The 69,058-nt window shown below is 56.6% G+C and overlaps 3 protein-coding genes across 7 annotated transcripts; 2 read left to right on the forward strand and 1 right to left on the reverse strand.

Annotated features, from left to right (window-relative positions):
- Positions 1-15,064: 15,064 nt before the first annotated feature.
- On the forward strand, positions 15,065-33,523 carry LOC123941965 (tripartite motif-containing protein 26). 5 transcript variants are annotated; one of them, XM_046005837.1, is made up of 9 exons: positions 15,606-16,430; positions 20,762-21,439; positions 27,452-27,922; positions 28,034-28,129; positions 28,974-29,204; positions 30,562-30,584; positions 30,951-31,066; positions 31,390-31,422; positions 31,741-33,523. In XM_046005837.1, the coding sequence occupies exons 2-9, from the start codon at positions 21,260-21,262 to the stop codon at positions 32,418-32,420; spliced, it is 1,830 nt and encodes a 609-aa protein (XP_045861793.1). In that variant the 5' UTR covers positions 15,606-16,430; positions 20,762-21,259; the 3' UTR covers positions 32,421-33,523. The 5 variants fall into 5 exon arrangements, with proteins under 5 accessions (XP_045861796.1, XP_045861793.1, XP_045861795.1 ...); XM_046005838.1 differs by lacking the exon at positions 15,606-16,430 and adding an exon at positions 16,445-19,875; XM_046005840.1 differs by lacking the exons at positions 15,606-16,430; positions 20,762-21,439 and adding an exon at positions 15,065-15,571.
- Positions 33,524-42,342: 8,819 nt separating this feature from the next.
- On the reverse strand, positions 42,343-51,245 carry LOC123942285 (tripartite motif-containing protein 15-like). The gene is given in 9 exon segments (XM_046006132.1): positions 42,343-44,115; positions 44,117-44,265; positions 44,921-44,953; positions 45,315-45,430; positions 46,779-46,801; positions 47,739-47,969; positions 49,083-49,178; positions 50,115-50,455; positions 51,200-51,245. Coding segments are annotated over 9 exon segments (1,563 nt in total). The 3' UTR covers positions 42,343-43,587.
- Positions 51,246-52,509: 1,264 nt separating this feature from the next.
- Positions 52,510-58,935, forward strand: LOC123941841 (tripartite motif-containing protein 10-like). Its single transcript, XM_046005613.1, has 7 exons — positions 52,510-52,953; positions 54,061-54,156; positions 54,763-54,993; positions 55,593-55,615; positions 55,871-55,986; positions 57,024-57,056; positions 57,995-58,935. Exons 1-7 carry the CDS (start codon positions 52,510-52,512, stop codon positions 58,510-58,512), a joined length of 1,461 nt encoding a protein of 486 aa, XP_045861569.1. The 3' UTR covers positions 58,513-58,935.
- The last annotated feature ends 10,123 nt before the right edge of the window (positions 58,936-69,058 follow it).

The raw sequence follows: 69,058 nt of genomic DNA on the forward strand, positions 1-69,058 counted from the left end.
CCAAGCCCTCTTGTGGTCTGGATTGACTAATCCAGCCTTAGTCCCAAACGCCCCGAGCACTCGGCCCACGGACCCTAATCAAGGCAGGTTCCTGGGTCCTGCCTCCCCCTCCGTCTTCACTCTCACTCCTCATCCTCCTGAGGATCCTGTGCACCTCCTCCGGGACTTCTGAGTAATAAACGTCTCTATTTCCATTTCCCTCAGGCTCTGTGGATAAACCACAGCTCACCATGCGGGATTCCATGCTTCCATTAACAAAAATTAATTTTAAAAAGTCGTAATGATGAGTCTTACAGGACTAACCTCAAGATGTCAGTACATTTGATTGCTTCTAGAGGTTCGGAAGGGAGCACCCCTTTCTTCACCTTTTTCAGATTCCAGGGGCCACCTATATTCCTGGGTCTGTGGTTCCTTCTCCCACGTTTGCACCACTCTCGTCTTTTCTTCTCTTCTGCCGTCTAATGTCATTCTTCTTATAAGGACACTTGTGATTGCATCTACACTCACCTGGGCAATCCAGGATATGCTCCTCATCTCGAGATCCTTAACTTAACTCCCATCTGCCAAGTCCCTTTTGTTGTGGAAGGAACAAGTTCTGGGAATTGGGCATTGATCTCGCTGAAGCCCATTCTTCAACCTACCACACACTCTACTCTCTGGCTCGCCAAAATTCATGTCCATCCCATATGCAAAATATGTGCACCCCAACATTCCTAAAAGTCTCCACCCATTATAGCACCAAGTCAAGTCCAAAGTCTCATCGATATATCACCAGCTCAGAAGACCCAAATCTCATAATCTAAATCATGAAACCAGGTCTGCATGCTCTCTGGGCGTGATCCACCCTGGGTTAATCCACTCTGGGAGCCTGGGAAGATGGCGGGGCTGGAGGACCCTGCGCTCACCCTGTCCCACATGTACAACTAGGTGTCAACCGCGCCCGAGTCAATAACCCAGAGGGCCATCCGAGGACGGGCAGGACAAACTCACAACTAAATACAGAGAAGAAGCTGCATCTCAATGGTTGGGAAGGTCAGAAAGAAAGGCAGAGGGAGGGACCTGTGCCCACAGGGAGGACAGACAAACCAGCCCTGCAGGAGGGAGCTCGCAGGGGGAAGACGAGTCCCCATAATATTAGGCTTTAAAAACCAGAGGGGCTGAGTTCCCTGACTTTTTAAGCACCAGTGGGACTTGAGCCTGGCGCTGTAACAGTCAGCTGACTCAGCACCGGCCAAGCCTTGGAGGGTGATTGAGAGCGGGGTCATCGCCCCCGTGGAGACAGCAGCCTCCATGGACAGACACGCTTCCAGGGGCAAATGGGAGAAAGGTCTGTTCACACTGATTTCTGGGCATGCTGGGGGCATGGAGGAAGGAAGCTGGCAGCTGCCATTTCCTCTCTCCTTCCCCTGCATGAATACCAGGTTTCCTGGGGGAGGTAAGGCTACACTTACAGTTTTGGTGCAGGACTCTGGGCAAATTTTGTTAAAGCCGTGCCTGCGATCCGCCCAGCTGCCGGACACACACCCGCTGCCCATGTTGGCTGGGCCACAGAGCCATGATCAGCCACCACGCTGTGCCCAACGGCCCTCCCCCAGCCTCCGCAGCACGGCAGGGGGTCTTGTGTAGGATTAGTAACCCAAGACACATTTTGCTGATGCTGCCACCATGCTCACAGGACCCCTGGTGGGCATGCGCTCTCAGAGCCCGCCTGCCTGGGTCGCACTCACACCGCAGAGAGCAGGCACGGACCACAACAGGCAGAGAGTCAGTGCAGACGCTGCACTGTTAGGAGAGGGACTCACAAAACACACTTGGGACACTCTCCCAAAGTACCGGGTCCGGGCGAGCAGGGGACACCACCCTGCACGGCACTCCAGGACCTCCTCTGCGTGAAGTCACTACTTCCAAGAGCAGAAGACATAGTTGACTTCATCCACACACAGGAGCAGACTGAGGGAGGCAGGCAAAACAAGGAGACAGAGACATTGATCTCAATGAAAGGAACAAGGCCGTGCCCAGAGATGTTGGCAAAACAGATATAAGTAGAATGCTTGATAGAAAATGTAAAGTAGTGGGGTGCCTGAGTGGCTCAGTGGGTTAAGCCTCTGCCTTTGGCTCAGGTCATGGTCTCAGGGTCCTGGGATCCAGCCCGGCATGGCTCTTGGCTCAGCAGGGAGCCTGCTTCCCCTTCTCTCTCTTTCTTCCTGCCTCTCTACCTACTTGTGATCTCTGTTTGTCAAATAAATGAATAAAATCTTAAAAAAATATATATATATAGGGCGCCTGGGTGGCTTAGTGGATTGGGCCGCTGCCTTCGGCTCGGGTCATGGTCTCAGGGTCCTGAGATCGAGCCCCGCGTCGGGCTCTCTGCTCCGCAGGGAGCCTGCTTCCTCCTCTCTCTCTGCCTGCCTCTCTGCCTACTTGTGATCTCTCTCTCTCTGTCAAATAAATAAAATAAAAAAATCTTTTAAAAAAATGTATATATATATATAAAGCAGTGATCGTAGAGATACTCACTGGGCTTGAGAAAAGAGTGGAAGACGGTAGTGAGACCATTATCCCTGATGAGCATGGATGCCAAAATTCTCAGCAAGATCCTAGCCAATAAGATCCCACAGTATGTTAAAAGGATTATTCATCCTGACCAGGTGGGGTTTATTCCTGGGCTGCAAGGTTAGGTCAACATCTGCAAATCAATGTGATACAATACATGTATAAAAGAAAGGACAAGAACCATATGATCCTCTCAACTAATGCAGAAAAAGAATTTGACAAATTAAACATCCTTTTTTGATCAAAACTCTTCACCATGGAGGGATAGAGTGAACATGCCTCAATTTCTTAAAAGCCATCTATGAAAAGACCACCACGAATATCATTCTCAATGGGGAAAAACTGAGAGCTTTTCCGCTAAGGTCAGGAACACGGCAGGGCTGTCCACTATCATCACGGCTGTTCAACATAGTACTAGAAGTCCTAGCCTCAGCAATCAGACAACAAAAAGGAGTAAAAGGCATCTGAATCAGCAAAGAAGAAGTGAAACTCTCACTATTTACAGACGACATCATACTCTATGTAGAAACCCTGAAAGACTCCACCAAAAAAATTGCTGGAACTGATACACAAATTCAATAAAGTATCGCGAGATACAAAATCAACACGTAGAAATCTGTTGCATTTCTATACACTAATTACACAGCAGCAGAAAGAGAAATCAAGGAATTGATCCCATTTATAACTGCACTGAAAATCATAAGATACCTAGGAATAAACCTCACCAAAGAGGTAAAGCATCTGTACTCTGAAAACTATAGAATACTTATAAGAGAAATTAAAGATGACACAGAGAAATGGGAAAACATTCCATGCTTACAGATTGGAAGAACATCGTTAAAATGTCTATGCTACCCAAAGCAATCTATATATTCAAAGCAATCCCTATCAAAATACCATCAACATTTTTAACTGAGTTAAAAACAATCCCTAAAATTTGTATGGAACCATAAAAGATCCTGAATAGCCAAAGAAATCCTGAAAAAGCAAAACAGGAAACATCACAGTTTTGGACTTCAGACTCTATTACAGAATTGTCATCATCAAGACAGCACGGTACTGGCACAGACACACAGATCCATGGAACAGAACAGAGAGCCCAGAAATGGACCCTCAACTCCATGGCCAGCTAATCTTCAACAAAGCAGGAAACAATGTCTAATGGAAAAAGGACAGTCTCTTCAATAAATGGGGTTGGGAACACGGGACAGCCACATGCAGAAAAATGAGACTGAACCCTTTCCTAACACCACACACGAAAATAGACTCAAAATAGATGAAAGACCTCAATGTGAGACAGGAATCTCCTTGAGGAGAACACAGGCAGCAACCTCTGTGACCCTGACCTCAGCAACATCCCCAAAAGCAAGGGAAGCAGGGGGGAAAAGGAACTATTGGGACTTCATCAAGCTCAAAAGATTTTGCACAGAAAAAGGAAACAGTCAAAAAACCAAAAGACAGGGGCGCCTGGGTGGCTCAGTGGGTTAAAGCCTCTGCTTTCGGCTCAGGTCATGATCCCAGGGTCCTGGGATCGAGTCCTGCATCAGGCTCTCTGCTCAGCAGAGAGCCTGCTTCCTCCTCTCTCTGCCTGCCTCTCTGCCTACTTGTGATCTCTGTCTGTCAAATAAATAAATAAAATCTTAAAAAAAAAAAACCAAACAAACAAAAGACAACCTACAGGATGGGAGAAGATATTTGCAAATGTCATATCAGGTAAAGGGCTGTTATCCAAAATCTATAAACTTATCAAACTCAACACCCACAGAACAAATAATCCAGTCAAGAAATGGACAGAAGACATGAACAGACATTTCTCCAAAGACATCCAGATGGCCAACAGACACATGAAAAAGTGCTCCACATCACTCAGTATCAGGGAAATGCAAATCAAAACCACAATGAGATATCACCTCATCCCAGTCAGAATGGCTAAAATTAACAAGTCAGGAAATGACAGATGCTGGCGAGGATGCGGAGAAAGGGGAACCCTCCTATACTGTTGGTGGGAATGCAAGCTGGTGCAGCCACGCTGGAAAACAGCATGGAGGTTCCTCATAAAGTTGAAAATAGGGCTACCCTATGACCCAGCAATGGCACTACTAGGTATTTGCCCCCAAAATACAGATGTAGTGATCTGAAGGGGCACCTGCACCCCAATATTCATAGCAGCAACGTCCACAATAGCCAAACTATGGAAAGAGCTCAGGTGTCCATCAACAGATGAATTGATAAAGGAGATAAAGAAGATAAAGGAAATTTTCCCAGAGCCCTGCACTTACAGCCTCAGTGCAGGGCTCTGGGCAACTTTTGTTAAATACATACAATGGAATATTATTCAGCCATAAAGAGGAATGAAATCTTGCATGGATGCAGCTAGTGTATTGTGCTACATGAGATAAGTCAGTCAGAGAAAGACAATTATCATAGGGTTTCACTTCTATCTGGAACTGAAGTAAGAAAACAGATAAAGACATGGGAAGAGGGAAAAGAAAAAATGGAGAGAGAGAGAGAAACAAGCCGTAAGCGACTCTTAATGATGGATGGAGAACAAACTGAGGGTTGATGGAGGCAAACTGAGGCTGATGGGTGAGAAAATGGGCTAAACGGGTGACAGGCGTTAAAGAGGGCATGTGCTGTGATGAGCACTGGGTGTTGTATGCACTAAATTCTACTCCTAAAACCAATATCATAGTTTCAGTTCACTAACTAGAATTTTTTTGTTTTCTTTTTTTAAAGATTTTATTTATATATTTGACAGACAGAGATCACAGGTAGGCAGAGAGGCAGGCAGAGAGAGAAAGGGAAGCAGACTCCCTGATGTGGGGCTCGATCCCAGGACCCTGGGATCAAGACCTGATCCAAAGCCAGAGGCTTTAAGTCACTGAGCCATCCAGGAGCCCCACTAACTCGAATTTAAATAAAAACTTAAAACAAAGAAAGAGAATGATTTGTGAGCCTGAAAACGAAAAGGAAATTATCTTTTCCATTCAATTAGCATCAGTGAGAGATTGCAGCACCCAGCTCCCGCCCTGTCCAGCCATGAACCGTGCACTCCGGAGTTCATGCAAGCTGAGGGCAGTTTTATTCCTGCAGATCCTAGTATCACTGCTGTGGGTAGAAAATCTACTGCCTCACTGGCACTTGGGATGCAGCTTGGGAATTGCTAACCCTGGCTTTCCTGCAGGCTACCGAAGAGGGCTAAGTCTCCTTTAGTTACAAGTCATGCAATGCACTCTTGCCATACTTCACAGAGGTTTCAAAGCATTCTGTAATATGCCAAGCATGGATTAAATAAACCACAGCACAGTGTAAGTTGCTGGTACTGCACTGAGAGCCCCCAGAAACCCCTTAGATCACATTGCATTCCTGTTTAAGGTTGGGTGGTCCTTCAGGGAAGGTAAAATCCAGAGCCCTATGTCTTTCTCAGGAACGACCTAGACATTGCAGAAGCTAGGACGGAGAGATGGTCAGTCTTACGTCCTCCAACTACACAGAGAAAGTGCTGCCCTCCTGCCGACATCCGATCAACCTCTGTGGGTCCTGGAGGTAAAACATCCTATGACTTTGTAGCAAACTCCCAGACAAGCAACAAAATTTGCACAGGACCCTGGTAACGAGAAGCTTGGGAGGCGCCAAAGCAGCTCTCACACGAGCCATGGCATTGGGTTCCCTGTGTCCCTTTGCAATTGGTCTGTGACCACTCTCCCTGGAATCTCTGGCGAGGAAATTTTCCTAGCATCCGCCAGCCCCGGTCTTGTGAACCCAAGGGCTACCTCCTACAGATGAGTATGGCCCCCTGGACAGCAGCTGCCAGCGAGCTTGTGAGCCAGAGGACCCTCTTGCCCACAGGAAGGCTGTCAGTCTCCAGCCAGCATCCTCATCGGTTGTGGGTTCTATTGTGGGGCAGCTATGGCAACTTTTTTTTTTTTTAAGATTTTATTTATTTGTCAGAGAGAGAGAGAGAACAAGCAGGGGTAGCAGCAGGCAGAGGGAGAAACAGGCTCCCCACCAAGCAAAGAGCCTAATGCAGGACTCCACCCCAGGATCCTGGGATTGCAACCGGAGCCAAAGGCAGGCGCCTAACTGACTGAGCCACCCAGGCATCCTTATAGGTAACTCTTCTTTTTTATTTTTAATCTCCATATGCTTTGTTAATTTTCTGTTTTTAAAAATGTTAATAACAAGGCATTTGCATGATTCTATAATCAAACAGTAAGAAGTTTTACAGATATTTTGTCCTAATGCTATGTGTGCATTCCTGAAAAAAAAAAAAATCACAAACAGCAAAATGTCCACAAAAATAATAGGATTACAGGGAAGCAGTGTTTCGACAGCCAACTCAAAATCTTCGCCTCTGACCGAACCACCAAGACGATAACAATTGCAATAACCAGTATAGTTTGGAAAAGACATATTAAACGCCTAATAGATAAAGATTATAACATGAAATAAAGGACTCCACTCATCTAAGAGGAAAACAGAAAGAGACCTTGAGACTGTGAGGAGAGATGGAAGCTGGTGGTTCATGCAGACAAGGCAGGGTGAGAGCCCCAAAGCTCCAGGATGAGCAGCTGGTTTTGCACAAAATGAAGATGCCAGTTATGGCTGGCTCCGGCTCACCATTCTGTGCTTGTGATCCAAAGGGGCACCTGCACCCCAATGCTTCTAGCAGCAATGTCCATAATAACCGAACTGTGAAAAGAGCTGAGATGTCTGTCGGCAGATGGATGGATAAAGAACATGTGGTCCGGGGGGAGAAGCAAGATGGCGGAGAAGTAGGACCCCCAGTAGCACCGAGTCCCAGGATTCCAGCTAGACGGCTATCAAACCATTCCCAACACCTACAAATGCAACAGGAGATCAAAGAGAAGAACAGCAATTCTAGGAACAGGAAAGCCACCACTTTCTGGAAGGTAGGACGTGCGGAGAAGTGAATCCAAGGCGACATAGGGGAAGAGAGACCGCAGGGGGAGGGGCCAGCCCGGCAAGCGGCGGAGCAGCAGAGCACAAAATCAGGACTTGTAGAACCTGCTCCGCGGAGGGACGGCGCTCCAGAGGCTAAGCGGGGGGTGGAGCCCTCGCGGGGACAGTGTGGTCTCAGGACCCGCGGGGTCACAGAAAGACCAGGGGTGTCTGAGGGTGGCAGAGCCCCCAGGCATCAGAGCGGGGAAGTCGGCCCCGGAGATGGAGCCAAGTCGTCGCTTCCAGGCAAACCTTAAACTGTGATCCAGGGCACAGTCGGGCCACTGCTCTTCGAGCAGGGACCCCACAAGCAGCAGATCCGGGGAGACTCACCTTCCTTCTCTGGGAAGAACGGCACAGGAGTGCGCGGCAGGAATCTGCTGGCTTTGGAGACTCCAAACGGGCCGCGCACCAGAGAGAGAAACACTCGGGCACAGGCTGGGTGAGCTAGAAGTGGGGCAGAGACAAGGGAGAGGGGAGGGACTGTTTATCTCGGAGGGTGCACTGAGGAGCACAGAACAGCGCTCGACTTCTCCAGGCGGAGACTGGGCGGCCACCATCTTCATTCCTGTCCTCCAAAGCCCTACGGAAAGGGCTCAGGGAACAAAAGCTCCCGAGACCAAAACCGCAGGCAGAATACTTAGCCCGAACCCTGGCAAGGGCAGTACAATTCTGCCTCGACAAGGACACTTGAGAATCAGGGCAACAGGCCCCTCTCCCGGAAGATGAGCAAGAACATCCAGCCACGTTCCGATCAATGAGAACTGTGGAACCAGGGGAATGCAACACATAGAATTCATGGCTTTTTCCCCATGATTCTTTAGTCTTGCAAAGTTAATTTTTTTTAAATTTTTTTTTCTTATTCTATTTTTTTAAATTTTTCCTCTTTCCTATTTTAACCTATTTTAATTATTTTATCTTATCAATGCCTTTTTAAAAATCTTTAAATTTTCATTGTTGGGGCACCTGGGTGGCTCAGTGGGTTAAAGCCTCTGCTTCGGCTCAGGTCATGATCCTAGCATATTAGGGTCCAGACCCGCATCAGGCTCTCTGCTCAGTGGGGAGCCTGCTTCCTGCTCTCTCTCTGCCTACTTGTGATCTCTGTCAAATAAATAAATAAAATCTTTTTTAAAAATTTCATTGTTATAGTTACATTCTCTCCCTTCATTTTATTTAACCTTATTTGTTGTATACAAATAGTATTTTTTTCCTTAAAATGTTGGGATACAATTTCTTCTAATAGATCAAACTATACCCTAAATCTAGCAAATCTTTGTTTATTCTAGTTAGTTAGTTTGTTCTAGTTTCCAGCCTAATCACATTCTTTTCTCTTTTCTTTTTCTTTTTTCAACCAACTTCTTATTTTATATATTCCTTTTTAAAGAACATTTTTCAGCTTTCATCTTCACAGTCATATTCCATCCCTTCATTGTGTTTACCCTTATTTTGGTAATATATATAAGTTTATCATTCTTTCAAATTTTGCAAGGCAGTTTCTTCTAACAGATCAAAATACACCCAAAATCAATGGTGTGGCTCTGTTCTAGTCACCAGTCTAATATATATACATTTTTTTTCTTTCTTCTCCCTTACTTCTCCCCCCTGGTTTTGGGTTATATTTGGTTAGCATATATTTTTCTGGGGTCTTTGCCATCCTATTAGTATTTTACTCTCTCATTCATATATTCTTATCTGGATAAAATGACAAGGTAGAAAAACTCAAAAAAAAAAAAAAAAAAGAACAAGAGGCAGTACCAAAGGCTAAGGACCTAATCAATATGGATGTTGGTAATATGTCAGATCAAGAGTTCAGAATGACGATTCTCAAGGTGCTAGCTGGGCTTGAAAAAGGCATGGAAGATGCTAGAGAAACACTGTCTGGAGAAATAAAAGAACTAAAATCTAACCAATTTGAAATTTTAAAAGCTATTAATGAGGTGCAATCAAAAATGGAGGCTCTTACAGCTAGGATAAAGGAGCCAGAAGAGAGAATTAGTGATATAGAAGACCAAATGATGGAGAATACAGAAGCTGAGCAAAAGAGAGACAAACAACTACTGGACCATGAGGGGAGAATTTGAGAGATAAGTGATACCATAAGATGAAACGGTATTAGAATAATTTGGATTCAAGAAGAAGAAGAAAGAGAGAGGGGAGCAGAAGGTATATTGGAGTGAATTATTGTAGAGATTTTCCCTAATATGGCAAAGGGAAAAAGCATCAAAATCCAGGAGGCACATAGATCCCCCTCAAAATCAATAAAAATAGGTCCACACCCCATCACCTACTAGTAAAACTTACAAGTCTTAACGACAAAGAGAAAATCCTGAGAGCAGCCCGGGACAAGAAGTCTGTAATATACAATTGTAGAAATATTAGATTGGCATCAGATTTACCCACAGAGACCTGACAGGCCAGAAAGAGCTGGCATGATATATTCAGAGCACTAAACGAGAAAAACATGCAGTCAGGAATATTATACCCAGCTAGGCTGTCACTGGAAATAGAAGGAGAGATAAAAAGCTTCCAGGACAAACAAAAATTAAGATAATTTGCAAACACCAAACCAGCCCTACAGGAAATATTGAAAGGGGTCCTCTAAGCAACAAGAACCTAAAAGTAGTAGACCAGAAAGGAACAGAGACAATATACAGTAACAGTCACCTTACAGGCAATACAATGGCACAAAATTCATATCTTTCAGTAGTTACCCTGAATGTAAATGGGCTAAATGCCCCAATAAAATGACACAGAGTATCAGAATGGATTAAAAAAACAAGATCCATTGATATGCTGTCTGTAAGAAACTCATTTTAGACCCAATGACACCCCGAGATTTAAAATGAGGGGGTGGAAAACAATTTACCATGCTAATGCACATCAAAAGAAAGCTGGAGTGGCAATCCTTATAACAGATCAATTAGATTTTAAGCCAAAGACTATGATAAGAGATGAGGAAGGACACTATATCATACTTAAAGGGTCCATGCAACAAGAAGATCTAACAATTTTAAATATCTATGCCCCTAACATGGGAGCAGCCAACTATATAAACCAATTAATAACAAAATCAAAGAAACACATTGACATTAATACAATAATAGTAGGGGACTTTAACAGCTCCCCCACTGAAATGGACAGATCATCCAAGCAAAAGATCAACAAGGAAATAAAGGTTTTATTTTTTTAAAGATTTTGTTTATTTATTTGACACAGAGAGACACAGCAAGACAGGGAATACAAGCAGGGGGAGTGGGAGAGGGAGAAGCAGGCTTCCTGCTGAGCAGGGAGCCAGATGCAGGGCTTGATCCCAGGACCCCAGGATCATGACCTGAGCTGAAGGCAGCTGCTTAATGACTGAGCCACCCAGGTGCCCTGGAAATAAAGGCTTTAAATGACACACAGATGGACATCACAGATATATTCAGAACATTCCATCCCAAAGCAACAGAATACACAGACTTCTCTAGTGCACATTGAACATTCTCCAGAATAGATCACATCCTGGGTCACAAATCAGGTCTCAGCTGGTACCAGAAGACTGGGATCATTCCCTGCATATTTTCAGACCACAAAGCTTTGAAACTAGAACTCAAGAGGAAAGTTGGAAAGAACTCAAATTCATGGAGACTAGAGAACATACTACCAAAGAATGAATGGGTCAACCTGGAAATTAAAGAATTTTAAAAATCATGGAAATAAATGAAAATGAAAATACAGCTGTTCAAAATCTATGGGACACAGCAAAGGCTGTCCTAAGAGGGACGTATATAGCACTACGAACCTTTCTCAAGAAACAAGAAAGGTCTCAAGTACACAACCTAATCCTACACCTAAAGAAGCTGGAGAAAGAACAGCAAAGGAAGCCTAAACCCAGCAGAAGAAGAGAAATCATAAAGATCAGAGCAGAAATCAATGAAATAGAAAGCAAAGAACAGTAGAACAAATCAGTGAAACTAGGACCTGGTTCTTTGAAAGAATTAATGAGATTGATAAACCCCTGGCCAGACTTATCTAAAAGAAAAGAGAAAGGACCCAATTAATAAAATCATGAATGAAAGGAGAGATCACAACTACAAGCAATTATAAGAACATATTATGAGCAACTATACACCAGCAAATTTGACAGTCTGGAAGAAATGGATGCATTCCTAGAGATGTATAAACTACCAAAACTGAACCAGGAAGAAATAGAAAACCTGAACAGACACATAACCAGTAAGGAGATGGAAGCAGTCATCAAAAATCTCCCAAAAACAAGTGCCCAGGGACAGATGGCTTCCCAGGGGAATTCTACCAAACATTTAAAGATGAATTACTACCTATTCTTCTGAAACTGTTCCAAAAAATAGATGGAAGGAAAACTTCCAAACTCATTTTATGAGGCCAGCATTACCTTGATCCCCAAACCAGACAAAGACCCCATCAAAAAGGAGAATTACCAATATCCTTGATGAACATGGATACAAAAATTCTCACCAAAATACTAGCCAATAGGATCCCACAGTACATTAAAAGGATTATTCACCAGGATCAAGTGGAATTTATTCCAGGGCTGCAAGGATGGTTCAACATGTGCCAATCAATCAACATGATACAATACATTAATAAAAGAAAGAACAAGAACCATATGATACTCTCAATAGATGCTGAAAAAGCATTTGACAAAGTATAGCATCCCTTCCTGATCAAAACTCTTCACAGTGTAGGGATACATACCCCAAGATCATCAAAGCCATCTATGAGAAACCCACAGCAAACATCATTCTCAATGGGGAAAAACTGAGAGCTTTTCCGCTAAGGTCAGGAACATGGCAGGGCTGTCCACTATCCCACCGCTATTCAACATAGTACTAGAAGTCCTAGCCTCAGCAATCAGACAACAAAAAGAAATTAAAGGCATCCAAATCGGCAAAGAAGAAGTCAAACTCTAACTCTTTGCAGATGATAAGATACTTTATGTGGAAAACCCAAAAGACTCCACTCCAAAACTGCTAGAACATGTACAGGAATTCAGGATATAAAGTGGCAGGATATAAAATCAATGCACAGAAGTGGCAGGATATAAAATCAATGCACAGAAGTCAGTTGCATTTCTATATACCAACAGCAAAAGAGAAATTAAGGAGTTGATCCCATTTACAACTGCACCCAAAACGATAAGATACCTAGGAATAAACCTAACCAAAGAGGTAAAGAATCTATATGCAGAAAACTATAAAATACTCATGAAAGAAGTTGAGGAAGACACAAAGAAATGGAAAAATGTTCCATGCTCCTAGATCAGAAGAACAAATATTGTGAAAATGTCTATGCTACCTAAAGCACTCTACACATTTAATGCAATGCCTATCAAAATCCCATCCATTTTTTTTCAAAGAAATGGAACAAATAATCCTAAAATTTATATGGAACCAGAAAAGACCTCGAATAGCCAAAGGAATATTGAAAAAGAAAGCCAAAGTTGGTGGCATCACAATTCCGGACTTCAAGCTCTATTACAAAGCTGTCATCATCAAGACAGCATGGTACTGGCACAAAAACAGACACATAGATCAATGGAACAGAATAGAGAGCCCAGGAATAGACCCTCAACTCTATGGTCAACTAATCTTCGACAAAGCAGTAAAGAATATCCAATGGAAAAAAACAGTGTCTTCAACAAATGGTGTTGGGAAAATTGGACAGCCACATGCAGAAGAATGAAACCGGACCATTTCCTTACACTACACACAAAAATAGACTCAAAGTGGATGAAGGACCTCCATGTGAGACAGAAATCCATCAAAATCCTTGAGAAGAACACAGACAGCAACATTTTCAACCTCAGCCACAACAACTTCTTCCTAGAAACATCTCATAGGCAAGGGCAGCAAGGACAAAAAGAAACTATTGGGAATTCATCAAGATCAAAAGCTTTTGCACAGCAAAGGAAACACTCAACAAAACCAAAGGACAACTGACAGAATGGGAGAAGATATTTGCAAATGACATATCAGATAAAGGGCTAGCTAGTATCCAAAATCTATAAGGAACTGATCAAACTCAACACCTAAAGAACAAATAATCCAATCAAGAAATGGGCACAGGACATGAACAGACATTTCTGCAAAGAAGACATCCAGATGGCCAACAGACACGTGAGAAAGTGCTCCACATCACTCGGCATCAGGGAAATACAAATCAAAACCACAATGAGATACCACCTCACACCAGTCAGAATGGCTGAAATTAACAAGTCAGGTAATGACAGATGCTGGCGAGGATGCGGAGAAAGGGGAACCCTCCTACACTGTTGGTGGGAATGCAAGCTGGTTCAGCCACTCTGGAAAACAGCATGGAGGTTCCTCAAAATGTTGAAAATAGAACTACCCTACGACCCAGCAATTGCACTACTGGGTATTTGCCCTAAAGATACAAATGTAGGGATCCGAAGGGGCACGTGCACCCGAATGTTTATAGCAGTAATGTCCACAATAGCCAAACTATGGAAAGAACCTAGATGTCCGTCAACAGATGAATGGGTAAAGAAGAGGTGGTATATAGAGATAATGGAATATTATGCAGCCATCAAAAAAAGTCCTGCCATTTGCAATGGCATGGATGGACCCAGAAAGCATTATGCTAAGCAAAATAAGTCAATCAGAGAAAGACAATTATCATATGATCTCTCTGAAATGAGGAATTTGAGAGGCAGACCCGCGACGTCGTGAGGGGTAGGGAGGGAAAAAATGAAACAGGATGGACTGGGAAGGGAGACAAATCATAGCAGACTCTTAATCTCAGGAAACAAATAGGGTTTCTGGGGATTGTGGGGGAGGGATAGGGTGGTGGGGTTATGGACATTGGGGAGGGTATGTGCTGTGGTGAATGCTGTGAAATGTATAAGACTGATGATTCACGGACCTGTACCCCTGAAACACATAATACATTTTATGTTAAATTTTTTAAAAAAGATGTGGTTCATATATACAATGGAATATTATTCATCCACCAGAAAGGATGAATACTCACTATTTGCATCGACATAGATGGAACTAGAGGGTATTATGCTAAGCAAAATGTCCATGAGAGAAAGAGATCATATGATCTCACTGATATGTGGAATTTAAGAAACAAAACAAAGGATCATAGGGGAAGCGAGGGGACAATAAACTAAGAGAAACCAGAGAGGGAGAGAAAGCATAAGAGACTCTTTATCATTGGATACAAACTGAGGGATGCAGGAGGGGTGGGGGGTGGTGGGGGGTGGGTGGGGGGACGGGGTAGCTGGGGGATGGGCATTAAGGAGGGCATGTGACGCGATGAGCACTGGGTGTTGTATGCAGCTGACGAATCACTGATCTCTACCTCTGAAACCAACTATATGTTAATTCATCAAATTTAAGTAAAATAAAAGTGACATGTCTGAACGAGGGACGGCCCGTGCATACAGAAACTGAAAGAGGCCGCTGCCTGCGGGGAACTGATCCGATGGCGGAAGGCCGGCGAGATGCCGGTTTAGCCCACCGGCAAGAAGGGGGCAGCCGCGTCCGCAGCTGGGACGGCGCGAGCGGGCAGCGGGGCCTCCCGGCTGCAAGTGTGTGGGGAAGAGACCGACCGTCGGAAGCAGGGCAAGGGGCCTCTCCTGCGGGGCGACCCCCGAATGGCCTCTGAGCGGGGCTGCCGGGTCCTAGGGACGGGAGAGCAGATCCGTGGCCGAAGCCACTCGCCGTCCTCCAGCGGCGTCTAGCGGAGCGGGTGCTCAGACCCCAGCAGCGCCGCGCGCGCCCGAGTCCCGCGGGTAGGGGAGGCCCACACCCTCCGCCCCCAGGAGACCGAAAGCGAGAGCGGGCGGCCGGGCGTGGGGGCGGAGACCGAGGGCGTGTGGGTCGGAACACAGCACCCTCCACGCCGCCCCTCTTTAAACCGGGTGCTTTCGCCTCCAATTCCTGCCCCACCCCGCGCGAGGGGCGGGGCCCGGGCAGGGTCTAGGGTTTGGGACCCTGAGAGCCACCCTCCTTCCCCCGGCGAGGCGGAGACCCGCGGCCACTGCGGGACCTCGCGACCGGAGCAGGTAGGTGGCTGGTGCGGAGACCCTTCCCCGGCCGCCCCGACCCCGCGCAGCCTGGGGGGCCGGGGGTGCGGGGAGTGCGCCGGAGCCCCAGGAAAGCCCCCCACACCCCGCCCCGACCGCGAGCGCCCGGGGCACCCCGGACCCAGCCACCCGGAGGGAGACAGCCGCACGGAGCGGGGGCGGGCCGCCGGCGCCCGGAGCCTCGCTTGTCCCTTCTGTGCAGTGGGGACAGTCGTGCCGCCCTGCTGAAAGGGGTTTTAGGTACAGCTCCTCACTCGCCGCAGACGCCTCGAGAAGGGGAGCCGATTTTTGTAAATAACCCTTTAAGGACGTGCTTGCTAAAGGCCTTCCGGGCTCAGGACGCAGAAGTAGGCCAGGTTGGGGGCAGGGAGCCCTACTTAATGCCGAGCCTGTGGCGAGACCCGCTCGGCCGCAGAGTCCCCCTCCGGCCCGGAGCGCGCGCGGGGGGAGGGCATGGGGTTCCGGCTCAGCTGGGCCTCGGTACGCGCCCCTCTCCGGCGCCCCGGGAGCGCGCCCTACCCACCCCACCCCCGCTGCGGCTCCCGCGCACCCCGGCTCCGCCCGGTCGCAGGTCCGTGCGCTCCGGCCCTCGCCGCCCCGCCCCCTTCAGAGGCCCCCGGATTTGCCCAGTGATGGTGACGTGGAGGAGACTCGCGCTCCCATTGGGAGACGGTGTTAGTCAGGAGCCAATCCGGGCGCTGATCCGGGGAGAAATCTCGGAGCCGCGCTCGGCGGATCCCGGAGGCCGAGCGGTGGGGACGCGACCCGGAACCGGCCGCGGTGGGAGAGCCGGGAGGCCCCTCAGGCCGGTGTTCGCGGCCCGGAGCGCGGCAGTGCGGTGAGTCGGGGAGGCGGACGCGGGATCGGGGGCGAGGCGGTGGGCGATCTGCCGCGGCGCGCGCGCTGGGCCCCGGCCGGCCTCCGCCCCGAGCGCCAGCAGGTGCCCGGGGCCCCGGGGCGGGGGGGGGGGTCGGTAGTGCAGTGAGGCAGGACGGCCCCCTGTCCTCGGAGCCGTGCTCGAACTCCCTCCGCCGGCCGCGAGCGCCCTCCCTCATTATCTGTCCACACTTGGCCCTGGAGGAAGGACCGGATTCCCGCTGCACCCTGGATCCTGACCCCACCGCGAGGATGGGGTATGGCATCCGGTCATGCCTGCCGCAGATAGTGCGGGGACACTGCCCGAGCCTCCCCCAAGTTTAGAAGCAGCAGCTCTTTGGAAAAAAACAGGCTTTATGGGTTTTCTTCCCCAAAGTGCATTTTTTTCCCCTGAACAGATTTGTTTAGAACAACTTTAAGCTCATAGAAAAAATTGCAAAGGTAGTAGGGTTCCTACATATCCCAGACCTTTCCCCCCTTGATTAACATCTTACGTTTGCATGATGCATTTGTTACAATTAATGAACCGATACTGATCTGTTATTATTGGCCCAAGTCCGTCCTTCTCCTGACTGAGTGCCCACCTAAGCACCTGTTCTGTGCGGTGATCCCTGCCACGTTACCAGGTTGCATTTGGTTGTCATGTCTGGTGAGGCTCTGCTTGGCTGTGGGATGATCTTGACAGTTTTGAGGAATGCTGGTGGAGTGTAGGGTGCCCGTCTACTGGAATTGGATGTTTTTCTCCTGACACCAGGCTCTCGCTTATTGGAAGACTACTGAGGTAGGTTGCCCTGTTGATGACCTGGCGTCAAGGGTACATACTGTCCACACGATTTAAGACTTGATGTTGGTTGTGATCACCTGAGAAAGTGTTTAGCAGGTTTCTCAGCTGTCAAGTTACAGTCCCCCCCCCCCATTTCACACTGTACTCTTTCCAAAGAAGTGACTGTGCACCCCACACCGAAGGAGGGGCCAGTACGCTCCTCCTCCTTGAGGACAAGTGGCTACACCCAGTGTTTGGAACTCTGCATGGCAAATCATCTCTCTTGTCATTATTTATTAACTTATTCAACTCATTATCACCAGCACAAACTCATGGATGTTTATTTTGTACTTTCGGGTATAATCCAATCCTCCTACTTTATTTTGTTGCTCCAGTTGTTGTGGCTTTGGTTACTGGGGGCGCTTCCAACTTGGCTCCTGTGTCCTTCCCAGCGTGTATTTTTATGGAGCTTTTTACTGTTGAAAGCACGTTGACTGGGGGGTGTCCCATGAACGTCAAACAGTGTGATGAACTTGACAAGATGTTGTTAGTCCCCTCCTTGGGGGGAGTGTAGAAAACACACTCTGGGAGCAGAGAGAAGTCATCTCTGAACATTGGTATCTTCAGGCACCAGAGGGATCCCAGAGGGAAAGTCCGAGCAGGAGTTCAGAAGTGTGTGTATGAACTTTGGAAGCAAGTTCGGGGACAAAGATGTACATTTGCACCACGGCTGTGTAGCTGATGTCACTGCTCCAGGGATCCAGCCCGCACTCACCGCGGAGCGGACCTGTCGCAGCATCACCTGTGGGTCCGGGAGGGAGGAGCTCTGGGGCAGCAGGCTTGGAGTCAGAGGAGATCAGCACAAAACCGAGAGAGTCTAGGATTCTACCTACTTGCGGGATGATTGACAAAGAGTAGACAGTGGAGAGGGAGGAGAATCAGGAGAATAAAGCCTCAGTGAAGCTGAGAGAAGGAAGGGTTTACAAAAGGGAGGGGTGGTCAGATGATGACGTTAGATGCTGTACAGGTTAGGTAGCAAGAGCCCTGAGATGGTGCTGCCACATGTTACCAAGACAACAGTGTCTGTCCCTCACACCTGGGAGGATGATGGTCCTGGCATCTTTGGGGGGGGGGCACCCAGGGTTGCTTCTGAATATCCTGCAACGCATGGGACAGCTTTTCCTGCGACAAAGACTTGCTTTACCCCAAATACCGACAGTGCAGAGGGGGAATCCCTCTGGGCAGCCCCAGTGTCCAGATTTTCTGGGGTTAATCCATTTTCAGACATTCGTATCACAGCATTGTCTCAAATACAGGCTTTGAAGACGTGTTCCCCAGTGTGAGGAACCTTGAGGGGAACGAGCCCTTGAATTTTACTTAGCTGGACGGGTGAGAGCTGCGTTCTGCTTTATTTTGGAGCCTTATCCCGTTGGCTGGCCTCTTCTCCACTCTCATTTTTAAACTCTTAGCCTGATGCTCGAGAATGATTTGTAATCTTACATGATCTCCAGGGAACCGTGCTGCGTCCTGTTTTCTACGTCTTGCACAAAAACTCTCATGTGCATACTTCTACACAAGGAAGGAAGAAGCGGAGGCCCAGGAGAAAGTAGTATCTTAGCCGTCGCTTTCCTGCAAGGGAGTGACAGGCTGGTGTCAGACCACCCCAGAACGAAGGCATCCCGAGCTGCGAAGGAAGTCCATGGTCCGAACTGAGGTTTCTGGAGGTGACTCCAGACTTGGGCCTCAGGATCAGAATGGAAAGACGGTGGCTTTGGAAGACAAAGGCTTGCTTGGACTGTCACCCAGGAGGAAGTACAGCTCACCAGATCGGAACACATGAAATGTTGACCTTCTCCCCAAAACTGTGTGTGTGGAGGGAGGCAGGGGGAGATCGGGGAAATGTTTGTGGTCAAGAACGTCTAATCAGAGGGGCCTTCTGCAGAAGCAAGGTTGTGAAGGGGCCAGGGAAGCCTGGAGGGGGTGGGGGGATGAAGAAGAGGGTGGGGTCAGGAGCATGGAGCTCATCTGCGCCAGGTCCTGGGGGTAGGGAGCGGCGGGGAGTGGTGCCTGGGTTCACCTGCTGGTGGGGGGAGGGACTGTAATGTCCGCACCACTTGCAGAGCTGCGGGAGCCTGGGGGGGGGGAGCCCTTCAGCTGGAAGGAGCATGGGCACGGGGGACCTCACACGGGTGGTGTCTGATTCCAGCCCGCCACGATGTGCTAGATCAGAGACCATGTGCAGGCACAGGGCATGGAAGCCCTGGAGAGGGAGCTGCGTTAGGCCAAGGCCACTGTGGGGGCCCGATCATGGGGGCTGTGTGGGCCCCGCGGTGCAGTGCTGGCCACGGCTAGGACGGAAGCGGGAGAGGGCCGAGAGGAGAGCAGTGTGTTCACAGTGCCTGGTAGGAGACGGGCTACACTGCAGCAGATCTAAGAGGCGGTCAGCTTACACACACTCCACGTGGAAAACACGTCTCCCCAGTGCGGTTAGGATATGCTACGGATCACGTTTCAGAGAGGCTGCGGTGCCATGGCGTGGGTATCCCACGTTTGATGAGAAGCGTACCCCTTGCCAGTTCTCAGATCCCTCCTTGTTCCAGGAAGTGAGTGGCCCGAGTATCTCCGTCTCACTGACCTGCAGATGGTGAGTTCCAGGCTCCACTGATGATCCTGAAAGAACTCGTCTGATAAGCTGGCCCTGTCCTGCCTGATGGCCAGATTGTGGAAAACCAGCACAGAGGGTGCCTGACTGACAGATTCCATCTGTGGGCAGTGGCAGCGGCCGGGACGTTAGGCTACACACTAAACAAAGCTTGTGTGCTCGCCGCGCATGGGCTTTGGTCGCCTGCGCATGGCCGAGGTGCCCCCCACCCCCGCCTCTTCCGGTCCTGTGGAGCTGTGCAAAGGTCATGAACACGGCCCCAAGCCGCACAGCTGAGTTGTGGCAGCTGGGTGAAAACTGGGTTTTGATGGGGAGTCTTCCCTGTCGGCTTTGGTTAGAGGAACAGCCAGGGATGGAAGAAGGTTCTGATCGTGTCCCAGAGCTGTGGACGGGCCGAGGGCCGAGAGCGGATGGGCCGGGTCCTCGGCTGGTCCCGGCAGGTTGCATCCCACCTGTGGGGCGGGAGAGGGAGCCACCACCGGGTGTCTACCTTTGTCTACAGAAACAGGCAGACTTTTTTTTTTTTTTTTTTGGCACAAATTCTTTGTGTATTTCAGCCCAGTCACCTTCAATAACGTCCTGTGCTGTATCAGGCAGGATTCCCTTTTTTGTCAGGTGACTCCCAGGTGCACGGGGCTGAACATAAAGGCCATTTACTGCCTTGAGCGGGGGCACAGGCCAAGGGTTGATCCAGCTCCAGGCACAGCCCGAGGAGGGTTTTACAAGGTACTGTGAGGATCGGGTTTCTTCTGCTTCCCCTCTGGGTTGGCTTCCTTCTCAAACAGGCTGGCCCTCTGCTTCGCAAAACTGCTCCTGTAGCTTCAAACCACGCTGACATCACCTCTCACAAATTCTTGAAAAACCGCAGAATCGCTCCCATCTCAGCGAGGTCTCCTTGTGACTGGCAGACTCGCGTCGTAGCCTCGCCTCTGAAGCAAGCCCCGAGGTCGGGCAGGTTGTACACCATTCCCTTGCCCCACCGTGAGCTGGGGGAGAGCTGTGGCCGAAGAACCTGCTCCAGGGAGCAAGGTCAGCAAGGGAAGGGCGCATGGAGGCCGGGCAGACCCCTCCCGGAAGGTGAAGCGTGTGCAGCGCGACTGCTGGAGCAGGGAGCCGTGCCATCGTGCTGTCGTCTGCTGTGGGGCTCCGTCCCTGCCCTTCCCGCTTCGTCCCCCTCCCTTCCCTTCAGCATTAAACACATACGTGCACACACCGTGGGCTTCTCGTTCCCTCCTGCAGACTGGCACATGTGTCAACGCCCACAGCGGCAGGTGCCGGCAAGGCCGTGAAGCAGCATGAACGTCTGTGGCCTGCCACTTGGAACGCACAGTCAGTGTGGGAACAGGGTGGCCCGATTGGGTCAAGTATGCATCTGCTTGCCTGTGTGTCCCAGGACACGTGTACAAACCTTCACAGAACGGTGTTTGCCATCGTCCCAGACAGGAAACGGTCAGGGGGCCGGGAGCAGGGCCCGTGGGCACGCTTATCTTCCTGTGTGCCGCAGACGCCATGTGTCACGGACGGGTTCATGGCGACCCTGCAGCGGGCAAGTCTGTCGGACCACTTCTCAGCTGCTGTTTCTGGCTCCGTGTCTGTACGTCTCAGGGTATCTCAGACCTGTGCGTTGTTAGTGTAGTTAGTATAGTTGTTACTGTGAGCTCGGGGGCTCGTGTGCCTAACGCTTAGGTGACCGTAGTTCTTGCAATGAGGCATTTTGTAGTCAAGGTCTGTCTTAGCCCTGACACGACTGTGCACTTCGTGCACTGCCACAGAGCGTAAACAACTTCCATGTGCGCTCCTGGCTGGCCCTGTGGCGGTTTTCACTCCGCTGTGCTGGTTTGGGACCAAGTCGCCAGTATCTCCAAGGTAGAGTCACAGCGTCGGAAAGCAGTGGAAATGAACAGAGGCAGCTCCGGTCCCATGAATGAACTGCACAGCACGGTGTTTCTGCATACCCTGCAGACAAGTGCACTACGAGCACATCCGTACCAGGGAGCGTAAAGTGTGCTTGATGAACGCACGGTGCGGTGTAGACGGGAGGGAGTGACGGCGGGGGTCCTGCACGCTGCCCCCGCCCGGCGTCTCCCAGGCCTGCTGTTCTTGCCGCTCAGGGCACAGGGGAACGTGGCTGTCTATGCCGAGCTGTGGAGCCTCTGGTCAGACGGGAGGGGCAGGTGGGGAGCACTTTGCCTCCTGCGGATAAGGTGGACACCGTCTGCATCCACGCCTGATAGGGAGAGCTGCCGAGAAACGGGAGTGTACTGACGAGCCAGGCCTCACCCCTGCCAAGACGTGCAAAGGGCAGCGTGGGGGCAGAGCATGTGGGCTCTGCCTGTCACTCGGGAAGGATCCAGTGAAGGAGGTGGCTCTCAGCAGACACTGCAAGCTGGGCCAGGAGTGGGGCTCCCGGGGTAGGGACAGCCCTTCGGATGGCTCGTGTGGCAGGGAGGCTCGGGCTGGGGGGAGTGTGGCCCCTTTGGGGGCCTAGAGAGGGGTTTGGTTTGGCCGTGAGGTCAGGTCTGGGGGGATGGCGGGAAATGAGCCTGCAGGCCAGGGCTGGGCCTCACGGAGGCTGGAGGGAGATGTGACTTTGCCCCAGGAGCCACAGAGCGCCTCGGAGGGGTTTGTCCGGGGTGGCCATGCGGGCACGGGGCTGTTTGAGCACAGGGCGGGGTGGGTTTGAAGAGCTGAAGGCCGGCCTTGGGAGCCGGCACACTGAGCCGTGGAGGCCAGAGCCATAAGTAATCCTTGGGAGGCGTACGTTTGCTGGGAAACCCTTGGGGGTTGTGGCCCCACCACCAGCCCCAGTACCAACCCCCGAGGTCTCACCCGGCCCCGTGACAGTGCTGGGGGCTCTGGGAGGGCAGGATTTTGCCCTGTGTGGCATTCCCGGTGCCCGGCACAGAGTAGGCCTCCAGCACAAATCTGTGAACTCTTGGATGAGCTCTGTCCCCGAGAGCTCCTCCTTGGCGCCCTAAGGCCTGTCCTGTGCTCCACTGAGCCCTGGAGCCGTTCCCGCCGTTCAGAGTGCATCACATCCTGGCCCCAGGGATTCAGAGCACGCTGACCCTGGCCCTGGGGGGAACCGTCACCCACCCATGACCTCAGGAATGCGCTGTCCAGGGGCCTGCGTCCCCCGAGACCGCCCAGCGCCAGGCCCATAGCCATGGCTATAGACTCTGAGGGGCCCTGTGACATGATCAGCCGAGCTGTGTCCGCTCATCCTGAATCAGCATTCTGTCCTTTCGAGGTTTAGAAGAGGCATCATGGACACTGACTTCGAGGGGAATTTGCTCATTGAAATGGGGCTTCACTGCATCCGGCTCCCTGCTCAGCGGGAAGCCTGCTTCTCCCTCTCCTGCTCCCCCTGCTTAGGTTCCCTCTCTCACTGTGTCTCTCTCTGTCAAAGAGATAAAGTCTAAAAAGAAAAAAGAAAGAAATGGGACTTCACCTGGGGCCCCAGGAGCCCCAAGTGGATTTCCCACAGAGACTGGAGTCCTCAGCTACGTGCCATGATGATGGGGAAGACGGGTCCTATCAGAGCCCCGGGGGGGGCACGAGGAGCAGCCCTGGAGGCCAGGGTGCAAACCACGGCCCATGCACTCACTCTGAGCCGCGAAGACCGCAGCTGGAACTCGGTGTCTCCTGGGTCCCTCCCAGCGCGTCCTGGGGGGCACTGGTGTGGGGCAGCAGGAGCCACGGAAGGCGGAAGGAGAGTTGCAGTCCAGAGAGGGAGTTGGCAGCTGTTAAGAAACAAGGGCCGGAGATGACCCGTTCGGCTGCTGCAGGGCGGGCGCGGGGTGGGGCGAGGCGTGTGCCTGCGCCAAGCGAGGTGTGGACTCCAGGCAGACTCCTTCTGCTCGCTCCGGCAGCTCCCGGCCATTCTCTTGGGCAAGAGTCGTGCCCCGGCCCTGCAGCTCGAGTGTGCCGCCTGCACATGGTGCCACCTGGCCCGTCGGTCGCCGTATGCCGAGGGGCCTCTCTGAGGTCAGAGAACAGCGAGGAGGGGAGAGCAGACCCGGACAGGGAGGGGTGTTTCCAGCTCTGCCTGCCTCCGGTTCGCACCCAGCCTCTGGCTTCTGGAAGGGACGGAAGAGCTGGCCACGCCAGAGTAGGGATGCGTGGCCTGTGCCACAAGGGCCCCGTGGGGCGACCCAGGCTTCTGAATTCCCATCTGGGGACGGGCCTGGGTGCGCATGGCCGTCGTGGAGGCTTTTTCCAGCTCTGGCTTTCTGCGGTTCCTGTCTGCCCCAGCACCAGGCATGGAGAGTGGCGTGACGGCTGCCCCTACTCTGGAAGCCTGAGAGATAGAGTGTTCCAGAAGCGTGAAGCGGCAGAGAGGGCAGAACTTAGGGGAGGTACCGGGGGTCGGTGTTTTGCTGGCTCTGAATGTGGGGTGGGGAGCGGACTCCCTGGAACCCCTGTGTCGGGCGTCTACACTGGCCGGCCCACACTGTCCAGCTTGAGAAATGCATCCATGCACACAGCCCCATCTGGGCTTCCTGGTGTCCCATGGGCTGGGACCGCCTAGCCATGAGCCCCCCCACCCCCCGAGCCATGCCCCTGGGCCACCGCCAGACCTCACCGAGCCTCCGTGTTCTCAGAAGAGCATCCTGAGCGCTGAGTAACGTGAGACGTGGACATGGCAGATGAGGCAGGTCCGAGTGAGTGCTGGCCACGCGTCCCTGCCGTGCGGGACCGCAGCCTTGTGTGCGAGCAGCAGCAGAAGCTGCCATGGGCTCCGTCCGTGGGCTCCGTCCACAGACCCACGCGGCGGGACCACGCGGGAAATGCTGGCCACCGGTCGCTCTGTGCGCGAGCACCTGTTCAGCTCCCCGGAAGTAATCACTTCTCGGCCTTTTGGCTAAGATCAAGTGCAGCTCCCCGGAAGCCGCTCCCCTGTGCAGACGGAGCACCGGGCCTCTGCCCGCGGAGGACCCTGACCGCCACCAGCAACCTTCAGCGTCTTTCCTGCCTGCGCAGCCTCATACACCTTCCTTTCAGGACGACAGAAAACCATAGCCCCTGTGCCCACAAGGTTCCGGTGTTTCATTCTGCTGGGCCGCACAAAGCCACTGTCCCCAGCTCTGAAGGCGGCAGCATGCATCACCCACCCGGGATGTCCCCCTCACGCCTTCCGTAAACCCCGGCAGAAGTTAGGAACAGCCCCGTAGCAGGAGCCACTGCCCAGCCTTCTCTCAGCCTCCTCCTAGTCCCAGAACGATCTTTATGGCTTCTGAAAACGAAACAAAACAGGATCTAGTCGAGGTGTTTGCCTTTGGCTGTTTTTCCTCTTTGGTCTTTTTAAGTCAAGAACAATTCTTTTTTTTGTGACATTCACTTTTTCTTAAGATTTATATATTTATTTGTTGGCGAGAGCGCACCGAGTCGGGAGGGCCAGAGCGAGAGGGAGACCAGCAGACTCTGTGCTCAGCATAGAGCCCGAGGCGCGCCCCATCTCACCACCCCGAGGTCACGACCTGAGACCAAACCGAGATCCGACGCATGGCCAACAGCACCCCGGCACCCCGGACATGGCCAAGCCAGTGTCCTCTGGAATGTCCCGTGTTCTGGGTGTGTCCGTTTCCCAGGATGTGCTGGAGCTCAGCTCCCTGTCCCTCCCGTTTTCTGTCAATCAGAAGGTACACCCAAAGGCTCGGACAGTTTGGGCAGGATGACTTCAGAGGGGATATCGTGTCTCCCGGTGGTGCCCTTTGGGGAAGCAGATGCCGGGTTGTGCACTTGTGAGCGCGGTGGGCTTGGGCAGGGCTCTGGTGATTGCGGGACTTCTGCGTTACCAAGGTTCCATGGGAGGCCATCCACGGGGGTCATCGGCAGCAGGGACATGTCCCCTGATTCCCCTTGTGGTGGGGCCAGCCTCTGATAATGAAGAGGTCTGCAGGGTGGTGTGCTGCGAGCTCCATCATGCCTGCTGCACTGACGGGCCGCATGCTTCTGTAGCCTGGACCGCTTGGTACCTCGTACCCATGGGATCGCGGTGACGCGGTGTTGGCATGGAGCCTGGCTGCGAGCACCTGCCATGAGGGACAGGGGCGGACAGTGAGCTGGAGCTGAACACCCGCAGCAGTTACTCTGCCCGCCCCGCAGCCCTGACAGAGGCCCACGGCCTCTGCTTCTCAGCTGCAAGTCACTCGGCAATCGCTGCGTGAAGGGCTCCCAGCCCACGGATCCCCAGCACCGGCCGCTGCCCTGTTTGTGTCGGGCCTGATGGCTCGGGTCAGATGATGTCCTCAGCACAGAGGGACGCCAGGCAGTCCCCAGGATCGGTTACCACTCAGCCGACATCCCAGACACTGCCCGGTCTTCGTTCCTGCATGCGGGCTCTGCGTGCACGGGAGCCCTCCAAATCTGTGCCAGGACGTCCGGTCCGAGGCGCCGTGAACACATGTGGCTGGACAGTCCTGCACTTTGTACGGCTCGGCTGTCAGACTGCGTCCGCTCTGCAGAAGCAGACCCTGTCTCCTGTTTGATTTCTGGCTGGGGTTCCTCTGCGGCTCCCTCATGTCACTGCTGGGAAGGGAGCGCAGGACCCCTGGGCTCTCGTGGTGGGCTTACTGAATCCACGGCAGCACTGACTCGCCCGTAGCCCCAGGCGCTCCCCTCACGTCACCGCCGCTGGCTACCCTCCTTGGGTCCCAGTGTCCCCCACCAAGGACTGGAACTCGGCAGCACCCGTCCCTGTGGTGGCTTTATAGGCAGGCCCCCTCGTGTCCACCCTGCTCAGTCCCTGCCTGCTGCTCTGGCTGGATGCAGGAGGCTCCCTTCCCGGGTTCCCCTGCAGATTCCCGGACTCAGCCCACTCAGCTGCCCAAAGTCCACGTTTTACGTTGGGCAGACTGAGGCTCAGAGCACGTAAGAGCGGTTCCTGTGGTCACACAGGAAGGGGCCGGAGGCCGCTCAGCCCTGCGGAGGCTCCTCGGGCAGGACGTGGGCTGGGGTCGGCGGGCCGCAGGGGTCCGGTCTGTGCGCCGCTGCCGTGCTCCCTCCGGGGGTCAGATCCCCAGCCGCAGCCCACAGTGACTGCCCGCTGGGAGTCCCCGCCACACTGGTTTCCCGCTCGACGGGCCACACCTGCCAGCAGCGGGGTGGTCAGGCCATGCGCGGCGGCACACGAGACCGAAGCCACGGCGCAGCCTGGCAAGTCCGGACTCTCCAAGCTTCTGGAGTCTGGGCTAAGAGCCTCCGCATGTCCGTGTCTCCGTCCGGCAGCCTGGAGGAGGCCTGGGCTTGGGTGCCTGCCCCCACGAGCAGCCGGACAGCTTGCGCTCTGCCCCGGCAGCCAGACGTGGGAGGTGTGTGGGCGATGACCGTCTCTGGAGGGGAGCGCCGCGCAGTGTGAATGCGGGAGGTGTATGGGCGACGACCGTCTCCCGCTAACCCGGATCTCACTCCGTCATAAGCGGTGCCTCAGAGCAGGTTCCCCGCGGCGCGGTCAGGGCCAGCCGCGCTGTGCGCTCTCCCCGCACCCCCGCACCCTCTCCGTGCCCCGCCGCTTCTGCCCTCGAGGCCTGCTCCTGACTCGTGTCCGCTCTCCCAGGACGAGAAGTCTCCGTGGGCACACAAGGGCACCATGGCCACGTCAGCCCCGCTGCGCAGCCTGGAGGAGGAGGTCACCTGCTCAATCTGCCTGGACTACCTGCGGGACCCCGTGACCATCGACTGCGGCCACGTGTTCTGCCGCAGCTGCACCACCGACGTGCGGCCCACTTCGGGGGGCCGCCCCGTCTGCCCGCTCTGCAAGAAGCCGTTCAAGAAGGAGAACATTCGGCCAGTGTGGCAGCTGGCCAGCCTGGTGGAGAACATCGAGCGGCTGAAGGTGGACAAGGACAGGCAGCCGGGGGATGCGGCCCGGGAGCTGCCAGACGCCAGGCTGTGCGAGCGGCACCGGGAGAAGCTGCATTACTACTGCGAGGACGACGGCAAGCTGCTGTGCGTCATGTGCCGCGAGTCCCGGGAGCACAGGCCACACACGGCTGTCCTGGTGGAGAAGGCCGCCCAGCCCCACAGGGTAAGCGGGCTCCACCCCAACCAGGGGCAAGGCTGGGCGCCCCCCTGACACCCTGTGGTCTGCGGGGGCTCCGCTGCAGCGCGCCCATCCCTGTGGCTTGTCTTTCCACAGGAGAAAATCCTGAACCACCTGAGTACCCTGAGGAGAGACCGGGACAAAATTCAGGGCTCCCAGGCCAAGGGAGAAGCTGATATCCTGACTGCACTGGTACGTGGGGCTGCGAGAGCCGGAGGCGCCGCCATGTGGGGAAAGAGCTGGGGCCTGAGCGGTGGAGGCTGAGCCCTGCCGGTCTGAGCTGGGGCTTCCGGCCGGCTTCCTTCTCCGGTGTGTGTGCAGGGCTCCTGCACGGGTGCAGCTCGCTGCCACTGTGAGCCCCGTCTGGCATAGCTGCTCCGGACCACCGGAGCACACGGAACTGCCAGAGTGCAGGGGGCCAAGGAGGTCCTAGCAAAGCCCTTCCTGTTGTGGATGGGGAGACTGGACTCCCGAAGTGGTGGGGAGCCAGGGGCTTTGGGAGGGGGCACCGGATGCGGGATGAGCACAGTGGGGAGGCCCAGGAGGCTGTGGGGTGTCCTGGGGACACTGTGTGCTGAGTCCTGCAGCCTCCCCGCGGGAGGGCTGCTGCAGCTGGGAAGCAGAGACAGCACTTGGTGTGTTTTTTGGGGTTGTTTTTTTTTTTAAGATTTTATTTATTTATTTGACAGACAGAGATCACAAGTAAGCAGAGGCAGGGAAGCAGACCCCTCACCGAGCAGAGAGCCCGATGTGGGACTCAATCCCAGGACCTGAGCCGAAAGCAGAGGCTCAACCCACTGAGCCACCCAGGCACCCCAGCACTTTGTGTTTGATTAGAGACGGGGTGCGAGGGCCGTCCCCCCATTTCCTGCAGGGCAGTCTGCATCGGAGGGAGGTTAGCCCAGCCATGCTCTGAAGTCCCACAGCGCACGGATGGGGGTGCGAGCCGGCCTCGGGCAGCCCCACCAGGACACACTGCCAGGGCTCTCCAGCGTGGGGCAGGGCAGTCATGCATCTCCCCTCCACACCCCTGCAGAAGAAGATCCAGGAGCAGCGGCAGAACGTCGTGGCCGAGTTTAAGCAGGCGCACGAGTTCCTGCAGGAGCGGGAGCAGCACCTGCTGGGGAAGCTGCAAGGGCTGGAGCAGGAGCTGGCCGACGGCTGCGACAAGTACAAGGGCAGGGCCGTCGCCGAGGTGGCCCGGCTGGCGCTGGTCATCTCCGAGCTGGAGACCAAGGCGCAGCAGCCGGCCGCAGAGCTCCTGCAGGTGAGATGCCTCCTGGGCGGCCGGTCTCTGTCCCCCGCGCCCCCACGGGACCCTGGGAGAGCGCCACCTCTCAGGCCTCGCCTTTCTCTCCTGGAATGTCGGGAGGGTCTCCGCCACCTGCCCCACCTCCTCCCGTGGTCACATGAGCGCAAGAGGACAGGACCTGCACGGTGTCCCTTCAGAGGGCAAAGTCTACCAAAAACCAGTTGGAGGGGTTGGAAAGTGCGGTGGGAGAGGAAAGGAGGCTTATGTTTTTGTCACGCTGTCCGTCCTCGTCGCGGCCACCACAGTCCCTGGCACACACCCTCCAGGGGAAGCTACGGGCAGCCCGTGCGCCCAGGGTGGCCAAGGAGGGCGGCTTCTTCCAGGGTGGGACTGGAGGAGATGCGCAAGGTTTTCTGTGGGAGGGAGAGTAGGCCGGGCACCCCCGGCGCACTTCCCGAAGGAGGCAGCTTTTTTTTTTTTTTTAAAGATTTTATTTATTTATTTGACAGACAGAGATCACAAGTAGGCAGAGAGGCAGGCGGTGGGGGGGGAAGCAGGCTCCCTGCTGAGCAGACAGCCCGATGCGGGACTCGATCCCAGGACCCCAAGATCATGACCTGAGCCGAAGGCAGCGGCTTAACCCACTGAGCCACCCAGGCGCCCCAGGAGGCAGCTTTGATGCCAAGGGGGAGTGTCTTGAACTAGAGTGGAACAGCACTGTGCCGCCTTCCTCCTGGAGCCTCCCTGGACCTCCCCCCTGCGGGCCAGGAGGAGGCTGTGGTGGCCGGGCGGGTCAGCACGGGGGCCCCCCACCTCCTCCAGGAAGATGCTGTCCGGCCAGCAGCCTGGCTCTCCAGGTACCTGCACAGGGGAGCTGCCTGCCGCCCCTTGCTGAGCATCCTGGCTCGCAGATGGGGACTGGCCGGGGGTGAGGGCCTGTATCAGAAGACCTTGCTGGTGGCATTTTCTCCAGATGCCATTGCGTTCCCACAAGTTCCTCCATCAGATGGGGATTAGGTCTCTTACTGCCCCATCCTCTGCCCCCCCGGGGAGGGGCAGCCCTCCTTTCCCCATCACGTGCTGTTGTGTGGGGGGCAGAGAGAGACTAGCCGGGGTGCTGCTGGGGGCTGAAATCCCAACCGGAGCCCCCCTGCTCCCCCCGAGGGAGCCGCAGAGGCCAGCCATCCCTCTGGCGCTGCTCAGATGGAAGGCGTGCCCCGGGGCGCAGGTGCCAGGATGGGGCGAGGGCACAGGGCGGGAGGAAGGGCCCACAGCCTTCTGTTCACCGTTGCTCCTGGCTCCCAGCGCTGTGGCACCTGCTGTGAGTGGGGTCGACGCCACTGGGCTGATGCTTGTACTTTCTCCCCTCCAGGACACCAGGGACTTCGTGAACAGGTAACAGAGCTTCTTTCCCATGGCGCACCTGCCCCACCCCCCTCCATGGGACCCTCAGAATGGACGGTCCCACCTTGGTTAGGGTCAGGGTTAGGGTTAGCCGGGACGCGGCTGGGGCCTGGAGACTTGCTCTCTGAAGCAGCCAGGGCTCCGCGGGCGTCTGAGATGGGACAGGAGATGAGGGCGAAGACGCGCTGGCAGACAGAAGCGTTCTGGCCCAGCAGGGGGCTGTTCCTCAGTGCTCTTGAGCCCGTGCTTCTCTGTCGGTTGGGGTGGTCATACCTCTCCTTCCTGCTTCGAAGTTGTTGCGAGAACGGGAGAAATGCAAGGAGAGCTGAGTGACAGGCCCATCTGTCGTCTTCCCAGGTATCCACGGAAGAAGTTCTGGATTGGGAAGCCCATCGCTCGGGTGGTTAAGAAAAAGACGGGAGAATTCTCAGAGAAGCTTCAGTCCCTGCAGCGAGGCCTCAGAGAGTTCCAAGGTGGGGGCTGGGGGGGGGCGCTGGGGGGGTGTTGTCCTGGCTGGGGGCTGGGGGTGTCGTCCTGTCTGGGGGCTGGGGGCGTCGTCCTGGCTGGGGGCTGGGGGCCGCTGGGTGTGCGTTGGGGCCGGGGCTCTGCATCGAAGGAGGGGACTGCTTCCTTACTGTCATCTTTGGCCTCACTCTCGCGTCTCCTTGTTTTCTGTTTTCTTCTTGGGATGTCAGGCAGGGAGGCCCCATCTGGAAATTAGTCCTGTCCGAGCAGAAAATGGGCCCATAATTTTCCTGGGCTCGAGGGTCATTCCTGTCCCTTCTCTCCCCCCCAGGGAAGCTGCTGAGAGACTTGGAATATAAGACAGGTGAGTGTGCAGGGGCTGTTCCCAGCTCCCCTCCCGTGAAGAACTCCGTCCCCACAGAGACTCGGGACTGTCCCCTGCTGCCCCCAGGGAGTCCCGTCCCTTACGCAGCAGAGATTTCCCAGCAGCAAGTCTGTACCCCACACCGGGCTCTCATCCGCCTGACCGCGTGGCCCCTGTATTCGGAGGCCGTCTCTGCTGCCGGCCCCCGCATTGTGCTCCCTCCCTGCCCTGCTGTCCGGGTGTGCACGGCACAGCCCTTCTTGTCGGTGCGGCAGCGCTGCGGGCCAGTGACCACACTGCGTTCCGTTGTCCCCACAGTCAGTGTGACCTTGGACCCGCAGTCGGCGAGCGGGTACCTGCAGCTGTCGGAGGACTGGAAGTGCGTGACCTACAGCAGCCTCTACCAGGGTGCCCCCCTGCACCCCCAGCAGTTCGACTGCGAGCCGGGCGTGCTGGGCAGGAAGGGCTTCACCTGGGGCAAGGTGTACTGGGAAGTGGAGGTGGACCGGGAGGGCTGGTCGGAGGAGGAGGAGGAGGGCGAGGAGGAGGAGGAGGGGGAGGAGGAGGAGGAGGAGGAGGAAGAGGTGGCCTACGGGGACGGGTACGAGGACTGGGAGACAGATGAGGACGAGGAGTCACTAGGGGAGGAAGAGGAGGAGGAGGAGGAGGAGGAGGTCCTGGAAAGCTGCATGGTGGGGGTGGCCAGAGACTCTGTGAAGAGGAAGGGGGACCTGTCCCTGCGGCCGGAGGACGGGGTATGGGCGCTGCGCCTCTCCTCTGCGGGCATCTGGGCCAACACGGACCCCGAGGCCGAGCTCTTCCCAGCGCTGCGGCCGCGGAGGGTGGGCATCGCGCTGGATTACGAAGGCGGCACTGTGACGTTCACCAACGCAGAGTCCCAAGAACTCATCTACACCTTCACCGCTACCTTCACGCGGCGCCTGGTCCCCTTCCTGTGGCTCAAGTGGCCTGGGACTCGCCTCCTGCTGCGACCCTGAGCCCACCGCTGCTTCCCTTCCCGGGGATTCCAGGACCGTGACGGGGAGGGGGTGTCTGGCCACGGCGCCTGGCGCAGGGGCACTCCCCCCTGCTGCCCCGTGGCTGTGGCCCCTCAGGCTCGCTCGGCGCCGCTGCTCCGTCCACACAGCTGCCGTCGGACTTGTCCCCCAGCCCCTGGGGCCCCCGTGCAGACTTCTGACCCTGGAGTCCGTGAGAGCCCTCTGCAGCCTCGGCCCAGCTCTGCACACACTGTTGAACCAGAGAGGAGATGGCCTTCTGCTGCCCAGTCCGGCGTCCCGTGCTGGCTGCTCCTGGGAGAGCACCGGTGATGGCACCAAGGCCCTTCGCCATGCCCGGCGTCCCCCTTGCCCACATCCTCTCCGCTGCTGGCCTTCCCTGCCCCAGCTCAGAGTGCCCACGCCAGCAGAGCAGAAGCCCACCATGGTTTCCAGGCCGTTTGAACACGCTTCCGAGGTGCCCTGGAGTCGCCAAGCCCAGAGCAGGCGCCTCGATGTTCTGAGACCAGGGTCGAGCGCCTGACGTTTCCACACGGAGGAAGGACCCAGGACCCGGAGCTGCTGGGGAGGGATCTGGATGCACGTGGCTTTGAGGCCGTGTGTGTGGTCCAGGACCAGTAAATGTCTGAGGGTGGGGCCTTGGGAGATGGTGACGGGATCCAGAACACTGTGCCCTTGGTGGGTGGTCAGAAGTCACCAGGGCAGGCACCCATCCAGGCCAGCCTTCCCTGGGAGGCCCCAGCCCGTGCCCCCCGAACGGTGAAAACTCGGGCCAGACGACTCGCAGGCCCCTCTGTCCTGGGATGGGGCGGTGGGGAGAGGAGAGGACGCCAGCAGGGCTCCCGGAGCTCGCCTTCATATAGGGTGCGGGCTGGACTGTGACCTTGTGGCGCCCGCTCGTCCCCGCTCCAGCCGGACACCCACAGCCGTTGTGTGCACCTGTCCCGGGCCCCGGCACCTCGGCCCCTCGGCCCCCACATCGCTGGGCAAGGTCCCTGCTATTTCTGCCTCTAGTTTTGTACCCCCACGCACCTCCCACAGGGCTGGGCACATAGCAGGTGCTCAATAAAGACTTGTGCAATGAGCAGGCTGGGTTCATTTACTTTATTATAACCTTTGTGTGGCTCCAGAGTGGTTGTGTGGACAGCAGTGGCCTGGGGTCCCTCCTGGGACATGCCACTGCCCCCAGACGGCAGCCCCCACATCTCCCAGCCCCGTGCTCTCACCCAGCACCCGCACAGCCCAGGACGGCCCGTGACACGGCAACGTTCCGTGGCACACCCAGAATCTTCCCGAGGAAGACACACGGTGCCCGACCCGAAGGAGGCGCCCCCCGCGCCCTCTGACTCGCGGCCCCCAACCGTCTCTGGTCTGCTCTCTCTGCTGGCTCTCTGATTGTCATCTTAACACAGAAAAGGAAGAATTACGTGAAGACCCTTCAAGATCTCGTTGACGACTCTTCCCCCTTTTTATTTTTCATTTGTTCTTTTTACTTTTCTTTCTAAATACAGAGATGCAAAATGTGTCACTTATTAGAAATAAGGCACGTTATTAACATAATGAGGTCAGTTACTCTACATTCGAATCCTGAGACAATAATCACTAGCATATTCTCGAAAATTTACATTTATTTTGTTGATCGATGTGCATTGTCTCCTAAAATTGTATTTACGGGAAGATTTCAGAATTCTCAAAATGCCGCTTATCCTTTCTTGGAAAGAATTTTTACATAATGAAATTTCTGAAACTTTTTAAGCTGATCGTTGTATAATTAAAAGCTCCTAGTTATTAAATAGGGGACATTTGCATTTGAACAAACAGGAGTGCTTGCAGGTCCTGGTTTAACGAGAACTTCAGAATAAAGCACTTCAGAATAAAGCGTAGACGATGAGGTGTCCGTATGAAACGGCAAACCCTGAAAACACGCACGTTATGCCACCACGTGAGGACAGAAAGGTGCCGCGTGGAATTTATCTAGGTGATTCTTTTGGACGTTTTTATTTTTTATAATCATAGTTTTAAGTATTTTTTATGTGAACTTCACCTACACGGGTGGTCAGACCTACGTAGATCTACGTAGCATTTATCACGGGGGAGAAAAGAGCAGCCCCCTCCTCCCAGGGCGCTCCATGCCTGCGATTTTCTCAATGCAGCTTCGGTGTGGGACCCTGTCCTCCGTCCCCTGGCAGCAGGGGCTCTAGCTCTGGACCTGGCGTCCTCGCGGGGTGCGCACCCGTCCTGCCGGCACACCTGCGGCCGAGCCTGAGCACAGTTTACCGAGTCCTCTGCACACGGGTCTGTGGGGAAACCCTGCTCTTCCTGGGCGGAGGAACTGCCTTTCTCTCCCCTTTGGCTTCATTTCCTACGTCCGCATTACTAACCGAAGGCCGGTGTGGTCACCAGTTGTCAGCCGCCCTCAGTGCCCGGTGGTCAGCTGCTGGTCTGTGTCCCGTCCCGTCTCCTGCCACCCTTTGTCCATGCACAGCCCTGTGAGCCGGGATTTCCTGTTTCCTCATCCTGTGTTTTCCTCTTCGCCGACTTCCTTCTCGTAAGCCGGCAGCGTCCTGATGGGGCGGGTAAGTTGCTGTTTTGAGATGTTGAGCATCTGCAAGTTCACGGCCTTTCAGTTCAGGAAAATGTTGCTAAGTTTTTTCCTTTCTTTTTTAATTTAATTTTATTTTATTTTTGTGCGTGTGTGATCCAGAATTCATTGTTTGCTGAGTTATTTCGTGACGGTTGACGCTTGCTTCGTTTTCTCCGCCGTCTCCGGCCTTCGTGCGACTCCTGCACTGGTTTTCCGAGAGGCCGGGGTGGGCGAGGACGTTTCTGGGCTGGGGCCTGGAGAACGGCAGGCAGAGACTGAGAAGAGGACCGTGATGGGCACCAAGCCGGCGTCTGCTGTCCCGTGCTCGCTGTCAGGGCTGCTGTGATAGAGTCTAGGATTGCAGGGGCAGGGGGGCAGGCGGGGACAGGCTGGGAGGGGACACCCGTATGTCTGCCGCAAGGTGCACAGAGGGCCGGGAGAGCAAGGGAGGGGTTGGCCCAGGCGGACCACAGCGGCCACGGGGACCACACGCAGGGTCTGGGGTCAGGGAGCCACTCAGACGGCACGCGTGCCCCCCCCACACACCCCAGACACTGTTCTTCATGGGGATGCGCCCTTCCTTCAGGGAGCACGTTCCACAGGAGACGCAGACAGTACCAAGCAGTGTGGGGCACCTGGGGTCCCGGCGGCCGAGCGGTGAACTCTTGGTCTCAGCCCAGGTGGTGACCCCAGAGTTGTGGGACCCATCCCTGCGGGGGCTCCGTGCTCCGTGGACGTCCGCTTCTCCCTCTCCCCCTCCCCACGCTCATGCTCTCTCTCAAATAAATTAATGAGTCTTTAAAAATAAGTAAATAAATAAACTAAGCACGGCAAATACAAACATGGCATGTTAGACATTTTAGAAAACATGTAAAACATGTCTAAACATGTTAGAAAATAAGCATCATGGACCTAAAACACTATGGTTGCTTTCTGAAATATCTTTGTGCCGAGAGAGAAGGAAGCCGAGAGTCCGGGAGAGGAGACGCCGGTGGTGAATCTGCTGAGTGAGGACGGTGTGGACGAGGCAGTAGGAGGAGCGCGTGCGAGGCTGTGCAAACGCCATCTGCCGCTAGGCCGATGGCCCCGGGTCTGGGGTCCGGGCGAGGGCAGCCACAGGACAGTGGGGCCTGGTTGGGGAGTAGGGCTCATGTCTCACTGGCGTTGCGTCTGAGAGGTCTGTCGGCATCCGGATGGAGAGGTCACCCAGGGGAAGGGCTGTCGGAGTCAGGGCCGGGCCAGAGACTTGGGAGTCAGAAGTACACAGGGGCCAGCTAAGGCCCTGGGGCAGGTGTGGAGAGCGACACTAAGAGGGGCGGTGCTGAGCCCCGGGCACTCCGGCGTCTGTCCACGGCCAAGAAGGAGCCGGCAGAGACGCGAGCAGCAGCCGGTCAGGAAGGGGCCCAGCGCGGCCAAGATGACCCTCAAGAGCTGGGGGTGGAGGGCCTGCCCTGAGCAGCTGCTGATCTGGGACTCCCCACGTCTCTACTGCAGCCCAGGGCGTTCACCGTCCCCCGCAGTTTGCTGAACCCCGCACGCATCTTTGTAAACCGTCCCTCCGCTAAGCTGGGCTCTGTCCCCCCTGCTGGTGGAAACCGAGCTCTGGATGGGGGACGGATGGAGAGAAGGAGAGGAAGTGGGGAGGCTGCGGCCTCAAGCGGGGGCGGCCTGGGACCCGGGAACGGACGCAGGAGGCCCTCAACCCCTGGCTTGCGCTGTTGGCATGGAATTCCAGGCCCTTGACTGGAGTACGGAGGGATAAGCTGGTGATGGCTCAGGTGGTCGCCCAAGGGGTGTGACAGAGAAAAATCAGGCCCAGGGGCTCAGGTCATGATCCCGGGGTGCTGGGATGGAGCCCCACACCGGGCTCCCTGCTCATCAGGGCGCCCTCCTCCCCTCGACCCTTCTCCCCACTTGTGCTCACTCTCTTCTCAAATAATTAAATAAAATCTTTTTAAAAAAGACTATGTTTGCTGTTCAGTTCAGGGTTCTTTGTATAATCGTTGGATGAATTCTATTTTGTTATGCAAATATGCTCTATCTTTATTAGAAGAATCTTATTTTGTGGCTCCAGTGTCTTAGATCCCGATCATTTTCTGTGTCTTTGAGTATCAGTGACTGAAAGAAGTATCTTTCAGAATCTGCTGTTCTGTTCTTTTTCTAACTGATTGTGAATTGTTAGACGTAGGAGAGCTTAGACCAAAATGTACTACCCCTGTTTCTCCATCTAATAATACTTCTTGTTGACATATGTCTTCTCTGACCCCGATACAGTTACATCGACTGTCCCTTCACTCTCGCTGCCCAGCACGATAATCTCTCAGGGTCATTGTTTCATCGCTTGTTTTGTAAACAGCATAGCTGAATTTTTTTTCCAGTCTAGAAACTGGTCTTTGGGCAAATAGGAGTTATTCTGTTTACATTTATTGTGATTATTGATAAACCAATACATTTTTATGATCATATTTTGTAATTTCTATTCATCATTCTTTTCTGTGCTTTTTTTTTTTCTTTGTTGGGTTAAGTTTCCTTAATCCCCGTGTTTCTCTGCTCCTGGTTGGGAAGTTACATATTTTCCTTCTCTCTACCCATGAAGTCTTACATGCATGCTTGAATTAACAAAACGTAGAGGGTCTCAGTGTCCCTCCCACCTCCCAGACAGTGCGGCCTAGGAACTCCTGGTCCGGCTGACGGGTGATCGGGTGATCGGGTGATCGGTCTCACGGCCATTGTCATTCGCCTGCCCGGGGTCGCTGAGGACGGTGGCTCTGGGATTCCTCTCTGGGTAGGGCGTGCTCTGGTCCTCTGTATTTTTCTCCAAGGTTTCCTTGCATCTGGATCTGCAGTGTTTGTAGTGTCTGGATTCGTCTTTTGTCAGTTCTGTGTACTGTCAGTATCTTACCCCAGTTTGAGACTTATCTCTTCCCTCTGCTTTGGTGTCTTAGTAATCAGAAGTCCCTAACTTCAATGCCGGGGAACCGGTGGTGGGTGCTGTGTTTATTTCTTTACTTACCCACCAGTCGCACTGAAGCCGTCCTCCCTTACCGCACGGTCAGGGGCAACCCCCCGCAGCACCTTCCATTTCCAGTGTTTCCCTCATGTGTGGATGTTCACCTTATCCCAATCCGCCACACACCCGCTTTGTTTTCGTGCGCCTGCCCATGGGCCCTGTTGCTGTTGGTCTGTAGCATTTGATGTCTGCGCCCCTGTTTGCCGGGTGGGAGCCGCTGCCGGCTGTTATCAGTGACCGTGCCAGGCAACGTCTGCCTGTCCCCTGCCGTGAGATAGCAGAACGTGCGTCCGTGGGTCTTGGCCCTGGTTCCTGGCACAGAGCTCCCAACCCCTTGTACTGTCCTCTGTGATAATGGCTCCAGGAGCATCCCCTGTTCAGTGCGGTGCCTCTGGGCAGGCTCCAGGACCGGGTGGGAGGGGGGCTGGTCCCCAGAGACCCGCCACGGCAAGCCGAGCCGTTTGGGAGAGGGGCTGGGAACGGAGCGAATGACGCACGTGCCCTCTGAGGGCACCCCCATGAGATCCCAGTCACACGGACTTGGGAGGCTTCCAGGCGGCTGAGCACCCCCACGCCCAGGGCAATGCCCCAACTCCAGGGGACAGAAGCCGCTGCACCTGGGACCCTCCTGCAGGATCCCTGGGTGTCTCTTCATCTGGATGTCATCTGCACCCTTTATCAGTCCTTCAGTCAACCAGAGACTAGTCAGCGCGTCTCTGCCCGCTGTGAGCGCTCCTGACAGGTCAGTGGAGCCCAGGGAGCCCCCACGGGAACCTCTGGTCCACCGTTGATCACCAGGAGCACGGGGGACGCTATGGGCTGGCAACCGGCGTCTGCGAGGCAGCAGGCACTCTCGTGGGACTGAGCCCTTCACCTGTGTGATCAGACACTGTCTCCAGGGGGACAGGGTCAGAAGGGACATGAAGAACAGAACGTCCTCCTGGTGTCGCCGAGAACAGCTTGATGCAGGGAAAACTGCACCCGGTGACAAGAGGGAGTGTCGCCCGCACACAGGACAGGAGGCTCAGCAGCGGCACACAGCAGCAAGAGCCGCGTGGCTCGCCGCAGAGGTGGGAATCCCGGCTTCTCCTTACACGGGTGGTGTCTCCTTCACTCCGTACAGCAGTCCCAAACTAGGCACTGGTTCTCGGTTTTCAGACTGAACTAGACGGTTAGGGAGGTTCAGTAAGCCTCCCGGAACTCACAAAACATGAGCGCGTTCTTGCCACTGAGCACCAGGGGCCGGGGAGACCGTGCACGACCTTGGCGCCAGCTCTGTGGGGAACAAGGTGCCACTCCAGGGGGCAGAAGCCCGTGCTTGGGGCCGGGAGTGGCCGGCTCTGTGAGGACAGGTGTACCTTCGCCAGGTCTTGAAGGTGGGAGGGATCCTGTGTGCCCTTGGGCCCTGGGCAGAGGGGAGGGTTTTCCAAGGCTGAGTCAGGCGCCCAGCGGGAGCCCTGGTTCCCCAGGGCACTCACCCGACTTCTGGAACAGCCTGCACACCCTTCTCCCACACCCTTCTGCAGGGCTCTCGCCACACCCAGCCAGTCTCTGGAGCCCTCAACAAAGAGACGCCTGTGAGCCAACCGTCCTGGTGGCAATGGCCTCATTGTCACCATGAAGATAATTAGCTCTGTGTCCTCTTTCAGAAGGGGGTGGGACGGGGGACTGTTCAAAGATAACATTCACTGCTGATAGCCACCTGGTCCCAAACTAAAGGTAGTCTACACAGCACTTCTCTGTTCAGTTTTTTTTTACTCTTCTGTGGATTTGAATACTTTTTTTTAAACTCCGTATTGTAACCCTCCGGCAACGAACCTGCAGTGTTCTTTGAATTCAGGACATCCCCAGCCCCGGACCTGCGGGAAAGCCAGCCACGAACAGAAGCCGTCCCGCCCCCTCTCCTTCCCTCACGCGGGCACCACGTGTGAGCTCTGGGCCTCGGTCATCTCTGTCCCCGAGTGTGGTGCTGGACGTAGCCCAGATTTCTCAGTAGACCACAGGCTTTTCAGCTGTACTTGAGAGAAAGAATGGGTAAGTGGAGGTGACCCGGCTCCTAAAGAGGATTTTTTTTTCTTTCCTGGCAGATGAATGGATGAAGAAGAAGTGGTGTATAAACACACACACACACACACACACACACACACACAGCAATATTACTCAACCATCAAAAAGAATGAAATCTTGCCATTTGCAACGATGTGGATGGAACTAGAGGGTGTTATGCAAGTGAACTAAGTCAGACAAAGACAATTATCACATGATCTCACTCACATGTGGACTTTCACAAACAAAACAGATGAACACAGGGGAAGGGAAGGAAAAATAAAATAAGACGAAACCAGAGAGGGAGACAAACCATAGGAGACTCTTAATCACCGGAAACAAGCTGAGGGCTGCTGGAGGGGAGGGGGGTGGGGGGATGGGCAGCTGGGGGATGGGCATTAAGGAGGGCACCTCCTGTGACGAGCACTGGGTGTTGTAAGCAACTGATGAATCACTGACCTCTCGCTCTGAAACCAGTAATACATTATATGTTAATGAATTGAATTTAAGTTTAAAAATAAAAATTTAAAGATAATAATAAATAGGTTCTCTTTGGTGCACATTTAAAGGGTCCAGAGCAGTTTGATTCCCACTCGGCAGACCACTCACTGAGCCTCCTGCAAGGGTCTCCTGAGGGTTTGTCCCAAGTCCTTCGGCACAGCCAAACGGCATCACCTGCTGAGCAAACGCCACGCTCTGCACCAAGCCTGTTACACACTGCGACACTGATTTATAGGAACTATGCATTTGACCAAAATATATTTCTTGTGTAGTTTCGGTCTTTGTCCACAGTTCCTGGCTCACGGCTCCCAAAACCTTGGAATTTCCTGAACCATCTTTTGTTACAATATTCAGTCTCTTGTCCTCCGTTTCTGAAATCTCTTCAGAGCCGTGAGGGTGATGGGTGTTTTGTTATTGAAAACAGGCCCCCTTCTTCCTCAAGTGGGTTGATGTTAACAAGGCAACTTCCGTTCATGATTAGAGGGCTGAAACTTTGAGTCCCACACCCTGATTTCGGGGGAGGGGAGAGGGGCTTGAAGTTGAATCCACCACCGATGACCACTGATTTAATCAATTATCCTACGTAATGAAGCCTCCATGAAAACTCCAGAGGACGGCGTACAGAGAACTCCCAGCGGGGACGAGTGCTTCCCCACGCTGCCATACTGGTCTTCAAGCTTCACGAAGACAGAAGTCCCTTTGCTCACCACCTCCCTTACGTATCTCTTCATCTGGCTGTTGATTCAGATCCTTAATATCTGCAATAGGTCAATAATATAGTGAGTAAACAGGTTTCCTGAGTTCTGTGAGTCACTCCAGAAAATTAGTGGACCCAAGGAAAGGGACATGGGAACTTCTGATTTATAGCCAGCAGGTGAGGCCTCAGATGTGGAGGGCAGTCTGGCGGGTCTGAGCCCGTAACCTGGGAAATCCGACGTCGTCCCTGTGTAGATGGTGCCAGAATTAAGTGGAACCTGCCGGACACCTAGCTGGTGTCCACATCATTGGCGTCAGGGTCAGGAAAACCCATCTACTCCACACTGGGGTTGGGTTCCAGAATTGCACTACACCTATTAATCCATTTAAGCCACATATAATCCTATAGAGCAGGCATTTTGATTGCTTTTTCACAGAAGACTAAGACTCTGAGAAATTAAGTAACTTCCGTCTGGCAGAGCATAGGGTTTGACCCCACAACAACCAAGCCAAAGGGCTACGAGCTGTAGCAGGAACCGTCCGCCACAGTGATCGGCCCCGCGGAGGTTATCAAGGGTCCCCAGACACACACGGGCTAGCGACTTGCAGTCTGGCACACAAGTCAGGACCAAACCAATCAAAAGCCTTTCTCAGGAGTCTGGGATTGAAGGTCCACAGCAGGGTGTGCGGGGTGTGGGCGGTGATGTAGACCCCTGCTTGGAGGGGTCTGGTTGTAGCCCTAGCATCACCTGAGAACTTCCAGAAAGTCTCAAGTCCCTCCATACACCTTTGGGGTCAGAACTTGATGTGAGTAAAACTCTCAGTGTGTTGAAATGCTAGGGTTTGCAAAGCACTGAGGTAGACAGTGGCTCAGCCGAGGGGTCCTGGGCGGGTTGAAGAATCTGTGGCTGGGAACAGTCACAGGTAAAGTCATCAGAAAGTCAGACGCCTGAGGGGCTCGGGCAGTGAAGCGTCTGCCTTCGGCTCAGGTCATGATCTCGGGGTGCTGGGATCGAGCCCCACATCAGGCTCCCCACTCGGCGGGACAGAAGACAGTAACCCACATGTTCTTTGCTGAAAGGAAGTATAATGAGACGTAGCTGCCATGTTCTGTAGAACACTCTGGCAATTAGAAGCCATAAACTAGATACATGTCCAGCAATGTGCCTGGATCTTAAGGCCGAGATCGCAGCTCAAAAAAAGGGAGAAACAGTCCTGTACTAGGTATCTGTTCAGAGCCCCCCCTGTATCCAAGGACACGTGAAAACATGAGAGTCGGGCCCGTGGGAGTGAGGAGAATGGGAAAGAGAATCCGGGGAGACAGGGGAAAGTGTAGAGACGAGGGGACCTCGCCTGGGCTGCTGCGAATTGCTCACCAGGACCCGTGGAGCAGGAGTGACACGGCTCTCACCCTGGAAGTCCGAGGAAAGGGGGGGAATTGGCAGGAGTGGGAAATAAAGGGCACAAGTGAAGCCAGCAAGCCTGCCCCACACAGGAAGGCCACCCCGTGTGCACAGCAAAGCAAGGAGAGGGAGACCAGGCTGGGGTTCGCGGGCCGAAGTAATCACGGTTCTTGGGCTGTGGACCGAGTCCTCCTACACACTCCACCTGGGTCCTCACAATCACCGCTCTGGTTCTCTGAGGCACCCCAAGTGCATGGCAGCCCCTCACTGAGGCCAGAAGCGGACAGAGCTCAGCGCTCTCACAGTCCCAAGACCAGCAATGCTTACAGAAGCACTGAGCCCAGGGATTACCCGCTGGGGCTACCCCCCAGGAGATAAAGGGTGGTTTGCATCACAAACCCTGCTTTCAACACTGCCCGGTGGGATCACCAATGGGTGATTTCCCCCCAGGCAGCTCCCCATCCTCCTACTCCTTAAGCTTTCAAATTCCATTTTCTTTCTTATGCTGGGCGGTTTAATTTTGGCCCAGAGCCTCCTTCTGTGCCTGTCCACACCCCTAAATAACCTGAGCCACTCACCCTAAATTTAGTCACACTTGGAAAGACAGTGTAGGCGGCTCATTCCGTTTTTTCAATTCCATACTCAAGCCAAAAAAAAAAAAAAAGGCTTGCTTGTCCAAAACACTAGGTCCGGGCACAGGAAGTGAAACAAAGCCCCATCATCCAGCAATAATAATGGTAATAACAGGGACTACCCGAGAGGTTCCTTAGACCTGAACAGCATGTCATCTTAGGGGACAGTGCATCAGGGCCCGGACTGCGTCCTGCTCCCAGAGATCCCACTGAGCTGCGCAGATGAGACCCACGCCACGCAGAAGTGTGGCGGTTCCTACACCTGATTAGACACCCTCTACAAGAAAGAAACGTGACCTGACGTCAGAAAGGAGGGGACGTGGGCGTCCCGGGGCCGCAGCAAGAGGCCCCGCGCCTGCGGCGTCTCCAAGAGCGGCGGAACAGAACCCAACAGTCCGCTCCACCAGTTAGAGCGAGCCCGGCTCAGCTTTGCTCTCCCCGTGGTGATTATTTCCGAAGCTCCGGCAGTCTTTAGCGCAGTGGTGTTTGGTTCTCTTTCCGAAAGCGCGCGGGCTCCCCGGCTTTGCCCGTGTGCCCAGCCGCTCGCGGTCTCCGCGGCAGCGCCCCTTGGACGCCGCCGTCCGCCGCCCCGGCAGACAGGAACCGGTTTCCCAGACGGCCAGCGGGGATGCGCGGGCGAGCGGGCGGCGAAGGCGGGGTGTCCTCTGCTGCGGGGCGCAGCCGGGCAGGGGCGCGCGGGGGGCGGCAGGGGCGCTACCGCGGGTCTGCGCTCAGGCCCCGCCCCCGCCTCCCCGGGGGCTCCCGGCGGCACCTGCCTGCGGTGGCGCCCTGAGGGACAGCCGGGGGGTGCCTGGCACACCCGGGACGTCCTCGGAGCGCCGGGCGCTGTCCGTCAGGTCCTGCCGGTCCCTGGTGAACGTCGCCGGCTTCCTGTCCTCGGGGAGGGCCAGGCTCCGGCTGAGGGCGCGCGGGTCCGGGTCCGGCGGGACGAGCCCTGCGGGAAGAGAGCCGGGCTGGGAGGGACGCGCCCCGGGGCGCCCGCGGGCGGGGGAGGCGGCGGTCTGTTCCCCGCGGAGGAGGGCGGTCTCGGCGGCGCGGGCCGGCGCGGCGCCCTGAGGGTTTGCGTCTCAGCGCGCAGCCGGCGGCAGCCCACGGGGCGGTGAATCCGAGTCTGCGGAGGAACCGGATCCCTGTGTTTCTCGCGCGCTGTCTGAGAAGCGGAACCAGGTGGTGTTTGTGCAAATACTTTCTAAATCAAGCACCCTCCTCAAAGTAGACGCTGTTTTTAAAAAACGATACGTTTGTTCAAGTCGACAGAGTCTGGCGCCAGGCTGGGCAGAACACACCCAACCGAGCGTCGTGACTATTTCTGAGGAAATAACACCCGTACAAGGAAAAACATGAACAGCACGAAGCCCTTACATGTGCGCGTTCCTCTGCGTCCTGGCCGCCCACGGGGTCCCAACCAGCGTGTGCTCCCTTTTAAGGAGAAGGAACCAGAAGCAGGGGGCACACTGGCTTGCCGTGTCTCATAACCAGCAAAAGCGAGAGCAGACCACCCAGTGGTCAGGCTCCAGACTCCGTGGACGTAACTGCTCTGGACTGACCGGACGGAGGAGAGAAGGAATCCCGAACCCCCAGCTGCTTACCTGACTCTGTTTCCAGATGATGCGCCAGGTTTTCTGAGAGAAACAGAAACAGAAAGGTGTGTGACTTGTGATTTCCCAGAAGCATTCCCAAGAGCAGAGCTGAGAACCGTGTGAGCCCAGGGGTGGGGACGGCCGCCTGCTCTGTGCCCTCTGCTGTGGGCTACTGAGACACAAGCCACCGTCACCTGCCTGGACGCTCAGCCCAGTGCCGGGCCCTGGGGAGAGAAGATGCTCTCGGGAGGGTCCCGCTGAGCACAGCGAGACCAAGGGAAGGCTTAAGGGAGGGAAGACGCCAAGAGCCAGGCTTGGCAGGCAGGGGGAAGGTGGTGATGGGAGGAGGGCACAGCTGTCCCACCAGCGGGGAATGGGGAAAGCTGCTGCCCCTCCCCTTTACCTGAGAAGGTCCTCAGCATCTCTGGGAGGGAGAGTGTTTTCCTGTGGAGATCTCGAATCTTCTTGACAAGGTCTGGAGAAATTGTCTCTGGACTCACAAAAGTCCTTTTCTCATACCTATAGACAACCAGCCCTTAAGAATTAGAGGTAGGGGGGCGCCTGGGTAGCTCAGTGGGTTAAAGCCTCTGCCTTCGGCTCAGGTCATGGTCTCAGGGTCCTGGGATCGAGCCCCGCATCAGGCTCTCTGCTCAGCGGGGAGCCTGCTTCCCCTTCTCTCTCTGCCTGCCTCTCTGCCTGCTTGTGATCTCTCTCTCTGTCAAATAAATAAATAAAATCTTTAAAAAAAAAAAAAAGAATTAGAGGTAGGGGTGCCTGGGGGTTAAAGCTTCTGCCTCCGGCTCAGGTCATGAGCTCAGGGTCCTGGGATCGAGCCCCACATCGGGCTCTCTGCTCAGCAGGGAGCCTGCTTCCTCCTCTCTCTCTGCCTGCCTCTCTGCCTACTTGTGATCTCTGTCAAATAAATAAAATCTGTTAAAAATTAAAAAAAAAAAAGAATTAGAGGTAGGTCCTCTAAGAGAATGTTTGGGGTTTATGGAGGCTGGAAGGGGCAGAGGTCATCACCCTGTTTGCCTCTAGAGGACAGTACAGTGTCGGTGCAGAAAGACCTTAAACTCCTCTTTCTAATCTGGGTGCTGTTCATTACTAGGGGAAAGGGGGTGGGGAGGGGAGGTGAGAGAAAACAGGTAACAGCTCTGTCCTTGCCTGTCCCCCGCGGCAGGACCATGAGCAGGCTGGGCGCCCTCATCAGACCAGCTAAAGGACTGCACAGCCCTTTAGCTCTATACCCCAAACACTTTTTGAAAGTTTGGGAGACCTTTCCCAAGCCTCGGACCCCAGGTCCAGACCCTGTGGCTGAATAACAAATGCTCCTCACAGAGCATGAAGAAGGCACAGGGGCAAACAGCAGAGGACAGCACGGGGCCAGGGGCTGCCCTTTGTGGCGGCATCTGTAGACCCTGAAGGACATGGGGCCGCTGAGCCGGGAAAGGACTGGAAGCACATGCCAGTCTCCCACGGTCCATGCCACCGCAGTTCATAGACACTCTCTCCCCTCGAAGTTACAGTTTACGTGCTGTTCAATGCTGACTCGAGTACCAGTAATTTTGAGAACTAAACAGATGTTCCTACATCAGCCTAAAAACACAATTGTGGCTTATAATTTCACCTCCAGGGGAAAACCATATCCCTGATACCAAACAACTAGTTTAAAAACGGACTCTTGGAGCACAGCCCTTTAGGCAGAGACTGTGTGTCTGTCTGTCTGTCTGTCAAAGTCAATTTGCATTTCTGTGGGGGGCAGGGTAGAGAGGGCCCCCCTCGGTCTGTGAACAGGACAACAGAGGTGAGAGGCACAAAGGGAACAACCCGGGGCATCAAGGAGGCAGGACTGGGGAGAAGGCCCTACCTGCTATGGTCGGCTCTGATATCCTACAAAAGAGAAAGAACATGTACTCAGCGTCCACACATCCTTCCCACCGGAGACTCCGCACAGCCTGTCCTCCTTATCGTGTGGCCTCAGGGCTCTCTCTTCCTAGAGCCCTGTGTCTGCTCTGTTCCCTCCTCATCACACCCGGTCACATCCCGCCTCCAAGCTCATTCGGGACTCTGCTCAGGTCACGAGAGCAGGCTTCTTTGACTTAGCCTTCTCTGGGGACCGTGTTCTGCCTCCAGAGCTTGAGGGCTGCTGGGGAACAGGGTCCAGGATCGAGTTACCCACCGGATCCGATGCAAAATGGGATAAAAGAATGATAATCGGTGTGAGCCAGGGACCACGCTAAGCATTTCTAGGACTGTTTCCTAGCATCTTTGCACGAGCTCTGTGAGGGAGGTGCTGTATTATCCCCACATTTAAGGGGCTCATGACGCTCGCCACAGTCACATGGCTGGAAGAGCCTGTCCTCGGGGCACCTTGGTGGCTCAGTGGCCTAAGCCTCTGCCTTTGGCCCAGGTCGTGGTCTCAGAGTCCTGGGGTCAAGCCCTGCATCAGGCTTTCTGCTCAGCAGGGAGCCTGCTTCCCCTCCTCTCTCTCTCTGCCTGCCTCTCTGCCTGCTTGTGATCTCTGTCTGTCAAATAAATAAATAAAATCTTTAAAAAAAAAAAAAAAAAGGAATAGCCTGTCCTCAAACCCAACGCCCCCGGACTGCAAGGTCCCTGACATGACCACAGGGAGTGGACGAGTCATCCAGCCTTCCTGGGTCTGCAGTCAGTAAGCTCTCTGGGCCAGTGCAACCCGAGACCTGGCAGTCCCTTCCAGTGGAACCAACGTCCACTTGCCCTTCCCGCCTGTGCCAGCATCCCCGGCCCTCCGCCCATGTCCCCTCCTGGTTGGCGCCTCTCCTAGCCCACGAGGTGCGCACGGCCTCACTTGCAGCAGGACGCTGGCTGGCCGCTGACTGTGCTCCTCCAGCTCCTGGGCCTGGGCTCCGAGCCTATTGATCTCCTCGGAGAACTTGGAGTTGTACTGGTCCCTCTCTATGCAGGTCTGCTGCTCCAGCTCGCGCAGCCTGGCCTGCAGGAGACAGTGCTGGTCCGCCAGCTCCTGCTGAAGCCTCCGAAACACCGCGTCCACCTGCTGCTTCTTGCTTTCAATGTGAGTCTGCGCGGGGTGAGCAGAGAGACAGGCCGGGAGGAAGACGGAGAGGCCGGTCTCCGGGAGGGTCACCTGTATCGTCACGGCTCGGAGACACAGCTCTCTCAGTACTATGGTGGAACGGGTCTCAGAACAGACTTGCCAGCGGTGAGGGCTGTGCCCCTGTCTTACCGCAGAGTCTAAGAACAAGGCCCCAGAATGCCCTCAGAACCGTGCTGAGCTTCTCAAGCACCTTCCCCATCTGAGACACGGCTCTCGCCTCACCATGCCTTCCCTAGAGTCAGGAAGAGCTGGTGGGAGTCGTCCGTCCGAGAGCCACTGAAGGAACCAGGCCGTGGTTCAAGTGTGTGGCATCACTCCCGGCCCCCGACATTGCCCTCCACACAGCATGCTTGGAAGGGAGCCGAGGAGAGCTGCGGGTCTCTTGCTGCCCCACAACTCTGTTCCCTGGGTCAGGGCGCCCGAAATTCTCAGACTGCTGCTTTCCTCCTGGATGACCGTGTAGCTCCAGGAGGCGGCCCTACAGCTCACCTGATGTGCTCAGGCCAGCCCCACGGTCCAGGACACGGGCACCGCACACGCCTACCCACCCCTTCCTATCTGAAGGCAGTGCTTTAGGGCACACAGAATGGGGTGGGAAGAGCGGCTCTGGGCCAAGACACCCGGCTTCTACGGACACCTGCTGTCTTAGTCGTGGGAGCGTCTGACTCGATTTCAGCTCAGGTCATGATCTCAGGGTCCTGAGAGCCAGCTCCGTGGGCGGGCTCTGAGCTCAGCCGGGAGTCTGCCTCAGTTTCTCTCCCTCTGCCCTTCCCACTCCCTCTCTCTCAAGTAAGTAAATGTTAAGAGAGAGAGATCTGGGCTGTAGACACGTCATCGTGACCATGGGCTTTGCCCTGCGGGACGTCCCACTCGCAAACCTGTTCTCTCTGTAAAGCGGCTGAGAAGATGGGTCCTGGGCCAGGTCTCAGAACCATCTCCAACCGTGAAGTTCTGGGATCCCACAGCCTGGACCCCGAATGCCCGCACAGAGAGGCAAGGATGTGAATGAGGACAGCCCAAGAGTACCTGACAGGAAGCTTCCCCCACACCCAAAGAGCAGGTGTCAGAAGCACTTACCAGAAGCTCTTGGAGCTTCCTGTCTTCCCGCCGCCATGTGGCCTCCATCTCGCTCTTCTCCAGGTGCAGAGCTTTCGACTGGCTCCGGAGCCGGTCCTGCGGGGAGAACGGGCGGGGAGCGGCGGCTTAGTTCACAGAGAGCGTCTGCTGAGTGGCAGGTGCACCGCCGATGGGAGAGACTCAAAGGTGAACAGGGCAGTCCGCGTCCCTGCAGGGATCGCCTGGAGATCACCGCCGCCGCCTGACCTACAGAGAAGGCGGAGTCCCTGGTGCCAGCAGCCGGGCGGGAACACAGCGGGGCAAGGGGCGGGGACAGGCTGCAGAGACAGAAAGTGCTTACGGTGGGTCTAGAGAGGGGCTGGCACGTGTCGCATGCCCCGGACTGTCCTCAGCTGGCCCTGGGGCCTGTGACCATGCCGAGCCCTCCTGGTGCTGGGGACCACAGGAGGGCTTGGCACAGGGGAACAGCACGGTCGACTGTGTGTTTGGCAGATTGGAGGATGCCTGGAGAGGCCGAGCATGGACACGGGGGGGCGTTCGAGGCCAAGCAAGTCTGGGCGAAGATGGCGAGAGCCTGCATTTGGATGTGGTCGCGGGGATAAGGCTGAGTCCAAGACTCAAGAGCTGCTTCTGAGATCACTCGTAGACCCAGACGCTGGATGCACAGAGCGGGGGGCGCAGGGGGCGCCGTATCATGCCCCCCCCCACAGGCCGCCCTTGCTCTGCCCTCGCATCCCTCTCAGCCCAGCAGTCTCGGGCTTGGCAAATCCCACACTCTGTGTGGGTCCTGGGAGGCCAAGGTCGCTGGCCCACAGTGGGCAGAAGATAGTCCCATGCACTCGTTCACGGATGCAACTCCCTGTGCCCTGTTGCCATGGGGCCCCGTGAGGCTGAGGTCCCCCTGAGCCTGTGAACGGCCACACGTCCACAGGGAACCATGGTCCTTCGTCTGGGTCCCTACCCGCTCCCTCCACGGTGGGCGACAGGACGCTGTCCCAGCCCACACAGGCCCCCAAAAGCCATCTGTCTTACCCGGTGGGGCTGAACGGCCCCGGCGAGGATGGCCGCAGGGTGGCTGCAGTGGGAGGGACTCTCCCGACAGACCACACAGAGCAGCTCCGCATCTGCCTCACAGAAGAAGTAAATCTTCTCACCGTGCTCCTCACAGCACGTCTCCCCCAGAGGGCCCAGGGGCACGGGGACCACGAGAGGCTGGATGGGCTCCTTCTCCTTGCGGGGCACACAGAGCAGTGCCTGGCAGGAGGGCCGGGCCCCCATCCGGGAGGGTGGGGGGGCGCGGCCGGGCAGGTGTGTCCACGGGTGCAGATCACTGCATCCTCCCAGGTTCCCTTGCAGGCCGGACCGGTGGGCTCCTCAAGGGAAGGCGCAGAGGGCATCCCGCTGCCATCTCCAGCCTGGCCACAGAGGCCTCTGCCTCAGCCACACCAATCCCCTGTCCCTGATATTCGTCACTTCTTCGTGAGTCATAGGAGGCTGCAAGAAAGCAGGAGGTTTCGGCCTGGGAAGCCACCGGCCGCCACCCATCAGCTGAGTGGGTTCAAACTCCAGGGCACTTGAAGTGACCCAGCATTTCCCAGCAGGGGCCTGGTCAGCCTGTCCTCCACGCCTGCCACATCCTTCCGTCCCTGGGGTGGGGAGCCCACCATGCGTGAGTGCACAGGGAGACGGGTTTCCTGGAACCCCACCCTTGACCGCAGTGGGGTGGAGAGTTCCAGGAGGAGAGGCAGGGAGGTGACCTTCCAATCCACTGAGCCAGTGGGAGGCACCAGCTTCCACTCTCAGGTGCGCTCAGCGTCAAAGTCCAGACTGCGGCGGAGGGAGGGGTTCTCCGGTCACTCCTCTGCCTCCCCTCCCCGCTCACCTTACCCACCCCTGCAGGCCTCCTCACCTCGGCCACCGCCAGCCGGGGAGCCTTGTCCCCAGACAGAGTCCACTTCCGTTTTGAACAGCCCTTCGGGACATGTGTCATTACCTGCCCCGAAGGGCTGTTTTTACAGCAAGACATGTGAACCGACTTGGCTGAGGTCACAGAGTTGGAGAGCTGCGAAGCGGGGGTCAGTCTGGTTCTCCTGGCTCAGGGCCTGTGCCCCCAGCACCGGCGCTGCCCCCCTCCATGGTCCAGGCGCTGCCCCCGCCCCCCATGGTCCAGGCCACGGTTTATCCGCTCCTTGCGTCTGTGCATAAAACCCAGGGGACCCCCACTCTGACGCTAGCCATCCGCCCTGCGCTGTTTCCCTCGCTCTGCACCTGAGCTGCTGTGTGTACCCCATTGCCTTCCCAACTGCCGCCCACCCACGCCCTCCCAGAGCCCGCAGCTCCACGCCGCCACCGAGCGGGAATGCGGCGGGTCCTAGCAAAAATGCGCAACTCTCCAAACGATACACCTGTTAGAAGGAACACAAAATACCCCGTTCCTAATTCTTAGACTGGTTACACGTGGAAATGATTGTATTTAAGGCTAAATAAAATGCTAAAATTAACTTCCCTTTTTAAAATACGGCCAGGTGGAAACTTGAGCTGCGCAGGGGGCTCCCGTGGTGTTTGTGTGGGGGCGCGGCTCTGGGACGCTCAGCTCTGAGCGCAGATGGGGGCCTGCACCTCCCCACGCACACGCGGAGCTCCGCGCTCCCAGCGCCAGGCTCCGCTCTGGAGCGGCGGGGGCTCCGGGCGCACCGCGGACAGACGGCGGCATGAGCAGCGGGTCCTGAACAAGTGCCAGCTGTTCCCGGTTTCCTTCCTGCTCCCCACGCAAAGCTGACTCTCGCCTGGGTGGAAGCCGGCGGTTGGCCGGGGTTGTGCAGCGCAGACAGCTTATCTGCGCCCTCCGACTCGCTGTGCAGGCGGATACCGTATCTCCCTGGGAGCAGCCGGTCCTACCGCAGGGGGCTGGCGTAGCCTCTCCCCTCCCGGACCCGGTCCGCCTACCGCCCCAAACAAGGACTATCTCTGCCAGCTGTGGACGCAAAGATACTGTGAGCGCGTGCACAGGGACAGGACAGACACCAGGCCCTGGGCTGTGGGCTGCAGCCCAGACAGTGCCTGAGGACGCTCTGGAATGCCAGGCCCCTCCTTCCTCCCTTTCCTGGAGCAGGGGCGTCTGCTCCTTTGGGAGGAGGACAAGAGGACCACGGCATCAGGTGGGTGCCCTGCCCTGGGGGGCACGTGTGTGTGCATGTCTGTGTGTGCACGCGGGTCTGTGAGCACATGTGAGTGCATGTCTGTGTGTGCCCGCATGTCTGTGTGTGTGCCTGCGCGTCCACGACCACCAGGGTGTCCATGTGTATCTACAACGTGGCCGCGTCTGGCCATGTGAGGACGAGTGTGTGTTCTTGCTGTTTTCCCAGATCCTTCCAGCTCAGCCCCACACAGAGAGGGACCTTGAGGTGCCAACGGAAACAGCGGGGCCATGGCCGCAGCCGCCTCCGTAACCAGCCTGGCGGACGAGGTCAACTGCCCCATCTGCCAGGGCACCCTGAGGGAGCCGGTCACCATCGACTGTGGCCACAACTTCTGCCGGGGCTGCCTCACACGCTACTGTGAGATCCCGGGCGCAGACCCCGGGGAGGCCCTCCCCGGGGAGGCCCTCCCCTGCCCCCTCTGCAAGGAGCCCTTCCGCCCGGGGAGCTTCCGGCCCAACTGGCAGTTGGCCAGCGTGGTGGAGAGCATTGAGCACCTCAGGCTGGTGTCTTCGCCGGACTCCGAGGCAGAGGACATCTGCAAGGAGCACGGGGAGAAGGTCTACTTCTTCTGTGAGGACGATGAGACGCAGCTGTGCGTGGTGTGCCGGGAGGCCTGGGAGCACCGGGCCCACACCGTGCGCTTCCTGGAGGAGGCAGCGGGGCCCTACAGGGTAGGAGATGGCACGCGGGGGTCCGGGGCACAGCTCGTCTCCCGCTCCCTGTCCTCCTTCAGGCAGGAGCCCCAGGCGAGCTGCAGCATGTTCCGTGTTGCTCACCGACGGCCACAGGTTCCGGGGCTCAACGAGGATGTGTGTACTGCTTGGGTGGCCACCTGGGTCAGCCCCACACGTCTGAGGGTGTCTGCGTTTGGGGGACAATCGTGCAGACAGTGTGATGTGCACGGACGTGCATGTGGTGTGTGCAGGGAGGCCTGTGTGCTCGTGTTGGTGAATAAACCCGTGTTTGCGCGCAGGGGGGCAAACCCGGGTGTGTGATCCTCCCCGTCATCCGCTGCGTGTCTGTGTCCACGAGCTCACCAGCGTCTGACGGGAGAGCATTATGTGTCTTTCTCAGTGTCCCTACGTGGATGTTTGTGTTCCTAACTCTACTCCAGACCAAGACGTTTTTAAAGCAGTGTGTCGGCTATTTTTATAGTACCCAAGTGTCTTCTCCCATCTGGAATCAGACACAGAAAATGGACTCTATTCACAACAAGGGACTGTGTGGACGCGTTCCCTCTGAGAGATGTGAGCAAGTCGGAACACTTTCAAGGAAGGGCATATCAGGCTCGGGACAGACCCCAGGCCTATTTTACCAGAGACAAACAAATTAGCAATGTTGTTGTTTTTTAAAGATTTTATTTATTTATTTGACAGACAGAGATGACAAGTAGGCAGAGAGGCAGGCAGAGAGAGGGGGGAAGCAGGCTCCCTGATGAGCAGAGAGCCCGATGCAGGCCTCGATCCCAGGACCCTGAGACCATGACCTGAGCTGAAGGCAGAGGCTTAACCCACTGAGCCACCCAGGTGCCCCAATAAATTAGGATTTTTAAGCTGAAGACAGCCAGCCTCCCATGGGGAAACTGAGTCATGAGCTGTGTTGGCCCAGGGAGAGGTTCCTGGAGAGCACAGCTAGAAGGAAAGGGCCTGGAGAGAGCCAGCTGCTGAGGACAGCTGGGACACAGGTGTCGTCAGCCAGGGGGTGCTCGCTCCCTCGGGTCACGTCCTCTTCACGAGTCATTGATTCTGTGGAACATACTACGTACTCTCTCTCTCCAGGAGCAAATACAGAAGTGTCTTGAGTGTCTAAGGAAAGAGAGAGAGGAGATTCAAAGAGTCCAGTCAAGAGAAAACGAAAGGATACAAGTCCTCCTGGTAGGTGTCCGTCTGCTCCCCGGACCTTGTCCCCAGGATCCAGCGGCCCCCTGAAGCCAAGGCCACGTAGCATAGGGGCTGGGAGGTCACTCTAGTCCCGGCGCTGACTCCCACCCGAACCAGCGCGTCTCTGCTTCGGTGGGAGGTGGGAGTAGGGGTCGGCAGGACCTCCCGGACTTGCTGTAAGGACTGAAGGCGATTGGGCCCAGGACGCAGCCTTGTGCTGAGGGGAGAGTGCGCCCCGTGAGAGGCAGGAGGCGGGTTGTCCACCCCTCCCTGGCGAGGCTTCTAGAAGCCCCAGCAGAAGGGGCGACGCCATGCCGGCCTTCGGCTCCCAGAAACCGCCCGGCAGGAGGGCAGGAGGCCAGAGCAGCCCCCGCTCCATCTAGGGACCTGGGGTGGGGGCTCCAGTTCTCACCCAAGGAGGAGGACGTGGATCTGGGCCAGAAGGAGACAGGGGTGAACCAACTGGGGAAAAAGAAGGAAAGGGAAGCAGAGGAAAGGGAGGGAGAGGAGGGGGGAGGGGGGGAGAGGGAGGGAGAGGAGGAGGAGGGGGAGGGGGAGGAGGTGGCATCACCCTCCCGGCCCCCCCTCCGGCCCCCCCAGTGCCAGGTCGCCACCAGGAGACAGAAAGTGGTCTTTGAGTTTGCACACCTGAGCCAGTTCCTGGAGGAGCAGCAGAGCGTGCTCCTGGCCCAGCTGGAGAAGCTGGATGGGGACATCCTGAAGCAACGGGACGCGTTCGATGTCCTGGTCAGCGAGGAGATCTGCCGGTTCAGCAGCCTGATCTCTGAGCTGGAGGAGAAGAACGGGAGGCCAGCCCGGGAGCTCCTGACGGTGAGACCGCCCCTGCGCCGCTTCGGACTTCCAGAGCCCTCCCATGTCCCAGCCACCTCCCCTTCACCCTGAGGGCAAGAGAGGTCCTGAATTCCAGCACCTGCTCCCCAGACAGGCCCCCGGTCACTCTGCTCCTGGCTTCTCACTGTCCCACGTCCATCGAATTGGGGGGGCCCTTTCCTTACCTGCCTCTCAGGGGTGCTGTGAGGCTCCAACAGGAAAATGCAGTGGAAATGAGTGGTTTTGAAAAGCATCTCGTGCTCTGCAAAGAGATGTCCCTGCTGTTTCTGAGGCCGGGCATGCTGTGGGGCCACCCAGCACTCAGGAAGCTCTTCCGAGATAGTGGGGACCCAGCGAGGCATCAGATGGGCAGCGTGATTGGGGGCCACACTCCCGGTTTCCAGGACTGAGAGCAGGGGCCTTGACCTCCAGCTGGCTGCCAGGTCCCTCTGCTATGTGGACACATGGGATCAGGGGGTGGCCTCTGTGACCCCAGACGCCTCACCAGCCCCAGAACTCAGCGGCTGCAGGATCTTGGGTGCTTTTACTCTGTGGCAACATGGTGTTTGTCTGAATTCCTGCTCTCCCCTCTCTCCTAGGACATCAGAAGTACTCTGATAAGGTAAGCTGCCATTCCCTCATCTCCCTTGGGCGTGCACACGGCGTCACACACCTGACCCTTGCATGCCCACAGCCTTGTCCCATCAACGGCACAACCTCATACACACGTGTGCATTTGCGCGGGCAGCTGCCCAAGGGCGGGCAGTGGGGTGCATCCCCGAGGAAGTGTGTCTGCCTGTAGGACCTGCTTCCCCAGTGCCCGGTTTGCAGGTGGCCAGCTGAGTCTGGAGAAACCCCACTCTTTCCGTGTCCCTAGATGTGAAACCAGAAAGTGCCGGAAACCAGAGGCTGTGTCCCCTGAGCTCGGCCAGAGGATCCGGGACTTCCCCCAGCAGGCTGTCCCGCTGAGGAGGGAGATGGAGATGTTTCTGGGTAAGAGGACCCCAGGGTTCCCCCGGGTCGCAGGGGTCCGTGAAGCCCGGGACTGGGAATGCCCCCACACTCCACCACTGCCCAAGGCTTGAGCGACCTTTGGCTGGGACCCTTCCGGTGCCTTCCTGGGCTGTCCTTCTTTGCTCGTGTCGGGAAAATCTGCCGGCCAGGAAAACGTAACACTGGAGAGTAGTGATGGAGACGAAGATCTCTGGGAAAACACTAACTGATCTGAAGAATAATTACACAAGTAAATCTGATCTGCTGACCTTGAGCCATATAAAAAATAATGATTAACAAATCCCGTCATTTTTAACAATTTAAAAAGTCTGCAGAGGTGCTTGTCATACGTGGTAAGTTTCTGATGATGAACACGACTAATTAATAACCAGGCAGAGTATTTCTTTGCGCCGCAGGGCGGCTGACTCCCTCGCGTACCCCGGGCCAGCCAGCACTCCAGGCCCCTGTGGGGACCGGGCCGTGTTCCTGGAACAGACGGTGCTGGTGGGAAGGGGCGTGATGCTGGGCGTGAGTCAGGCGTGCGGCTCTGGCAGCGCCCTGTCCCTGACGTCAGGGACGACGCTGCCCTTTTCCACGCGGCCCGCCCACAGCAACGTCACCTGGATGGGCCCACACTCGAGCCCCCCTGCAAGCACGCCCAGCGGCCTGGCCGTGAGGGACGTCGTCCTCTAATCAAATCTGACCTTCGTTCCAAAAATTTCCCAGGAGACTAAGAACTCAATTCGCTCCCTTATCCATTCTTCTGGTCGATGTTTCTGGGGCGTGTGCTCTGCCCCGCGTGAGAGGCTGCGCAAGGCAGACACAGTCCCCCCAGGGCCCGGTGGCCACCCCAGACCCCAGAGTCAGATGCACGCTGTCGCTGCTGCTCCGGACACTGACATTCAGACGCAGGGTCTGGGCGTCCGTCTGCTGTCCCTCCCCCGTCTCTCCCTGCTGGGGCCGGTCTCCTCCTCACTGAGTGGGGTGTGGTTTCATGAGACAAATGAGAGCTCATCCTGATTTGTTCCTCTTCACAGAGAAACTCTGCTGCGAGCTGGACTCTGAGCCAGGTAGGTGGCCTGCGCCAGGATGGGCGGGGGTGGGGAAGCCCTGTGTTGCAGGGTCCCCGCCAGGCGCCCGTGGTCCCCCGCCCGCGCGCACACACGTGCACACACACACACACACACACACACACACACACACACCCTGTCACGAAGCCCATGTTCTCATCTGCACCTGACCGGCGGGGACAAAGGTCACATCAGCGGGGAAAAGGTCATCAATAAGGGCTTCCTGGGGGAGGGGCGCTGATCCGGGTTTGGAATCCCACGGTTGGAATCACTGGAAAGCGCTCTTGGTCTCCGCGGACCTTAATGGCACAGTTAGCAGGAAGGCAGCCCTCGCAGGACGGCACCCAAGGCACCTGTCGGCCAGAGACCCGCGCGCCTCGCGCTGCTGGGCCCACGGCCACACCCGAATCTAGAACCTGAAGGCCCACCTGAAGGGTCCGTGCTGTGTTTCATGCTGAGAAGCGGTCCTCTGACTCGGACGGATTTAAAATCACTGAGGCAGCAGGAATAAGCTTCAGGCGAGCCTGAGCGCTCGTGGGGGGCAGACCAGGAGTGCGCCCTGCCTTCTGGACGGAGCCGAAGCCCTCTCGGCCCTGGAGGTCTCAGAGGCAGCAGGGCAGGCACAGCCTCGGGAGGCCACGTGTTTGCAGGAACAGGGCCGCCCTCCGAGGCCGGCACTGAGCGGAGGACTGCGGGTGTGGAGTCCGGGCGTCTTTGGGCAGGTGGGAGCTCACACCGTCACCAGCCGGGCTGCTCAAAGCCCGGACTCTGTCCTGGAGGGTGTGCGGGGAAGTCAGAGCACTGGGACTCCTAGCACGGTCCTGGGAGACACTTGTGCCGCAGGCACGACAACGTGGAGAATGACACTAGCCGGCGGAGGCGGGTGTTAGCTGCTCCCGCAGGGGGTAAACGGGTGCTGCCATCTCTGTCCTCCGCAGCGGACATCTGCCTGGACCCCCAGACCTCCCACCCCAAGCTCCTCTTATCTGAGGACCGGCGGCGCGCGCAGTTCTCCTACAAGTGGCAGAGCTCGCCAGACAGCCCCCAGCGCTTTGACCGGGCCACCTGCGTGCTGGCCCTCGGCGGCTTCACGGCGGGGAGACACACATGGCTGGTGCAGGTGGACCTGGCCCACGGGGGCAGCTGCACGGTGGGCGTGGTGAGCGAGGCAGTGACGCGGAAGGGGGAGCTGCGGCTGCGGCCAGAGGAGGGCGTGTGGGCCGTGAGGCTGGCCTGGGGCTTCGTGTCGGCGCTGGGCTCCTTCCCCACGCGGCTGGCGCTGCAGGAGCAGCCCAGACAGGTGCGCGTGTCCCTGGACTACGAGGTGGGCTGGGTGACCTTCGTCAACGCGGTCAGCCAGGAGCCCATCTACACCTTCACGGCCTCCTTCACCCAGAAGGTCTTTCCCTTCTTTGGGCTCTGGGGCCGAGGGTCCAGCTTCTCCGTGAGTCCCTGAGAGAGGCGGTCGCCCTCTGTGGGACCCGCTCCCTGGAGGATGGGTGAACGCCACCCCTGCCAGCTCGCCGGGGGGCGGGGCGGAAGCCTGGCAGGGTGAGGACTTGAAGGGCAAGGAGGGCGACCCCCATGTGCTGATCAGGCCGCTTCCCTGACACCCGTGGACGGCCTGGGGCTCCAGGGACACAGGAGTCCTGGGCTGGGGCCAGAAGACTGGGCTCGAAACCCGCCTACAGCCACCACTGTGTGATCTGGGGCAAGGCACCTCTCTTCCTTCCATCTTCTTCCAGAGAAATGAGGGTTCGTATACGTGTGCCTTCGAGAAACATTTCTTGTGTGCCACCTGTGAACCAGGCCGGACAGGGGCCACTGCTGGCGTGACAATGAAAAAGATCTGGCATCTGGAGGAGCTCATGGACCAGACAGGCAGCAAGAGGATGTCACAGCGGGGGCGGTGGGAGAGCTCAGGGCATGGGGCCCAGCCCGGCGGGGAAGGCTTCCTGGGAAGGACTGCAGTAGGACACGTGTGCCCCGTGAGGGGAGAAGGTCGGCAGAGGCTGGACTGGCTGGCCCTGGGCACTGGGCGACCAGACCCTGCCCCTGCCCGCGGCCTCCCGCCCCCCCACACATGTCAGCTGAGATGCAAGGCCGGACACGGTGACTGGCGGCCCACACTGTCCCTTACGGCGGCAGTCACAGTCTGGGCTCGAGAACGGGGTGGTGGGAAGGGATGAGGCCCAGAGAGCTGCGCTGTGGGGCAGAGACGCGCCCGTGCACGAGGCTGTGGATTCCCCGCAGGGGTGACCAGCAGCCACGTTGACGAGGCTCCAGGCCTGGACTCACTGGCATCGGGGGGTCGGCGTGGGGAAGGGAGAGAGCCCGGGGCCGTGGGGCATGGAGGGGGGGACGTCAGCCACCCCGGGGTCGGGGTCAGGCAGGACGTGAGAGGCTGTGTGCAGAGTATGGTTCTCATGCCTTCTGTGGTCTGGGACTTGCCTTCCACTCTGTGCAAGCGTGCCACTCCCTGACCACCTCGTCAGCACTGTTTGCTCTCCTTAAACACAAACCGAAGTGGGGTCACCTCCCCACGAGCCCAGGAGCCCATGCAGGTCAAGGCCCGTGCTTGGGGGTCTGCCTGTCCTCCTTGGGGCGCAGGCAGAGGTCACGTGGGCCCAGGAGCAGCGGCTGCACGGGGCTGGGCGCATCCTCCGGGCCGGTTCGCCATGTCTATGACATATATTCCGGGAAGGGGCGCCTGGGTGGCTTGGTGAGTTAAGCGTCTGCCTTCGACCCAGGTCATGATCCCGGGGTCCTGGGATCCAGCCCCGTGTCGGGCTCTCTGCTCAGCGGGGGGCCTGCTTCCCCCTCTCCTATACCCCTGCTGTGTTCCCTCTCTTGCTGTCTCTCTGTCAAATAGATAAATATTAAAATATATATATTCCCAGAAAACGTTATATTCAAAACCGTAGGTGCTGTCTAAGTCTGAGGGATGGTGATACACACCCGAAGCCCCACACCTGGGGGTCCACTGAGCACCGGCCTGTGTTTCTGTGGTGGTGGCGGGCCTGGTAAGACACGAGTGGCCCGTCAGCAGCTGTGAGAGGACGGGCATGCAGTGCGTCCCTTACGCTGTCCCTGCACGAGTCCCGTCTCACGAGCAGGCTGGGCTGTCTGCAGCTGGGGTCACTCAGTGAGGGCTGGAGCGCCCTCTGGCCCACAGGCCTGAACCACTGCGGGTGTGCAGGGTCCCAGGCAGCTAGCTGACTGGGCCACACTCCCCACGAGGGGCCTGTGTCTGTTCCCCTCGCTGAGAAACACGGCTGCTGGTGCATGGGGACGCGGGCACTGCCAGTCAGACCCCCCCGCTCTGCGCCCACCCGGGCTGGAGGGATGTCCCTGCAGAGGAAGGACGCGGACCCCGCCCGCTGTGACTCAGGGACTCGGGGCAGCTGCGGGGCCTGCTTGTCTGGGACCGGCCCTCGGGGTCCCCGCCTGCCCCACGAGAGCTCGGGTCCGAGCTGCCCTCCCGGCCGTCACCGTCTCCAGGCCCCGCGGCAGGGCTGCAGCCTGTGTTGTGGGCTGTGGGCTCCTGTGAGGTTCCCGCCCAACCCCCCGCACACAGTAGCAGCACCTGCTTTCACCGAGACAGATCGCCCCAAAGAAAGGCTTTGTTAGAACTGACGGGTAAAGAAGGAAAAGGGTTTTCCACCACGACCAGGCCTCACAGGGAAGCAATGGCTGGATGCAGGGGGCCAGGCTCAGAGGGAAAGTGCACGCGCCGAATGTTCACGCATTTAATCCTCCCGACGCTCTGTGCGGTGGTGCCCGCGGGAGCAGCCCCACCGCGCACGGGGGAGAACAAGGCTGGTGCGGCTGAGCCCCCACCAGGCTCTCGCAGAGCCAAGGGCAAGGGCGCACGAGACTCATCGCGCGCTCGGTTGTGGGGGTCGGGTCCTAGCCCGGCCGGGGACCGCTGTCGGCGTCCAAGTGTCCGGGACGGCTGGACGACGCCGCAGGCAGGAGCGGGGACCGCTGTCACGGTGTCGGGGTCCAAGTGTGTGGGATGGGCTCACTCTGTAGGCAGAGTTCATGCTTTTGCGGCCCTGGCCTCAGGGCCCTGCTCCCTGCCGGCCGAGGGCGGGAAGCTGCGGCCGGTCGAGTGGCCGCCTGCTGGTCCCCGGCCCAGCCTGCGTGCTCCATCCGCCCAGCGCCGGCCGTGTCCGAGGAGTCCCGCCCGCCGTGACCACACAGGGTGGTAGCACAGTGACCAGAGGGACACTCCGTGCCCTTTGCGGTTGCCCAGTCCAGCCACAGTCCTGCTCATGGGAAGGGGTCACGGAACCCTGGACTGTGTGTGAGGGCCGGGCACTCCTGTCCCAACACCACGTGGGGAGAGGCGAGCACTGCCATCTGCTCTCGGGCAGCACAGCGGCCTCAGGCCTGACACATGCGGGGTCAGCCGCGAGCGTGAGCCAGGCTCCGAAGGGGGCTCGGGCATCTGGTCCGAGTGGCAGGGACGAGCCCAGGTGGTCCTGCTCGGGAGATGCAGGGCCCAGGACCTCCTGGGGGACTGGTCCATCAGGGGGAGTTGGGAGGCGGGGGTGGGGGCTGAGGTGAGCCTGGGCGTCCAGGAAATGGCTGGTGGCCGCCGGGAGGGCAGCCGGGGGCTCAGCGTCCTGTTCTCCAGCACACACTCTCCGCTCTGCGGGTGCTCCGCAAACTAAGAAACCTCCACCCTGTGCTGCCTCGGCCCCGACGTGCGGCAGGGGGGCCCGAGGCAGCGGGACAGGGACCCCCCCGGACCCCGGGGAGGCCGAGCGCAGGCATGTGTCTGTGGGTGTGGACATGTGGGCACGCAAGGGGCACGGGACGGCCCCTACCTGTCCGGGGAGCCGCCGGCCTCCCAGCACACGGGGCGAGAGAGCATCAGTCAGCATGGGCTGGCACCCAGCTTCCTGCCACCTGCACCCTCCGGCCCGTCCTGACCTCGCAGAGCCCCAGGGGCCCTTCCTGGTACCCGCTCGGCCCCGCATGTCACCAGGAAGCAGGGCTCTGTCCCCATGGCCAGCAGGGCCACCACCACAGAGGAGGAGCACCATCTCGTCCTCCCGTCTGCCCCTCAGCAGGTCGGCGCCCAGGCCCGGGGGTGCCTTCCAGAGCTCTGCCCACCCTCTCCAACGCCTCTCTGAGCTTCAAGTCCTGCAGGCACAGGGCCACCAGGACCAGCATGTCGTCGGCAGGAGCGGCCTGTTCTTCGGCTGGCCTGGCCGCTGCAGGCTCTTCTGCTCGGCCTCCACCTGAACCTACGGGACAGATCCCCGGAGACTCAGCATTGCGTGGGCCTCTCCACCCGCGGGCCTTGGGACACTCCCGAGGGAACGTCAGAGCCCGCCCCTGCCCCCTGCTCATGCCATCTGCAGATCCCACCACGCAGGTGTGTCGTCCATCACCGGCCTGGCACTCCCCACCCTTCCGGGGTGAGGACAGACCCATGTGCACATGGCCAAGAGGGACAGACCGGTCCCCCCACAGGGACAAAGGCCTGCGGTTTGTGTTTTCCAGGGACGAGCGGCTTACGGGCCCCGATGGTGCCTGGGAGCTGGTGAGTGGGACTGGCCTCCGCCCCACGTCTAAACCCCACGAAGACCACAGGGCTGGACTCGAGCCGAGTTCCTGGGCCGGCGGACCCCGGGGCCGAACCCAGCACCAGGCTCCTGGCCCCCAGGACCCCCTCCCAACACACCCATCAGGCTGTTCCAGACACACAGGGGTCAGAGCGCAGCAACCGGCTGCCAGGATCCTCGCCGGCGGCCTCTCCCTGGACCCCGCGACTCCCCGCCCCGCACGGCTGGAGGTTCTGCTCCTCCTGCACCCTGAGCTGGCAGAGCTCTCTCGTGCGTCTCTGGAACCTCCCCAATCTGTGGGTGAGCGATTCCTAGAGGGACACACAGCGGTCTGTCCACCTGGGGCCTGGGCGGCGGGAGGGCCTGATCCTGGGACCCGGCACGGGACAGCTCTGCCGAAAACCCCAGCATGCTGCACGTGTGTGCTTGGGGTCAGGGGCACGGAGCTCACTGGATGGAGGACATCGGGAAAGCAAAGGCGTAACTATGGAAAACGACAGAGTAGCAGGACTTTCTCCCTGGACTCCGGGGCGTTTCCTCCCAACACCCAAACGCTGCGTGTGGCCCGCTGCGACCGCTGGCACAGGACGCCAGCCCAGCGGGACTGACCCCATGGAGCCGCACAGCCCCGGGCATCCCCTCGCCTTCCCGGACACGAGCCTCATGGCTCCCAGCCCCACAGCCCCAGGAGGCAAAGCCTCTCAGTCTCAGGTCAGTGTCTCGCTGGGTCCCTGTGTCCCTGAAGCTGCGGATACAGTAAAGGGTTTCAGGTTTCAGGGAAGCAGAGTGAAACGAAACTAGGGCTGCCACAGGCACAGGATTTCACGGTTAACCTGGACGGGAAGGGGGTGTCCCCGAGGGCAGCCCCAGGTGGGATCAGCTACAAGGTGCGTGTGCCCTGCGGGATGACAGGCCCCACAAAGCCACACTGGGGACATGGCACAGTCCTGGGACAAGATCCCACAGAAAGTGGGAGAAGCGAGAGCTCGGGGACAGACCCAGGTCACAAGGAGATGAGAAAGAAAAGTAGGTCATAATCGGCGGGAGAAGGGACAGGGTCTGGAGAAGACCAAGTTGTGAGAACTGGCTCCCAACACAGAGAAAACCTTCCTGGACCAAACAGGAAGGAGGCTCTAGGCGGAACGAAGACCCCAGCATGAAGGTGAAACGGCAACGTCAGCAGAAAATAACGCTAGAGAATCAGTCGTGACCTGTGGGGTCACGAACCTCATCAGCATTCACTGTTGCGGTCTGGTGACGACACTGTGCACAAAACTAATAGCGAAACTCCAGGTTGAGAGAGGACAGCCCAGGGTCCGAAACCAACAGGAGACTCAGCTGTGGGATGTATAAAGGGAAGCTGACGTGTCAGAACGAGGACAGGAGCCCAAGAGAAGGTTTGCGAAGAACATCAGTAGTTAATTCACAGAAAAGGGCGTGCAAAGGGCGCTCGTGCGGGTGAACTGATGCCCAAGCTCACCACGGACCACGGAAACGGATGGTAATACGGCATCGAAACCTTGTTTGACGCCCGTCAGACTAACACAAATCACACACTGAGTAACGCTGGGTGAGGGGAGGGGTCTGTCTGACCCGCAGCTTGGCCACTGGCACCCGGCCTCGGCCCCCAGAGTGTGCTCGCCTCAGGGAGCCAAGGATCCTGTCTCTGGGTCGGTGCCCCGGGGGTCCCTCCCTCACGTGGGGGCTAAGAGGCTCGCGGCAGCACCGCCATGCCACAGAGAGTGGGGGTCCCGTCCAGTCCGCTCCTGGGAAGGTGCAAGGGCCCCGGGCAGGCAGGAAAAGCAGGAAACAGGAGAGGCCTGCAGTCGTGTGGTGTTCACTCAGCACGTAAGCACGCGAGGCAGCATGTGTTCTACCAAACTGTCTACAAATGAAAACCCAACACAGACCTGCGAAGGCTGCCCTGGAGGGGGAGGGACGGTGATTAAGTGGGAAACCGGGTAAGCCCAGAAGGGCGAGTGTGGGCCAAAGATAAGGACGTGCCGCTCGCCAGCGAGCGGGGGTTTCATTCATTAGGTCCCTCTCACAGGGTCAGGAAAATATTTTCAGGAGATTTTGTCGCAGCTGTTGGCTGTTTATTAGGAGCGTTTTCTTTTCTTTCTTTTTTTAAAGACTTTATTCACTTATTTGACACTGCTCACATCTGTTCCTGTCTCTAGCCCTTGACCCTGCCACATTCCTGTCCTGCTTCATGATGCCAGGTGGGGAGCCTGCCCACGGCCACAAAGGGAAAACGGAGAGCTGGGATCCAGATCCCGACGTGTGCTTCCTCACCCAGGATGTCCCATCTTAGAGCTCAGCAGAGGCTTGGGAAGTGGACAGGGGCGTCAGGAGCTGGATTCTGGATGGACGGGGGAAGAACAGCACCTGACACCGTCGGGCAGTGTGTAGAGTCTCAGTCCTACTCTTGGGTTTCCTACTGGCTGACTGAACAACTACAAGGCGGGCGTCCGCCCTATCCAGCTTCACACTAGCTTAAGAACGTGCAGGCATGGACATCGTGCAAGGAAAGACAGAGTCGACCCCATTCAGACAGACATGCATGGAGGGAACTCGGCCAGTGACACTTTGATGACGCTGCACGGTGGCAGACGGTGACTGTCCTCCAGACAGCGTATGTCACACACCGGAAACTAAATAACATTCTTGTCCACTCTGTGTCAGTAAGAAACACCTTCCATCTCTCTGTGGAAAAAAGCCATAATTGCAACATCAAGAGACAAATGACCAAATGAAACTGTAAAAACAAACACGTTTACAACAATCGTCAAATTCAAAGGACTGATTTGCCGACACAGGGACAGGGAGACAGCCTCCAAATATAAAAGCAATATTAGCTGTCAGCCGGAAAATTGGGCAGCGTAAGCGGACACTTCATAGAAAAACCACAGAAGGGGCGCCTCGGTGGCTCAGTGGGTTAAAGCCTCTGCCTTCAGCTCAGGTCATGATCTCAGGGTCCTGGGATCGAGCCCCGCATCAGGCTCCCTGCTTGTCGGGGAGCATGCTTCCTCCTCTCTCTCCGCCTGCCTCTCGCCTACTTGTGATCTTTGTCAAATAAATAAATAAAATCTTTAAAAAAAAAAAGTAAAACCACAGAATATCTCTACCTCATAAAAGATGCTCAATCTCGCTCTCACTAGAAAACCCCATTAAAGTGACACTAAAATCAGACGTCCAGACGACTAGAAGACAGGGTGGGGACGTTTCCCGGGGACCCCCACCTGCACATTTTAACCTGGGACAAAGTTTAAACCGTTACTTAACTTTTCGCGTATTTTAGAAGAGGGACCATCAGGGGCTAGAATGATAGGATTCTAGACTCAGCAAAAGGTCTGGGTGTCAGGACACCCCGTGACTCAGTGGGTGAAGCATCCGGCTCAGGTCATGATCCCAGGGTCGTGGGACCAAGTCCTGCATCTGGCTCCCTGCTCCGTCTGGAGTCTGCTTCTCCCTCTGCCCCTCGTCCTGCTTGTGCGCCCTCTCTCTCTCTCTCTCCCTCCCCCTCAAAGAAACAAAATCTTTTTTTTTTTTTTTTCAAATAAAATCTTAAAAAAAAAAAAAAAAAAGCAGAAGCAGAAGAGCCTCCAGAGCTGGAGAGCTCCTGTTCCAGGCCTGTGTCCCCTGAGGGGCGACCACCCGTCACAGCCACAGCTAGAGGGTGGGATTATCCCCCGCCACACGGGCCAGCACAGTGCGCGCTCCGGGAGGTCTTGAGCGAGTTTAGCTGCTGTAACACATCACAGTCAGGAGTCAGTCGGGTGATTTGCCTTGTTTCCGCCTGCTTGGACCCCTGGTTGCCGCCTCGCTGGGAGGGAAGACCCGCGTCCTTGCGGCTGCTCTGAACTACTCACATTAGTGTGAGCCCCACTGGCCGGCTTCCTGCTCACCCTCGGGGGCCCGCCGACACCCTGTCCCAGGCCCGTCCAGGTGCAGCCCCGAGCCCAGGAAGGGGCCGGATCCCCTCTGATCTGTGCTCAAGCGTGCAGGGGGGGCCGCTCTCCCTTCCTGCCCCACCACCTGGGACCTTTGCCACCCCTCACCCGTGACTTTAGTTCCTGCTTCGATCCCTGAGCGATGGGATTACGTTCCCCCCCTTCTTTGCACGCTCTCCTGCACCTAACACAGGGGTGGGCATCTCAAATGCTCCTTCTGAAAGTCTCCAATTAAATCCTAACCGGGAATCCTCGGGACGTGTCCTCAGCCTGCCTCCAAACTGACCACTCGGAAACGTTCCCTCATCGGGAGTCCCACACTGGAAACTGTCTTCTCTGCCAGCCCCTAGGTTCCCTTTCCCCTGCTGTGGCCGGCCCTGGAAGAACAGCTCCCCGTGCAGGGACGTTGGGGTAAAGGCCTCAGCCAGCTGTCCCCTCTGTCCCTTGTCAGTGGTGCTGACACGGGGCCGTGGCCTCCCTGAGCCCCAGAGCCAGCCAGATCCTTCCCTCTGCCCCTTGGAGGCATCATCATCACCGCAAATTCAAGGTACCTTCTGAATTATTCTTACCTGGATTCCCTGTCCCCCAGCCTGGCACAGGAGAAGGAGGGGTCCTTCAGTGGTGCAGGGCCCCATCTCTCCGTGAGAAGCAATTGGTGCTGTCCCAACACAGAACGCAGATCCACGCACCTCTCTGGAGGGGACCATGCTCCACGCTGCCCAGACCCAGGGGCACTGTGACGTTTCTTTTAAGAAGGATGGTTTATAGAGGGCGGGCATGGTTGAAATAGGCGATGGGGATTAGCGAAGACACTTACCAGGATGAGCATGGGGAGAAGCGTCGAGTTCCTGAATCACGGTACCGAACACCTGAAACTAATAGGACACTCTGCTGACTACAGTGGGATTAAAATAAAAAACTTGGGGCGCCTGGGTGGCTCAGTCCTTGGAGCATCCAATTCTTGATCTTGGCTCAAGGTCATGATCTCAGGGTCCTGAGTTCGAGCCCCACGTGGGCTCCATGCTGGGTGCACAGCCTACTTTAAAAATAAATAAAATTAAGAACTTAACTAAAAAATAAAGAAAATAAAAAGGATAGCTTTAAAGCTGGCCTAGTAATTCCTCAGGGCAAGAGATTCCCGGCTGAGGCAAGTTAACTCAGTGTGTAGGTCTGGGGAGGGGGAGGGGGCACACAGCCCTGCAAGCCAAGTGGAAGAAGGGTCTGGCCCAGGAGAGGCAGCCGGCAGGGCGGCCGGAGCCAGGGGCCAAGGCAGGAGGCTCACCGGTAAAATGTCAAAGAAGTACGAACGGAGCCTCAAGTTTTCTGCTCTGGAATTAGGAAACGCAAGGTCGGGGGCACAGGAACTGGAGACTCGGAGACACCTCAGGACTGCAGCGAAAGCAGGTCTCCTGGAGGCCCTGGGTTTCTACCCGAAGGCATGGAGGCCACGGCCTGAAGGGAAGGCGAGAGTCCTCCTCCAGGTGGCTAAAGGGTCCTGGAGTCCTAAACTCCGTATGATCCCACCCGTGTGGAGCAGAGGGCACAGCGGGAGGACCACAGGGGAAGGAGGGAAAACTGAAGGGGGCATCTGAGAGGGAGACGAACCATGACACACTCTGGACTCTGGAACCAAACCGAGGGTCACAGAGGGGAGGGGCTGGGGTAACCGGGGGATGGGCACGAAGCAGAGCATGAGTGGTGACGAGCACTCGGTGTTACACGCGACTGATGAAAGACTGACCTGTACCTCCGACCCATAATACACTGTTTGTTGATTTAACTGAGTTTAAATTTAAAATAAATAAATAAAATTAGCTGAAGCTGGGGAAAAAAAGAACCCTTGAGTCCCGCGGAGTAGCTGCTCCCAAGAATCCCGGACAGACCGACCTTCACCTTCGTGGATACTTTGATGGTCACGGTTGTAGGAAGGGCCAAACGCCCCAGGGGCACGTCAGCCCTGGGTTGGAAACACCTGTTTCAAACGAAGGATGGCACCACGCAAGGAGCCCCTTCCCTAGAACTGGGGACCTTGTGACCCTCCAGTTCCGGACTTCACAGAGGGGGGCGTGCAGTGTTGGGAGGTGAGGCCGGTGAGGGTGGCCAGGTGGCTGCCAGTGTGCACAGCGGGGGAGCGCACGGGACGGTCCTACACCAAGCTCCTCGTTCCTGCCCGCCCTTCCCAAGACCCACCCCGCGATGTACGCCTGCCACGCGTCCATATGGTCCCGCTCGTTTGTGCAACGTGCGGAACATATCAGACCACAGTGAAGATTGCCATGTCTTCTATTCATTTTCCTTTGTGTCAGGTGGCATTTTGGGGGGAGATCCAGCTGGAGAGAAACAGAGCTGGGCTTATGTGGTTTGGCGGTGCTGAGATACGGGGGTTCATCAGTTCTTGCTGGGTGTCTCCGTGTAGAAAGGCCTTCAAGAAACACGTCTGCCGGGGCCCCTGGGTAGCTCAGTGGGTTAA

The sequence above is a fragment of the Meles meles genome, chromosome 5 (genome assembly GCF_922984935.1).
Source record: "Meles meles chromosome 5, mMelMel3.1 paternal haplotype, whole genome shotgun sequence".
In the NCBI taxonomy this organism is placed as follows: domain Eukaryota; kingdom Metazoa; phylum Chordata; class Mammalia; order Carnivora; family Mustelidae; genus Meles; species Meles meles.

What these genes read in the sequence shown, in the direction of transcription:
- LOC123941965 (XM_046005837.1), top strand. Translation starts at nt 21,260, where the DNA reads ATGCATCTGCTTGCCTGTGTGTCCCAGGACACGTGTACAAACCTTCAC. An exon ending in AGGCCGCCCAGCCCCACAGG is followed by an intron (nt 27,923 to 28,033) that starts GTAAGCGGGCTC and finishes GTCTTTCCACAG; the next exon opens with GAGAAAATCCTGAACCACCT. An exon ending in AGGCCTCAGAGAGTTCCAAG is followed by an intron (nt 31,067 to 31,389) that starts GTGGGGGCTGGG and finishes TCTCCCCCCCAG; the next exon opens with GGAAGCTGCTGAGAGACTTG.
- LOC123941841 (XM_046005613.1), top strand. Translation starts at nt 52,510, where the DNA reads ATGGCCGCAGCCGCCTCCGTAACCAGCCTGGCGGACGAGGTCAACTGC. An exon ending in AAAGGATACAAGTCCTCCTG is followed by an intron (nt 54,157 to 54,762) that starts GTAGGTGTCCGT and finishes CGGCCCCCCCAG; the next exon opens with TGCCAGGTCGCCACCAGGAG. An exon ending in GGAGATGGAGATGTTTCTGG is followed by an intron (nt 55,987 to 57,023) that starts GTAAGAGGACCC and finishes TCCTCTTCACAG; the next exon opens with AGAAACTCTGCTGCGAGCTG.